Genomic DNA, 72,089 nt, shown 5'->3' on the forward strand with positions numbered 1-72,089 from the left:
GAAAGAAAAGGGTCTCATTGTAAGGTAGCCCAAGAGAAAACCTTGTGTGTGCAAAAGTGACCTATGTTAAACAAAGGATAACGGTCTTACAAACATACCCCTCTAAGGTGGTGCCATGATGCCATTCTTAAAACAAGTATGTAAGTACAGGTGAACCCCAAGTGATTAGAAAGTATCATAAATAATAAAGAGAAAAGCCTCCAAGCAAAGGTCCTAAATGGGATCCTCTAAGTCCAAGTTGGTTAAGGTGCGATGGATTGCTTTTGGTCTTACAATTTTATCATGTTTTTGTTGTTTTTTAGGTGTATGATAACAATAAAGTAAAGACAAAAAGATAAACATGCATGATGAAGTTTATACAATGACAATTATGATGATGAGTACTTAAATGTAAATGACATAAAGTAAATAACAATGAATAATAACAATGATAATGATAACCAAAGGTTAGTAATAGTCAAAGGTTAGTAAGGTTAGGTTAAGTTATATGGACAAGGCATAATCTTAACAAGGTAATGAGGGTTAGTATTTGGTATAAACAAATGAATATAAAGTGTTAGTGGGTTAGTATAAACCAAGTGAAACAACAATGTATCAGATGAATCCAAGTTAACAAGATACGACTTCATCCACAAGTCAAATGACCAAGTTATTTGAGTTAGGGGAAACCTATTTATGCTTCAAAGTACCATGGACGAACACTTGATCATCCAATTGTAGATTTGAAGTATGAAAGGTTTTAATCAACCCTAATCCAAACATGTCATAACTTAAATAGATTTCATTAGTCCATAAGTTTAAGACTTCTTAAGTCTACCAAAAATAATTCAAATGAATTGAAATAAAATAAACTCAAATACTAGGGTTTTGGGTTTGATTTTTGATCAATGAGAATAAGAGGGTAGTGGACTTGGTTGTTGTAGAGAAATGCTTGTCCAAATGTGTGTCTTTGGTTCTGAAAAGTCTTTATGCCATGTACCTTTGGTGTTTGGCTTGTTTGGCTCTTTTTGAACAGTTGTAAATTTTTACCACAATGAAAAATAAAATGAGTAAAATATGTTTTTTTGTGTTTTGTGAATTGGTGTGGAATGTTATTAGTGGCATGTTGTAGGTTGTGGATTAATAATGCTAAATTGTTGACTGATGTTTGTTGAATTGTGGACTATTTAAAGTGTGATGTTGTTGCAGGGTTAAATGCATTGATGAAGAGATTGAGGTGAAGAATTGTTGTTGATGTGTAGTGGTGAGGCCATGTGTAGGGCTTGGTGAATTGAATGGTAAGTTGCAATTGAAATGAAGGATATCTGCAGGTCATGGAATTGGGACTGATGCAGGGTTTGTTAAGGTATGATGTTGTAGGTTTTGGAATTGATTTGGTGATGGTAATAGACTGCTAATATTAAATTGATGCAGGGTTGAAGGTGTACTCATGTGATGCCATGGTTTGTTATTGATGCAGGATTGTAGATTGTTGTAATGTTGTGTGCATTGAGTGGGTTGCAGGTTGCTGCAGGTTCTGGAATGCATTGAAGGTGAGTTTGAAATGTAGTTACATGTTTGATGTTGTTTTGATGGGCTTGCTGCAGGGTTTTGATTTTTCGCTTCTACTATGAATTGATGGTTTAGGTTGGTGCATTGCAAGTTGCTCTTGTTGGTTATGGTTTGCGCAGGCAATGTACTGTAAGTTTGCTCATGTTTGTTGCAGGCTATTATTACAATGTTATTTGGTTGCCTTGCCTTTTTGAATCAAATGTTGCTGCTATTGGTGTGAGTTTGTTTTGCTTCAGGATGGTGGTTTGCTGCACTGATGTTTGAACATTGATGCAGGCTTGATGTTATGTGGATGAAGCTTGAAGCATGATGCAAAGGATTGATGTAAGTGGAAGCATGAAACATGGGAAGATGAAAGTGGATGGAGCATGGACATGACAAGGGCTGCCAAGACTTTTTCATCTTTGATTCATGCTAAAGTTGTAGCATTTAAACATGTAATGGTTAAATGGAGTAACATGATTTAATGTAATGAAAGTTCTCATGAAATGGTTATGGCTCGTGCTTGTAATGGAAAAACCTATTTATGATTTTAATTCAAAATGATTCAAAGTTCAAGTCAATCCTCACTTGTTTTGCCATATCCGAAATATGAAAGGCTTTTATGAATGTTATATGGAATGTATATCATGCTTAAGGTCTTGGAAAAGGGTGGGTTGACTTTGGTCAAAGTTGTCGAAAAAGTCAATTGCTGACCAAAGTCACCCTTTGGTCAAAGTTGTGATTTTTTTTTGTATTTTTCTTGTAAGAATGATATAACTATGAATGGAATAAAGTTAAATGGATGCAAATGAACCAATTAATTAATGCAATAATAATATGAATCAAAGAATTATTAATGGGCTAATGAAATGTATTTCAAGCTATAGATCAAGAACATACTTGCATATGCCAAAGTCAAACAAATCAAGTAGCTAAACCTAATCAAATGATTGATAGAAAATTCAAGATGAAATGACCAAATGCAACTTCTATGAAACAAGGCTTCAGTCATCAAGTCAAATCATGGAAAGGTATGGGCAGAACTAGGTCTTGGTGTACAAGCAACAAATAACAAGCAATCCACAGGGAAAGACCTCATAAGCTAGGGTTTCAAGCCTTAAACAAAGATCAGATGAACCACCCATGATGAGCACCTACAACTAGGGTTTCTTAGGTCAAAAGGGTCAATTAAGAACCAAGTCCAGACAAACTAGGGTTTAGGTGTGCATGAGGTATCATGATGTAGATCCATAAGATTAAAGCATACTCAGGGTTAGGGATTAGGTTTTCCTTCAAGGCCAAGGTCAAAGCACAAAGCAACAAAGTCAAATGATTACGTGGACAAGTCATAGAGAATCAAGGAATTAGGATTATGGCCCAATGGATGACCAGATGAACAAACAATGCTTCCAATCAAGATCTACCGTCCAATTGGGGTTTAGGGGTGAATGGGATAACTTGTACAATCTTACAAGATAAATGAGTGTTTGAAGTTGAGATTTAGTGTTTAGGATTGATTAAATAAATCCCAACATGATCAAGAAACCTTAGTGGTTCCCAGATATGAATATCATGTCTTGAGTCCGTGTAGCATGCCCTCTTGTTATGAATTCTAATGCACATGAGGTGATGAGGTGATGAATGTATGTCTATGCCTTAGGGCCATGGAAGTTGTATAGGAGGTAGGGTGAATTTGGGGTATGAAACAAGGTACGTAAACAAAGGAAAGGTCATTGGTTTAGAGGCAGGCATTGGTTATTGGCCCAAAAGTATGTATGTAGCTCAAATAAATAGTGTATTTGGCTCAAAGATTATGAATGTCAATGCAAATGAGGTGATGAGGTGATGAATGTATGCATATGCCTTAGGATCATGGAAGTTGTAAATGAGGTAGGGTGAATTTGGGGTATGACACAAGGTAAGTAAACAAAGGAAAGGTCCTTGGTTCAGAGGCAAGCATTGGTTATTATCCCAAAAGTATGTATGGAGCTCAAAGAAATAGTGTATTTGGCTCAAAGAGAAAGTATATCATTGGGATGAATGATTGGTAAAATATATTGAATGAAGGTATCGAAATATTGGATAATGGAATGTGAATGGAATGATAGAGAGAAATAATCAATGTGCTCGCCAAGGATTTGCACCCTCGTGCCTACGTATTCTCATTGTGCAATGAGAAATTCTATGATATTAAGACGTGAAATGAGGATTGATTCACACTAAGATATTCTCGAAGTAAGAAGACATGTAGAGCCTCATGTGCGAAGTTGCTGATGATATTTGCAGTCTCCGTCATTGGAGAAACACCTATGAGATACCTCATAGATGATGGATTTCTTGTAACTACTTCTGACCCGTTAGAGTCGAGCAACCAAATCTCTATCAGTCAAATCAGAGTACCTATGAGGATGGAAAAAGGTTTCTTTGAGTAATGTCCATCCTTGAACTTAGCTTCCTCTATATGTGTGCCAAAGTCCGTGTTGTTGACATCTAGCAGGTGTATTCTCCATATCATAGATGGTAGTCACATCTAGGTTTCTCTGCGGTGCCATATGGAAGCAACAAGATCTTGCCATTTCTACACACACAAAAATTCACCACCTAGATGTGGATTTTATGTTGGACTTGAGACTCCACACACAGGAGTGGGGGTGAGTTGTGGGTTTTAGAAAAACAATAGTTTGAAAGTATTTTGTTATCATTATTAGAGCTTAAAACCATTTTAAAAGATTGTATTAGAAATAGAAACGTAAAGTAAATATGTGGAAAATAAAGAGTTAATGGTAAGAAAAATAACATCATAGAATTATGTGAAGAAAATATACATCCTCTACCAAATTTAGTTTTGAAGAAGGCAAAGATTGATGAAGACTATCATAGAAAAAAAGCTTAAAAAGTCACATGATGAATGCTTACCAATTATGAAGTTTAAATCAATATGTTTGATCAAGATTAAGATTGATGGAGACAATGGTCATCAAAGATTAACATATTTATGGACAAGTGTTGACATATGATGAAGTTAATCAAAAGAAGAGTCAAGTTAATGGATCAAGTTTAAAGGTTCATTACAATTCATGTTATATAACTTTAGATACTTCAAATATCTCATGCATTTTCATCTGTATAGTTATTTTACCATCATGCATTCAAAACACTCAAGCATTTCCATTAAAAAGCTTATTTTTCCATTTTTCAGTTCATTCTGTTTTTGTAAATTATGGCATTTGGAACAATCGTAATAGCACTTTCATAACCGCCATAATTATCTTATTTTTTTGGTAACCTGTTTTATGAAATTTTTGGTTGAAATATGGAATAATGGTAACCGATTACACAAAATACGTGATTGGTTACATGTTCATTGTGTTTGAAAAATATGAATGTTGTCAAAGTGATAATCGGTTGTCGCTATCGGGGTTTCGATAACGAGTGAAGTGGGCGGACTGATTAAAAGAATTGCCTATGGAAGGCAAAATCAAAAGAGTCACCACCGAATTTTATTTGTGTACCTCTATTGGAGAGGCGAGGAGAAATAGTCGATAAAACCCTCAAAAGATAAGCGCACGGGAAGCGTTAGAAAAGGATAAGGAGTCGGTCTCGCAACCGAGATTAGGGTTCGGGAGTCGATTATGCAAGGGAAAGGTATTAGCACCCCTCACGTCCATGGTATTTCATGGGAACCATTTAGGTTGTTTACGTACATGGGGATTTATCTTATTATTATTTTATTTTCAAAAGAATGTGTGTGAAAGAGAGGAGTTTTGGTTTTTTTGTTGGTGCTCACCAAGGATTGTGGCCCTTGTGCCTATGTATCACTCATTGGGGATGAGGAATCAGAGATCCATAGTTTGGAGTAGAAAATGTTTGTGTGTTGGTTGATTTCACCTTTGAGAAAAGGGTTTTCCGAGTGGGTGCCCTAAGGCACAAAATTAAATTTGATGGGTTTTGTTGATTTTACCCTAAACAAGAGTTTGTGAAAAGAGTTTGTGATTAGATCGCACTAAAGTCTAGGGGTGAAGGTGAATATTATAGACAACAAGCCAAGCGTCTTGTGTCTAAAATAATCAGAGTGAGGGTCAGAATGCTCCATTCTCACTCATTCTCCACCACTTAAGGCTTGTGGCGCAATATACTTATCGTAGTTATTAAGTATTTTGAATTTGATTATGAAAAAGCCACTTGACGTTGAATCGAGGATTTTTTTATTTGATTAAGAAGTTTGTATTATGCAACATGAATTCAAGGTAACCAACAAGAAAGAAAAGGGTCTCATTGTAAGGTAGCCCAAGAGAAAACCTTGTGTGTGCAAAAGTGACCTATGTTAAACAAAGGATAACGGTCTTACAAACATGCCCCTCTAAGGTGGTGCCATGATGCCATTCTTAAAACAAGTATGTAAGTACAGGTGAACCCCAAGTGATTATAAAGTATCATAAATAATAAAGAGAAAAGCCTCCAAGCAAAGGTCCTAAATGGGATCCTCTAAGTCCAAGTTGGTTAAGGTGCGATGGATTGCTTTTGGTCTTACAATTTTATCATGTTTTTGTTGTTTTTTAGGTGTATGATAACAATAAAGTAAAGACAAAAAGATAAACATGCATGATGAAGTTTATACAATGACAATTATGATGATGAGTACTTAAATGTAAATGACATAAAGTAAATAACAATGAATAATAACAATGATAATGATAACCAAAGGTTAGTAATAGTCAAAGGTTAGTAAGGTTAGGTTAAGTTATATGGACAAGGCATAATCTTAACAAGGTAATGAGGGTTAGTATTTGGTATAAACAAATGAATATAAAGTGTTAGTGGGTTAGTATAAACCAAGTGAAACAACAATGTATCAGATGAATCCAAGTTAACAAGATACGACTTCATCCACAAGTCAAATGACCAAGTTATTTGAGTTAGGGGCAACCTATTTATGCTTCAAAGTACCATGGACGAACACTTGATCATCCAATTGTTGATTTGAAGTATGAAAGGTTTTAATCAACCCTAATCCAAACATGTCATAACTTAAATAGATTTCATTAGTCCATAAGTTTAAGACTTCTTAAGTCTACCAAAAATAATTCAAATGAATTGAAATAAAATAAACTCAAATACTAGGGTTTTGGGTTTGATTTTTGATCAATGAGAATAAGAGGGTAGTGGACTTGGTTGTTGTAGAGAAATGCTTGTCCAAATGTGTGTCTTTGGTTCTGAAAAGTCTTTATGCCATGTACCTTTGGTGTTTGGCTTGTTTGGCTCTTTTTGGACAGTTGTAAATTTTTACCACAATGAAAAATAAAATGAGTAAAATATGTTTTTTTGTGTTTTGTGAATTGGTGTGGAATGTTATTAGTGGCATGTTGTAGGTTGTGGATTAATAATTCTAAATTGTTGACTGATGTTTGTTGAATTGTGGACTATTTAAAGTGGGATGTTGTTGCAGGGTTAAATGCATTGATGAAGAGATTGAGGTGAAGAATTGTTGTTGATGTGTAGTGGTGAGGCCATGTGTAGGGCTTGGTGAATTGAATGGTAAGTTGCAATTGAAATGAAGGATATCTGCAGGTCATGGAATTGGGACTGATGCAGGGTTTGTTAAGGTATGATGTTGTAGGTTTTGGAATTGATTTGGTGATGGTAATAGACTGCTAATATTAAATTGATGCAGGGTTGAAGGTGTACTCATGTGATGCCATGGTTTGTTATTGATGCAGGATTGTAGATTGTTGTGATGTTGTGTGCATTGAGTGGCCTGCAGGTTGCTGCAGGTTCTGGAATGCATTGAAGGTGAGTTTGAAATGTAGTTACATGTTTGATATTATTTTGATGGGCTTGTGTCGCATTGCGCGAAAAACCGGCGGGAAACAAAAACAACAGAGCCGCCACCGTGCCTTGTTTATCCCAAAAAAGGGAAAGGAAACGCTCAAAGTAAACCTGGAAAAGACATGGTCTCGCGACCAAAGAGAATGGGATCGGGAGTCGGGTATGCGAAGGGAAGGTATTAGCACCCCTACGCATCCGTCGTACTCGACGGGATCCACGCACAAAAGGAAGGAATATGGTTGCTAAAACACTACTCAAAAACATCAAACACTGGCTGAAAGAGACACAAGAAAACAAAAGAAACTGACTCGGCAGGATATCGCATCCTGGGCCTACGTAGTCTATCAGGCATAGACATCAGAGTCGACGTAGTTCGGACAGGGGGAAACGTGCTCGCTAGGATGTCGCATCCTATGCATACGTATCTTCTCGGACTAAAGAAGAATCAGAGCACTCATAGCTCGGCTAACGCACGCCAAACAAAACAACACAGGAAATCGACTGCCAATCGCTGGACTTACGTCAAACTCCACACAAACAGGCAAACCTGGAAACCGAATGACAATCGCTGGACTTACATCAGACTCCGAACCAAACACACCCACACTAGAAACCAAATGCCAATTGTTGGACTTACATCGGACTCCAAGCACACAACAATAGGATACAGAATGCCAATCGCTGGTCTTACATCCATCTCCTAACACACGCAAGACAAAACAAAAAGGGCGCCCGAAGAGATCAGTTCATCTCCTGCCTACGTACCTCATCTGGTATGAGGATCAGGGCGACGTAGTTCCCCTACGCAGGGACAAAGGACTAGCCTAATCAGATAACAAAGGGAGACGCAACTAGGGAGACTATGACTCAAGCCTAGATGTTATCATGCAAATCATCCCTAAGTTAAGGTTGCTATCTAACTTGCATAGGGAGCAAGCTATCCTAAACAGCACAACAGTCATACAAAAGCACACAGCAAGCACACACACTATATACGAACAGAGGGAACCCTGGCCTGGGAGAGCTTCAGACAAATGAAGTGTGGGTTCAGAAAGTGGGAACCCTTCTACACTTATGACACTGACTCAACTGTACAACTGTACAAGGATCTTGGGTTACTATCCACAATGCATCAACACAGTTGTGTGAGCAAAGGGATGACTCAACTGAATAGCAGGAGATGGATTGCACATCTCTTGTATCTTCCAATTTCCTTATCAAAGGTCTTTTCCTGCTTGGGGACAAGGATAAACAAACACAAGCATTGCCTCTTAAGGAGGACTTCAGACAGGTGCCTGGCCAAGTAACAGGCCAGGTCTTCCAGACTACATGGAGTTAGAGTCATTATACCTCAATGCTCAAGCTATCAAGCAAAGCAAAAGCAAGTTCACAAAGGAACTATAGCAACTAAGGTACCTGAAAACAATCCAACATAATCAGTACTCAACTCAAACAAAAGTCAAACAGACAATGGTCAACAGTTAACTGTACACAGTCAAACAACAATCAAGCAAAGCAATGCACAAAGGTGCAAGCCACAAAGCCCAAGTACAAGTCTCAAAGCCTACAAAACAAACTCAAGGTTATCCATAAACAAGCAATGGACCAACTCCAATTGAGTGCACATCATCAAGTATAAGCAATTGTGCTCTTTGACCTGAAACAAAGCTCAAACATTAAGCACTAACCACTAGGACAAGGCCTAGGGTCAAAATGGGAGCAATAAACCAAAACAGAACATGAAAATTATCAAGAATCAAGTTCAATCAAATAAGAAACAAATCCAAGTGGTCTCACATTCATATCATCAACTAATTTCATTTCATAAAGCAAAGAAGGCAAAGCATGCAATTTGAAGCTCATAGAACCAAACAGAATGAATCAATCCACTTCAACTCAAAAACAATTCAATAAATTCCAAGAATACTCATGGCTTAACAGCATTCATCAATTGATCATCATACCAAAATTCAAGTCATTTGGATAAGTGGAAGCATGTCAAATAAATTCCCTAAGTCAAGGCAAGGCAAAACAAGCTCAAACAAGGCACAAAATCATACATCAACTTCAAGCAAGCATAAAACATAATCCAAACATGATATGGACATCAAACCAAAACCAAGACAAGCTTCAAAGTGTCTAGAATACATGTGCAAAATTTCAGGTCCATCCAATAAACATCAAGAATTTCACAAATCAAAGAAGTTCATGACTCCCAAAAAGTCCACAAATGGTCAAACAGAAGAGAAATTCTCAAACAAATTGGAAAAGCACTCAAAAATTCTACAAAAATTCACACTCAAGCTTAACATCCAGAACCGTCAACATGCAAAATTCATACCAATTGAAGTTCATATGGCATGGTAAATAAAATCAGCAAATCAAGCAAACAAAGGTGTGACATAAATTGTCACACCTACATTCATCATAGCATATCTCCACAACCAGAAATGATAAAATCACAAACTCTATACCAAAAAATCCCTAAAGGTGTCTAGTTTATGCATGTAAATTTTCAGCCTCATTGGATTAAGCATCATCATTTCACAACCAAAATAACAAGCATTGTGCAACAAAACACATGTAGGAACATTCACTAGCCAAAATAAAAATCCACACGTGCACAAATTCTGGAAAAATCACCATAAAATAGTAGACATGGCAAGAATCATGGCACAAAAAATCTCATGTGAATTGGACAAATATTTTTGGAGTTATGAATTTTTTAATGTGGAGAAAAAATAAAAAATGATGAATGAAGGCATGTGAACATGATAAGCATACAAGAGAAAAATGCAAAAGCCTAAAAATGCAAATGTTGGAGCGGAGGATCGAACTCCGCTTGAATTCAAACTAGCGCGTGCTACATGAAGCGCTGCGTTTCACTAATACAAATGGCACGGTATGGTTGGCTGCATGGCACACAAACAACAAAAACATGCAAAACATGAACTCAGCAAGATCTAACGCGTTTCTGGGAAAAGAAAGCTAGGGTTCTTCGCATTCATACGTGTTCATCATCATGATGATCCAACATGCACAGAAAATCACAAACAATACACCATTCGGTTCATCTCTTAACCTACATCATCAATCCAGCATCTATTTCCTCTAATTCTTACTAACATGGAAGGATCGATCAAAATAAGATTCACATGCCAAACTTCAAATCCACATATCTTTCTTAATTCTTGATGAAAATCAATTCCACAAAGCTCAGGCTACTCTATAATCAAAGATCTACAAGAAGCATATCCTAATTTCAATAATTGCAAGGATCAAATTCTAACCTTCAAAGGATTGCAGATCTGGATTCGAGGTTTTTGGGCCTTGTAATGGTGAAACAGAAACTCCTTAATGCTCAGGTAGATGAATGGAAGAAGGAATGTTGCTCAATTGCCTTGGATCTAGCTCAAATCCGCGTTTGCCATTGATGAAGCTTGATGCAACAGTTCTTGATTCAGCTCAACAGTGATGAATTTTGGCTTCAATTCAACTCCAAAGTGCTTGTGAATGATGGATCCTCGAAGAACAATGCAAGTTCTATGAAAAAATTCGCAGAAAAATGGAGAGAAAAAGTTTGTGCAATTTGAAATTTTCGATATAGATCTGGTTTGAATGAAGTGTTAATTGTGTTTTCTGTTATGATTAGCAATATATATGGTTTGCTAATGAGGTTTGTTAAGCATGATTAGCCAAAACCAAAGTGATTAATGAAATGCAAGTGTATGTGCAAATTGGGAATTCACCCTCATGTGCATGAAACCTGTTGCTACAATGCACGTTTTATGAACCAAACACACTCCAAATATCATGTAGTAGCCAAATGTGAAGCTTAGAAGTGTGAAAAATGCTTAATTCTCAAAATCAACTTTTCCCTCCAAAATTCAAATTCAATTCTCATGGAAAATGCAATATTTTTGTGATGATTTTTGATGAATGGTAATGCATGATTATGATAGAGCACATTAAAAGTGAAATGTTCCAAAAAGAACCACATGATTTGGCCATTTGGTGTGAAAGTTATCCAAGCTTGAAGTTCAAAATTTCTTGACAATGATTCATCCATAACTTCTCAACCATGCGTGAGAAATTCATGTCCTTGGACTTTTTGGAAAGGTGAGAGCAATACCTTCAACTTTCATGTTGGACAAACTTTCATTTGAAGCTTTCTTGATGATGTAAATTTAAGGAGAAGACCTTTCCATTTTTGGCAGTTTGAAATTACAGGTCACTTACTATTTTTGGAAACTTTTCATCTGACCTCAAATTCTTCAATGTTGAACTTTGTAATGTCAAATGAGACTTGTATGGACATGAATGAGGCCTCTCTAACCATCTCCCACCTTCAAATCCATGATTTCATGCACAGTTGACCACAGTTGACTTTCTAGGGTTTCAGATGAAATTCAGCTTGACTGTTGAGCTCTGATCATCCAACCTTTGGCCAAACCACTTCATTATGATCCCTAGGTCACATAAACCTGTTGAACCAACCCTAGGGCTTTGCTTCAATAGGAATTGCACTTACTTGCTTGCTTGACTGGATCTCCTGACCAGTCTTGACTGATGACTTGCACTAGGCAAAGGACAATGCAATGCTATGCAGTGGACAATGTAATGTTAATGACCTAACATGAAAATGTATATACAAAATGGGAGGTGCAAATTTGAGGTGCTACAGCTGCCCCTATTCAATCAACTGGGAACCTGAACGGATGAGAGCAACGGCTGTCAGACTTTCAGGGTAAACAGGGATTGAATACCAAAAGAACCGGAAAATTTGCACTCTGAGGGGATCCAAGAAAGGAAAATGCACCAACGGATGCTTCCAACGGGATCTGATGTTTATCACTAGGGATTTTGGTTTTCTTCAAAGGTACAGCCACATCCAGACGTCAACGGACGATGAATGGGAATAGAGAAATCACAACTAGACGCCAACGGACGACTAGGAAAAACTCGACGTTTATCGAAACCAACAGAGAGGTAACCAGGCATTAATGAATGACTGGGAAAGAAATACATCCATATGTCAACGGACGTAGTGGGAAAAACTCAACGTTTACCAAAACCAACGGAGAGGTAACTCTACTGGGGACGACCAGGAAAAACTCAACGTTTATCAAAACCAACGGAGAGGTGACCAGACACCAACGGACGACGGATGAACTGGGAAGACTCGACCAGACGTCAACGGACGAACGGGAGAAGCTCAACGTTTATCGACACCAACAGAGAAGGAGAAACTCGACCAGACGTCAACGGACGAACGGGAGAAGCTCGACGTTTATCGACACCAACGGAGAAGGAGAAGCTCAACGTTTATCGACACCAACGGAGAAGGAGAAGCTCAACGTTTATCGACACCAACAGAGAAGGAGAAGCTCAACGTTTATCGACACGAACGGAGAAGGAGAAGCTCGACCAGACGTCAACGGACGAACAGGAGAAGCTCGACGTTTATCGACACCAACGGAGAAGGAGAAAACTCGACCAGACGTCAACGGACGAACGGGAGAAGCTCGACGTTTATCGACACCAACGGAGAAGGAGAACAGACATCAACGGATGACCTGTGGGGAAAATACAACTAGATATCAACGGATAACTAGGAAAAACTCGACGTTTACCGAGACCAACGGAGAGGTGAATCTGAGGGGAAAGATATCATTATAAGTCGACGGACATTATAGGAAAAACTCGACGTTTATCAAAACCAACGGAGAGGTAAATCTTGTGGGGAAAAGTGAACACAACCAAACGTCAACGGACGATTGGGAAAAACTCAACGTTTACCGACACCAACGGAGAAGGTGACCCTGCGGGGAATCATCAGGCATTACCAAATGATCTGTGGGGAACAAGCAACTATACGTCAGCGGACGCATAGGAAAAACTCAACGTTTACCGAGACCAACGGAGAGGTGAATCTTCTGGGGAAGAACGACGATGTTACGAACATCAAAAGATGATGTTTACCGACATCAAAAGAAGACCAGACATCAACAAATGACCGGGAAAGACTCGATGCTTACACCGAAAGATGGTGTTGACCGACACCAAAGAAGGAACACACGCGGGTGCTGACATGACACTGACCAGTATCACAAGATGACATCTACATATGTCAGGGCAAGGCTAAACACTTGCAGGGGATCTCACTGGGGAGAAACAGGCTTTCCTTTCACCAACGGATGAGGAAATAAACCTCTCTGGGGTATCAATCTTGAATGCCGTCAGGCGCAACTGTAGCAACTGTGCCGTACAGATATTGAACAAAGATCCGCCTCTGCCGGGGATATGGGTTGATTGATTTCGGACACATGAATGCATATGTTTGAATTTTTCTATGGCGTAATGCTCCATATCAAATGGAAATGCTACGCATTTTAAGGATGCAATGATCACTATATGCCAGATGCAAAATGATGAAAAACTCCGGCTGGGGAGCCAACTGGTCATATACTCCGACTCTATGGGGAGACTCTGCTTAAAGAATACTCTGCGGGGAGAGCACCAACTTCTCACTCATGCTGGAGAGAGGCATCACTGCTGCTGGGGAAAGGATAGACTCCGCTGGGGGGACATCCTTCGTAGGACCCAATCCACTCGGGGACTCCGCTTGGGGAAAAACATCAACACACATCTCGCCAGGGGAACATCTTCACAACCCTGATGAGGACATGCACATACAACCCTACTGGGGAAAAGCCCACACCACTCTGTTGAGGAGAGCATAATTCTGGTGGGAAAAGTATAATTCAGTTGGGGAAAACATTCACGACCATGCTGGGGATAACAGTACTTCAGACCCGACTGCTGGGAAACAAAACCGCTCCACTGGGGAACCAGGCTTACTCCGCTGGGGATTCAACATCCTTCCAACTCGGTGGGGAACTCAACTTAGGAAACACCTGCTGGGCACTCAGCTAGGGATTCAGCCCACCTCTAAAGCTGCTAGGGAATAGAAGGTACTATCCATAGACACCTCTGCAGAGGAGCATAGCTCTTATAGCTTCCATACTTGCTTGGGGAAATATCTGCTGGGGAAACCGTCCTCAACCTTTAGAAACATTCTTCCCCCGACACTCCGACTAGGGACGTGGCAACCTTCAGGCTCACTGAGGAGACACCGATCTCGAATCGGCTAGGGAAATAATACTTTCAGACCCACTGGGGAAATACGGCTTCTTCGACACGGAACACCTGTCGACTCGTCGAACAGCAGTATTCATCCTCAAACCACAGTGTCGACTTTCCACTTTTGAGAACTCCCAGACTCGTCTGGACTTTTCTGATTCATCACCTTGTATTCCCAATTTCCCCATACTCCACGGAGATTGAACTCCTGGGATTCACACAAACTTTCCAGTCATCAGACTTTGAAGAATCCTCTTGATTAACTTTCCAGGATCGTCGTCGTAATCCTTCACCATCCTTTCACTATTCATCTATCCCTTGCCCCTGGTCGGGCTCCACGGGGATCTTTCTTTTCAAAAGGTTTCATACAAACTGCCAGTGAATGAAGATATCTAACAGTACCTGCACAAGAGATCGTTAGATAAAAACGTGCCCCAGGCGTGCCCCATATTTTAACACCTAGGTCACTCAAGCTTCCGAATAAGATTTCCAGATTTCAATCTTATATGCATGCATCGGAAGGGATATCCATGTTTCAAAATGCAAATATTCTTATCCAAATAAACGGATGTTTTCGCAATCAAAGTGGTAATGAAGACAAAAACAGAATTATTTGACTGAACACGCATTTATTGACTGAGAACACAAAAAGTGGCTCAGAACCGAGCAACACACATGAAGCAAACCCTGAAAAGAGGTGATTGCACATAAAAGGAGAAAAAAATCTATCCTAATGGAAACGTGAAACCGTGATCTCATCGGGTTCCAACCTGGTTACACCTCATATATCCTCAAGACTTTCCTAACTTTCTGTTTTCTGAACAAGACGCTTCCGATCAATCTCTGTCGAAGATTAGCCGAGTCATATCCAAAGCACAAACGATCATGCTAGACGCAGTTGTTCGTTTCAATCCCTCTTTTGCCTGGACCGCCCTTTCGGGTTTCAATCCACCGGGATACCCATTTTTTCCCAAGTCGCCCTTGTGGGGTTTTCGACTTGCCGGGTGTACAGTTTTTTCTCTTTTATTATCCCTAACTTTTGCCCGAACCTTTTCTTTCTGTTTTTTGGTTCGCCGGGATGCCCCTTTTTGCCTGGACTCTTTTATTCTTTTTGTCCAGCGGGTCTCTTTTTCACGAAGTATCTTTTAACTGCGTCCGCATTCCCAAGGGATGGAAAATCCTCATCATCCGTGGTCGTCAACAATGAGGCTCTGCCGGAGAAGACCTTTTTGACCACGAATGGACATTCATAACTGTTTATCCACTTGCCCCACGATCGTCTCGAGGAGGAAGGATCCTTTTCAACACCACATCTCCCACGTGGTACGCACGAGGTCGCACTTTTCGGTCAACGACACGCTTCGTTCACTAGGTACAACTGCCCCATAACAAGTAACCGCCAGCCTCTTTTTCCTCAATCAGGCTCAATGCGTCATACCGAGTCCTCATCTACTCAGCCTTCTCTAATTTCATCCATCAGGGCTCTTCACAATGGGACCTAGACTTCAGTAGATAATATCAGTAGGTAATATCACTTCCAGCCCATACTGAGTGAGAAAGGCGTTGCCCCAGTAGATGCACGCATCGCGGTTCGGTACCCGGGATACCAACTTTGCACTTAGTCACCATCGTTGGTGCATTCAACTGCTAACCGGGCAACGAATGGAATGTGGGATCCCTTTGGCGTGACCAAAGTAGCACTAACTCATCCATATTACTCTCCCCATCAGACATCAGAATCCGTTCAGATTCAGGGTCAGGCCCCTCCTCCGGGATCGGTTCCTCACAATCTTTCGATTTGAGCACCTCTAGATGTCCTCATCAGGGACCTCAAACTTCCTTGATTGATAATGCTCCATGGGTTGCTGGACGAGATAATCATACCGTACACTCCTCTTGATTGCTTTTTGGGAGGTATACTGAATATTGTATTCAGTCAATATCATTTGCCCTTTCGCAACCCGTCCGGTCAATGCTAGCTTTTCAAGCACATACTTAAACAGATCCATCTTGGACATCCACAAAGTGATATGAACCAGCATATACTGTCTCAGTCGGCGAGCAGCCTATGCCAAAGTACAGCAAGTTTTCTCGAGCAGTGAATGTATTGTCTCACAGTCGATAAACTTTTTGCTTAGGTGAATTGCATGCTCTTTACGACAAGACTCGTCATGCTGACCCAGAACACCTCAGGGACCCCTTGAGGACTGTCAAGTACCAGATTAACGACCGTCCCTTCACGGGAAGCATCAGAATCAGAGGTTCCTGCAACCTATCCTTTGGTCTTTCTATGCCCCTTGGCAGTCATTATCCCACCTGACCGTTTGATCTCTCTCTTTTGGTTCAGGCATTTCTTGCATTGCTTTTCTTTTTCTTTTTTTTCTTTTTTCTTTCTTCTTTTTTTTTTTGCATGATCAACCTTGATTCCTCTTATCTTCTCACAATAAGCCTTAGCAACTTACCGGACAGCACTCCACAAGTGCACTGATTCAGACCCAACAGTCTGAGTTGTCTCAACTGGTCAAACAGCTTGATCAAATCCACCGGATGCCCCTCTCCTGCTCGGGACTTTGTCATCATGTCCTCAACATGGAATTCGCTTTCACGATGAATCATATCATGAAACAAAGTTACCCTTGACCTCTGCTACGCGGCGCCGGCCTATTCGAGGCTGAATGGCAACATCTTATAACAAGAAATGTGCCCCTTGGTATGATGGACATTGTTTACTTCATATCATCTGGCAGTAGTTCAATTTGACCTTGGCCAAGAAAGCCATCCATGAAGGCAAACACTGAGAATTAAGCGTACCCATACATCAATGTGGTCATCTTTCAGACTGGCTCTATTCACGCCTCGGTAGTCCGCACACATTCTCATCTTATCATCCTTTTTCGGCACCATCTTCCATTTCTCTAGAGGACAGTCTTCTCTCAATGGTAGCTTGTGCCCTACGACATTGGCATTCCACCCTGGTGTATCTTGATGCAACCAGGCGGAGATATCACAACACTTTTCCAACAGGGCTACCATTCTGCTCTCGACTTGCCTCTGAAGCGACCCTAATTTTCACTTTCTGACCTCGGCGGTGTCTGGAGTATCAATCTTGAATCACTCCTCGTGCGGTTGAATCACCCTCTCCTCTTGTCTTAACAACTTGGCTAATTCCAGCAGATCACAATCTTCTTCGCCTTATTCTTCGGCATGATAGATCGGATTGTCGAAGTCATACAAAGGTGTAACCGAATTGTTATCAATGAGATCAGGAGGATAATCACTTTTGTGGTCGGAACCAAATAAATCAAAAGGAAAGAGAAAGAAAAACATTGCCATTTTTATTTCTTAAAACTGCGAAAATAAGTGAAAAACAGGGAACACCGCTTTTAATCACAAAAACATCCATTTATTACTGATGCAAAATGTTGCACAATGAAACACATGAGATGGCCCTTACAATGGACCATTACGTTTCGGGCAAAACGTATGGCTTTCATGCAAACAAAAATTTAAACAGAAATACTATTCTTCCGGATGAGCGACAGTGGTGATCTTTGAGGCCTTCCAATTCCCTGGCACGCACGATTTTATCCACAACTCAAGCTCGCGGTCAGTGTCGATCTCTTCACCCACTGAACAGGCGTGACTAGGATCCAGCATTCCTGCACTGACGAAGGTGTACGATGGATGACGTCCTCTGCTTGGTCTAGACGACTCTTGATCCGGCTGATACCCGACCCCAAACATGTTTGCCTTTACCACTATGTCAATGATCCTGCCCCAGCCTTGGGCCTCTTGGTTCTTCACCACCTCTAGGGCTTATTTATAAGAAGAAATGGACAGCTTCTTCTCTTTCTCAGCAACAAGGGCATTCTCCACCTTGACGGTTTCAACTGCCTGACTTGGTGTTTCAAATTTTTCACTGTCCGCTTCTACTTCCATCATCCTCTGGGTCGTATCCCCCTTGAATACACACCCCTCTGTGGTGACGGCCGCACAGCAATTATCAATACTAGGGAAAGCTCCCTCCTTCCTCAGAGGTTTTGGGACCACATACGTTGGAACTTCTAACTAATCCTCCTCAGTCACCTCCACTCCTCTCTTATCCTTTTTCACCATCTTTACCCTTATAGGTCCCTGCCTGGGCACGGGGTTGACCTCGCCCTTCATTATCTGTGTCAAGCTGATGGTCTTGGAGTCCACCATATCTTGGACGACATGCTTAAAAGCTCTACAACCCTCAATGTGGTGTCCGGGCGCCCCGGAATGGAAATCACACTTAGCATTCTCATCATAGTTTGGAGGCCTTCGCTGCCGTTCCACGGGAATCAATATCCTTGGCCGGACTAACCCCAGATCTCTCAACCTTTTGAATAGAAGGGTATAAGTCACAGGTGGCTCATCAAACTGACGATCAACCTTCCCCTTCTTCACTAGGCTCTTGGCTTTTAGTGCTCTCTGTTGAGGTGGTGGTTGTTGTTGTGGTACAGGTGGATTACCAACAGGAGTGGTTACAGCGGCAGCATAAGGGTGATGACGATCCTTACCGCGTTCTTTCTTTGTCTCCACACCTCCTGATTCAACCTCCTTTTTGAGTGGACCACTGCCGGAAGGTTTCTTTGCTACTGTGCCAGAGGGGTTGTTTGCTTCGGATGACGGAGCCTTTCCCTGAACTTTATCCACTATCAGCCATTTCTCAATCTTTTCCAATCTCTCAGCCATGGCTTTCTGCCCCAAGGCAAGCCCTTGCACCATACTGAACAACTCCCTCATCATCTCTTTCAGTTCAAGAAAGTCGACGCTGGGTGGATCCATCCTGAACAGAAGAGCTATGCGCACCGGTTGACACCTACAAAACAGCAAATGGGTTAGTATGACTCACGCATGCAATGTCTATCCGTATGAGGAATATCCTGTCCTTTGACTCTGGTTTCTTCAAGACGGGTAAAAAAAAAATTTGTATCCATAACATTTTGACATCTGATGTCTCTCAACCAGAATCTTAATCAAAAATGGACCCTGAGTACGGATAGACATGGGTTGAATGCAGATGAATGTGAAATGATAATGATGCAAATGCATGAATGCAGGTCACTGTGCCATCAAGTCAACTGAAGACCCATCAAGTCTCTGAACCAGTCAAAGTCATCTGAGGGACTAAGTCACTATAAATCCAACTTGGGGAGTTCCGAAATAAACGGAACCGGAGATTACATCACTATCATCACAAGAACATCCACTGAACGGACGACAACCAGATCCTCTGAACGAGTACTCTCAAATTCAACCCGGGGATCCGAAATAAACGGAACCCGCTGATAGATACCAAGGTCAAACCTCCGGCGTCTTGAAATAAAGATCCATAAATCCGACTTAAAGTCACCAACACAGCATCACTGGTAGAAATCTGTACTCGCAAGAATCAAACCCTTCCCTCACAGGTGAATTCTAACAAGGGCATCCTAAGGCGGACAATGGTCTCGACCATCGGGCAAAGATACTCAACGGGTTTTCCCTTTCGGGTGTGCCGTTGTAGCTCTCTTAAGATCATCTAAACCAAAGATCTGGGAAAGAACGGTCACCGAAGTCAACAGCTCAGATGAGATCATCCAACCTAAGTGGAATAACTCCAAACGGAAGGACTCTCTTAAATGAACCTCGTCCGGCTGTGGTGACACGTCGCAACAACATGCTGATACAGCAAGTGAGGAAACGCAAGACCACACTAATCCTAGGTGTATACTCGGGCCTGGGTTTTAGCCCCACTCAGAACACCCACCCAAAACAGAGGAACCACCTGTACAGAAGACAGCTCAATGACAGTATGATGCATGCAAACAGATATGCACTTATATACAACATAATAATCATAAATGCAATAAATAACAGCAAATAGCAACCAAAACCCTAACCTAGAGAGCGCTAGGAGAGACTCGCTTAGGGAAGATGGACCAGCAAAAGGTCAACTTCTCTTTGTCCCCAGCAGAGTCGCCACCGTGCGTTATTTATCCCAAAAGAGGGAAAGGAAACGCTCGAAGTAAACCTGGAAAAGACATGGTCTCGCGACCAAAGAGAATGGGATCGTGAGTCGGTTATGCGAAGGGAAGGTATTAGCACCCCTACGCATCCGTCGTACTCGACGGGATCCACGCACAAAAGGAAGGAATATGGTTGCTAAAACACTGCTCAAAAACATCAAACACTGGCTGAAAGAGACACAAGAAAACAAAAGAAACTGACTCGGCAGGATATCGCATCCTGGGCCTACGTAGTCTATCAGGCATAGACATCAGAGTCGACGTAGTTCGGACAGGGGGAAACGTGCTCGCTAGGATGTCGCATCCTATGCATACGTATCTTCTCGGACTAAAGAAGAATCAGAGCACTCGTAGCTCGGCTAACGCACGCCAAACAAAACAACACAGGAAATCGACTGACAATCGCTGGACTTACGTCAAACTCCACACAAACAGGCAAACCTGGAAACCGAATGCCAATCGCTGGACTTACATCAGACTCCAAACCAAAAACACCCACACTGGAAACCAAATGCCAATTGCTGGACTTACATCGGACTCCAAGCATACAACAATAGGATACAGAATGTCAATCGTTGGTCTTACATCCATCTCCTAACACACGCAAGACAAAACAAAAAGGGCGCCCGGAGAGATCAGCTCATCTCCTGCCTACGTACCTCATCTGGTATGAGGATCAGGGCGACGTAGTTCCCCTACGCAGGGACAAAGGACTAGCCTAACCAGATAACAAAGGGAGACGCAACTAGGGAGACTATGACTCAAGCCTAGATGTTATCATGCAAATCATCCCTAAGTTAAGGTTGCTATCTAACTTGCACAGGGAGCAAGCTATCCTAAACAGCACAACAGTCATACAAAAGCACACAGCAAGCACACACACTATATACGAACAAAGGGGATCAAACAAGGCTAGGCTTTAGTCAAGGGGTCATGTCAACCTCGACAAACAAGCCATTGTATCAGGGTGATGTTAGCTCTTAACCCTAACATTGAGAGTTAGGGTGAAGCAGATGAAATAGGAAGTGAGGGGTGTGCCTCACAGCTCTTATCCCTGGCCTGGGAGAGCTTCAAACAAATGAAGTGTGGGTTCAGAAAGTGGGAACCCTTCTACACTTATGACACTGACTCAACTGTACAACTGTACAAGGATCTTGGGTTACTATCCACAATGCATCAACACAGTTGTGTGAGCAAAGGGATGACTCAACTGAATAGCAGGAGATGGATTGCACATCTCTTGTATCTGCCAATTGCCTTATCAAAGGTCTTTTCCTGCTTGGGGACAAGGATAAACAAACACAAGCATTGCCTCTTAAGGAGGACTTCAGACAGGTGTCTGGCCAAGTAACAGGCCAGGTCTTCCAGACTACATGGAGTTAGAGTCATTATACCTCAATGCTCAAGCTATCAAGCAAAGCAAAAGCAAGTTCACAAAGGAACTATAGCAACTAAGGTACCTGAAAATAATCCAACATAATCAGTACTCAACTCAAACAAAAGTCAAACAGACAATGGTCAACAGTTAACTGTACACAGTCAAACAACAATCAAGCAAAGCAATGCACAAAGGTGCAAGCCACAAAGCCCAAGTACAAGTCTCAAAGCCTACAAAACAAACTCAAGGTTAGCCATAAACAAGCAATGGACCAACTCCAATTGAGTGCACATCATCAAGTATAAGCAATTGTGCTCTTTGACCTGAAACAAAGTTCAAACATTAAGCACTAACCACTAGGACAAGGCCTAGGGTCAAAATGGGAGCAATAAACCAAAACAGAACATGAAAGTTATCAAGAATCAAGTTCAATCAAATAAGAAAAAAATCCAAGTGGTCTCACATTCATATCATCAACCAATTTCATTTCATAAAGCAAAGAAGGCAAAGCATGCAATTTGAAGCTCATAGAACCAAACAGAATGAATCAATCCACTTCAACTCAAAAACAATTCAATAAATTCCAAGAAATATCATGGCTAAACAGCATTCATCAATTGATCGTCATACCAAAATTCAAGTCATTTGGATAAGTGGAAGCATGTCAAATAAATTCCCTAAGTCAAGGCAAGGCAAAACAAGCTCAAACAAGGCACAAAATCATACATCAACTTCAAGCAAGCATAAAACAGAATCCAAACATGATATGGACATCAAACCAACACCAAGACAGGCTTCAAAGTGTCTAGAATACATGTGCAAAATTTCAGGTCCATCCAATAAACATCAAGAATTTCACAAATCAAAGAAGTTCATGACTCCCAAAAAGTCCACAAATAGTCAAACAGAAGAGAAATTCTCAAACAAATTGGAAAAGCACTCAAACATTCTACAAAAATTCACACTCAAGCTTAACATCCAGAAGAGTCAACACGCAAAAATTCAGACCAATTGAAGTTCATATGGCATGGTAAATAAAATCAGCAAATCAAGCAAACAAAGGTGTGACATAAATTGTCACACCTACATTTATCATAGCATATCTCCACAACCAGAAATGATAAAATCACAAACTCTATACCAAAAAATCCCTAAAGGTGTCTAGTTTATTCATGTAAATTTTCAGCCTCATTGGATTAAGCATCATCATTTCACAACCAAAATAACAAGCATTGTGCAACAAAACACATGTAGGAACATTCACTAGCCAAAATAAAAATCCACACGTGCACAAATTTTGGAAAAATCACCATAAAATAGTAGACATGGCAAGGATCATGGCACAAAAAATCTCATGTGAATTGGACAAATATTTTTGGAGCGCGCGCTACATGAAGCGCTGCGTTTCACTAATACAGGTGGCACGGTATGGTTGGCTGCATGGCACACAAACAACAAAAACATGCAAAACATGAACTCAGCAAGATCTAACGCGTTTCTGGGAAAAGAAAGCTAGGGTTCTTCGCATTCATACGTGTTCATCATCATGATGATCCAACATGCACAGAAAATCACAAACAATACACCATTCGGTTCATCTCTTAACCTACATCATCAATCCAGCATCTATTTCCTCTAATTCTTACTAACATGGAAGGATCGATCAAAATAAGATTCACATGCCAAACTTCAAATCCACATATCTTTCTTAATTCTTGATGAAAATCAATTCCACAAAGCTCAGGCTACTCTATAATCAAAGATCCACAAGAAGCATATCCTAATTTCAACAATTGCAAGAATCGAATTCTAACCTTCAAAGGATTGCAGATCTGGATTCGAGGTTTTTTGGCCTTGTAATGGTGAAACAGAAACTCCTTAATGCTCAGGTAGATGAATGGAAGAAGGAATGTTGCTCAATTGCCTTGGATCTAGCTCAAATCCGCGTTTGCCATTGATGAAGCTTGATGCAACAGTTCTTGATTCAGCTCAACAGTGATGAATTCTGGCTTCAATTCAACTCCAAAATGCTTGTGAATGATGGATCCTCGAAGAACAATGCAAGTTCTATGAAAAAATTCGCAGAAAAATGGAGAGAAAAAGTTTGTGCAATTTGCAATTTTCTATCTAGATCTGGTTTGAATGAAGTGTTAATTGTGTTTTCTGTTATGATTAGCAATATATATGGTTTGCTAATGAGGTTTGTTAAGCATGATTAGCCAAAACCAAAGTGATTAATGAAATGCAAGTGTATGTGCAAATTGGGAATTCACCCTCATGTGCATGAAACCTGTTGCTACAATGCACATTTTATGAACCAAACACACTCCAAATATCATGTAGTAGCCAAATGTGAAGCTTAGAAGTGTGACAAATGCTTAATTCTCAAAATCAACTTTTCCCTCCAAAATTCAAATTCAATTCTCATGGAAAATGCAATATTTTTGTGATGATTTTTGATGAATCGTAATGCATGATTATGATAGAGCACATCAAAAGTGAAATGTTCCAAAAAGAACCACATGATTTGGCCATTTGGTGTGAAAGTTATCCAAGCTTGAAGTTCAAAATTTCTTGACAATGATTGATCCATAACTTCTCAACCATGCATGAGAAATTCATGTTCTTGGACTTTTTGGAAAGGTGAGAGCAAGATCTTCAACTTTCATGTTGGACAAAATTTCATTTGAAGCTTTCTTGATGATGTAAATTTAAGGAGAAGACCTTTCCATTTTTGGCAGTTTGAAATTACACGTCACTTACTATTTTGGGAAACTTTTCATTTGACCTCAAATTCTTCAATGTTGAACTTTGTAATGTCAAATGAGACTTGTATGGACATGAATGAGGCCTTTCTAACCATCTCCCACCTTCAAATCCATGATTTCATGCACAGTTGACCACAGTTGACTTTCTAGGGTTTCAGATGAAATTCAGCTTGACAGTTGAGCTCTGATCATCCAACCTTTGGCCAAACCACTTCATTATGATCCCTAGGTAACATAAACCTGTTGAACCAACCCTAGGGATTTGCTTCAATAGGAATTGCACTTACTTGCTTGCTTGACTGATGACTTGCACTAGGCAAAGGACAATGCAATGCTATGCAGTGGATAATGTAATGTTAATGACCTAACATGAAAATGTATGTACAAAATGGGAGGTGCAAGTTTGAGGTGCTACAGCTTGCTGCAGGGTTTTGATTTTTCGCTTCTACTATGAATTGATGGTTTGGGTTGGTGCATTGCAAGTTGCTCTTGTTGGTTATGGTTTGCGCAGGCAATGTACTGTAAGTTTGCTCATGTTTGTTGCAGGCTATTATTACAATGTTATTTGGTTGCCTTGCCTTTTTGAATCAAATGTTGCTGCTATTGGTGTGAGTTTGTTTTGCTTCAGGATGGTGGTTTGCTGCACTGATGTTTGAACATTGATGCAGGCTTGATGTTATGTGGATGAAGCTTGAAGCATGATGCAAAGGATTGATGTAAGTGGAAGCATGAAACATGGGAAGATGAAAGTGGATGGAGCATGGACATGACATGGGCTGCCAAGACTTTTTCATCTTTGATTCATGCTAAAGTTGTAGCATTTAAACATGTAATGGTTAAATGGAGTAACATGATTTAATGTAATGAAAGTTCTCATGAAATGGTTATGGCTCATGCTTGTAATGGAAAAACCTAGTTATGATTTTAATTCAAAATGATTCAAAGTTCAAGTCAATCCTCACTTGTTTTGCCATATCCGAAATATGAAAGGCTTTTATGAATGTTATATGGAATGTATATCATGCTTAAGGTCTTGGAAAAGGGTGGGTTGACTTTGGTCAAAGTTGTCCAAAAAGTCAATTGCTGACCAAAGTCAACCTTTGGTCAAAGTTGTGATTTTTTTTTTGTATTTTTCTTGTAAGAATGATGTAACTATGAATGGAATAAAGTTAAATGGATGCAAATGAACCAATTAATTAATGCAATAATAATATGAATCAAAGAATTATTAATGGGCTAATGAAATGTATTTCAAGCTATAGATCAAGAACATACTTGCATATGCCAAAGTCAAACAAATCAAGTAGCTAAACCTAATCAAATGATTGATAGAAAATTCAAGATGAAATGACCAAATGCAACTTCTATGAAACAAGGCTTCAGTCATCAAGTCAAATCATGGAAAGGTATGGGCAGAACTAGGTCTTGGTGTACAAGCAACAAATAACAAGCAATCCACAGGGAAAGACCTCATAAGCTAGGGTTTCAAGCCTTAAACAAAGATCAGATGAACTGCCCATGATGAGCACCTACAACTAGGGTTTCTTAGGTCAAAAGGGTCAATTAAGAACCAAGTCCAGACAAACTAGGGTTTAGGTGTGCATGAGGTATCATGATGTAGATCCATAAGATTAAAGCATACTCAGGGTTAGGGATTAGGTTTTCCTTCAAGGCCAAGGTCAAAGCACAAAGCAACAAAGTCAAATGATTACTTGGACAAGTCATAGAGAATCAAGGAATTAGGATTATGGCCCAATGGATGACCAGATGAACAAACAATGCTTCCAATCAAGATCTACCGTCCAATTGGGGTTTAGGGGTGAATGGGATGACTTGTACAATCTTACAAGATCAATGAGTGTTTGAAGTTGAGATTTAGTGTTTAGGATTGATTAAATAAATCCCAACATGATCAAGAAACCTTAGTGGTTCTCAGATATGAATATCATGTCTTGAGTCCGTGTAGCATGCCCTCTTGTTATGAATTCCAATGCACATGAGGTGATGAGGTGATGAATGTATGTCTATGCCTTAGGGCCATGGAAGTTGTATAGGAGGTAGGGTGAATTTGGGGTATGAAACAAGGTACGTAAACAAAGGAAAGGTCATTGGTTTAGAGGCAGGCATTGGTTATTGGCCCAAAAGTATGTATGTAGCTCAAATAAATAGTGTATTTGGCTCAAAGATTATGAATGCCAATGCAAATGAGGTGATGAGGTGATGAATGTATGCATATGCCTTAGGATCATGGAAGTTGTAAAGGAGGTAGGGTGAATTTGGGGTATGACACAAGGTAAGTAAACAAAGGAAAGGTCCTTGGTTCAGAGGCAAGCATTGGTTATTATCCCAAAAGTATGTATGGAGCTCAAAGAAATAGTGTATTTGGCTCAAAGAGAAAGTATATCATTGGGATGAATGATTGGTAAAATATATTAAATGAAGGTATCGAAATATTGGATAATGGAATGTGAATGGAATGATAGAGAGAAATAATTAATGTGCTCGCCAAGGATTTGCACCCTCGTGCCTACGTATTCTCATTGTGCAATGAGAAATTCAGAGCTCCGTAGTTCTTAGAACTAATGCAGAAAGAACTGAAAGATTTGGCAGAAGTGACGAAATGTATGATTTTGAATCAAAAGATAATGGTATTGTTTGAATCCATAAAGGAATGAAATTTGAACCAAAGAGAATAGCAGGCATATTGGCCAAAAATAAAAGGGAATGAAATGTCTGTCGACGAGATGAACATCTCTTATTTCAAAGATGGACACTGGTTATTTGCCCAAAAGGTATATATATATATATATATATATATAATATATATATATATATATATATATATATATATATATATATATATATATATATATATATATATATAATATATATATATATATATATATATATATATAATATATATATATATATATATATATATATATATATATATATATATATATATATATATATATATATATATATATATATATATATATATATATATATATATATATATATATATATATATATATATAATATATATATATATATATATATATATATATATATATATATATATATATATATATATATATATATATATAATCCAAAGGGAGTATGGTATTTGGTTTCAAGAAAGACAGTATAACGCTGAGATGAATGGTTATGATTGAAGATATTGGGTAATGGATCATGAAAGATATGAATTGTGCCCTAAGGAAGAAGAAGGCATAATAATAAATATGTTGAAAGGAGAATCAATAATTAGTATGCTCACCAAGGGTTCAAACCCTTCTGCCTATGCATTTTCATACTGCAATGAGAAAGTCAGAGCTAGGTAGTTCGGGGAACTATGGCAGAAAGAACTGAAAAATAAAGAGTTGTTTTCCTAAGAAACATGGATTAGCAAGACAAACAAGAAGAGTGAGAAAGTATGACTGAAGTGATGAGAAGTATAACTTGGTACCAAAAGACAATGGTATTTCCGGAATCCATAAAGGAAAATAACTCTAAACCAAAGAGTAAAGCATGCATCAAGCCAAAAAACAAAAGGAATGAAATGTTTGCCTATCAAGGCAAACAACTCTTGGTTCAAATGTGGACACTAGTTATTTGCTCAAAAGGTATATATGGGACCCAAAGGAATATGATATTTGGTCCAAGGAAATAGTATATCACTGTTGGGGAACAGGTAATCTGAAACCAAAAGATAATGGTATTATTGAATCCATGAAGGAATAAACTTTGAACAAAAGAGTAAAACATGCATCAATCCAAAAACAAAGGAATGAAATGTTTGTCTATCGAAACAAACAACTCTTGGTTTAAAGGTGGGCATTGGTTATTGGCCCAAAAAGTATACATGGAATTCAAAGGAAAAGGTATTTGGTTCCAAAGAGTAGACAATATATTATTGCTGGGGAATATGAATGATAGATGCACAATACTCGACATTCATTTTATTTGAACCACATTAAAGTCTATGAGTAAAGGGGAATACTCTGAGCAACTGGTTCATTCGTCTTGTACCCCAAAGATATTCAGATTGAGGATATAAGTGCCCTTTCTCACCCTTTCTTTACTACTTAAGGCCCATGGCATGTGATACTCATCATAACTGGAAAGTTGTTGAAGAAGACTTTCTTTGCTGCTCCTTATGATAAAGTGTTGCTTTGAAGAAGAAGACTTGACAATCATTTGACTTGAATTATGCTAAAGTCTATGAATAGAGGTGAATACTCTGAGCAATTGGTTCATTCGTCCCGTACCCAAAGATAAGAATGAGGATAGGAATGATCTCTCTCACCCCTTCTCTATTGCTTAAGGCTCGTGGCACACAATTTGAATCGTGATTGACTGTGTTGATACACCTTTGTTGTGCTTGCACAGTAGTTCACTTTGTCTGCAATGTGAATTCCTTGTACTGACTTGAAGTCTTGAACTTGAACTTGAGTTTGAGGTCTTGAGCTCCTGGGATCCAATACAGTTTGAACACAAGGGACTTTCCCTATCAAGTGATCAAGGGTCATTTGATCACTTGAACAGGCTTGTGGAATTGAGCATAAATCAAAGGATTTGGTTTATTAAAGTAAACTTTGATCAACACAATTAGTGGGCATGGAAAAGATCAGTTGAATTACATACACAACCTAATGAATTAATTAGTCAAACTATACCAATTGATTATATACAAGCCCTGAACTAAGGGAGCATGCATATTAAGAGTTTTCTAAACCCTAGGGGCAACAATGTCAACAATGTCAACAGTTGACCAAAAGTTAACTTTTTTAAAAAAATGTAATTTTTTCTTTTTGTAATGAACATTTTTTATGCTAATTTGTGAATGCAACTCCTTTTATTTGAATGAAATGACTCTTGATTGAATGTTAAATAAAATTTGACTTTTGAATGAATTTTACATAGAAACCAAATTGGATCCATGACTTCTAAAACCTTTAAATCACCAAGATCATGAATGTATGATAATCACATGAGTTAAATGGACTAAAGTACATGGATAAATCAATAATTAATGGACCAAAATGCACCATGAACCACAGTGAATCAATGGGAAATAGTGGACCATAAGATCAAAGACCTATGCAATCATGAATCATACACCAAAGACCATGGACCTATGGATCTTGAAAGCATCATAGGCTTAGAATCAATGGATTAGGAATGTCCAAGTAGAATGCATATGTATGGATGCTTGAACAAAGCCTTGAATTAGATGAAATCCCAAGCATATAGACATGTAGCTCAAATGAATGATTCTCATGCACAAAGCAAGTTTGATGATGCATGACATGATGGTCAAGAACCTCCTCCCCATGAACTATGGTTTCAGTCAATCCCATGGTCAAAAGTCAAGTCAAAATGGCACACAAGTACCAGGCACCCCTAGTATCAAAGTCCAGAATTGGGGTTTTGATACACAGATGAATTCCAAGTTATGATCTCCATAAACTCATGTCCCAAAGATCAAGAAATTAAGGTTTCACCCCATTGATCCCAAATGATGAGCAGTACCACAAATCTAGGGCTTGATCCACAAGCAAACCCTAGCTCTTGTTAACCAAAAAATTTGAATATATGTTGATTATTAGAAAGTGTTAATATGAATGAATGATGTACATGAATGAGGCATGAATGATCACAGATGAATCTCAAGCCAAATGTTAGATAAAAAGTGAAAAAGGGAGGGAAAATTTTGGATTATGACACTTAGAAAACTTGGATATTGATGCAGAATTATCATTTTGAGTATAAGCATATGAGAAGTGGGAGTTCAGATATTTTGGTTTTACCTTAGGTTTGAAATATGTTTTTCTTTAGACACATAACCAATTCCTCTTCTTCCATTTCTGCTAACTCCATAAATCATTGATCGTCTTGCTTCTATTTATGTTTCTAGTAAGAAATTTCTGAAAAGATTTGTCATATTTCTTTATGACAGTTTCAGAATCCACAGAAGCTTCTGAAAGAATTTCTTCCTCAAGTTTGGAACTTTTACTTTGAAGAGCATAGTTTTTATTTTTTTAAATGAATTTCTCTTCATTCAAAGTGGAAAAAGATTTCTTAAGCGTACTATGTGATTCATATTCAAATACATGGACTTGTTTCAAATCATTGTATCTTTTATGAAGCTTTTGTTACTTTTCCAGAATTTCAGAAAGACAAGATTCTAATTCTGGGCGAGATAAGTCAGGGAATACCTCTTCAGAGTCTGACTCAGATTATGATTCTGATTGAATTTTCTTATCAGGTGATTTTGTGCTTGTCATCAACGCCATGTTAGCTTGCTCTTCCTCAGAGTCATCTTCTGAGGATTCAGAGTCCTCCTAGGTTCCCATCAGACCTTTCTTCTTTCCTCTGAAGTCTTTCTTCTTTGGTTTGTCTTTCTTCAGCTTAGGACACTCATTCTTATAGTGATTTGACTCCTTGCACTCAAAGCAGACAACTTCCTTGCCAACATCTGACTTCTTTTGTCCAAATGTAGACTTAGAGCGTCCACCTGTCCTTCTGGAGCCTCTGAAATTGCCTTGTCTTTTCTTCTAGAGTTGATTGACACGTCTAGAAAGAAGAGACAATTCATCTTATTCTTCAGAGTTTTCTTTAGAGTCCTTTTCTTCTTCAACTTGAAAGGCTTTACTCTTTTCAGAATTTCCCATGGATTTCAGAGCCACAGATTTAACTTTTCTTTGAGGCTCATCATCTTCAAGCTCTGTCTCATGACTTCTCAAAGAATTAACAAGTTCTTCCTGAGTTGTGTTGTTTAGATTCTTAGAAAGCTTCAGTGCAATTACCATAAGCCTTCATGTCTTGGGTAAGCTTCTGATCATTTTCTTTAGATGATCTGCAGTTGTGTAACCTTTGTCCAGAACCTTCAGTCCTACAACAAGTGTCTGAAACCTTGAGAACATGTTCTCAACAGTTTCATTCTCTTCCATCTTGAAGGCTTCATACTTTTGTATTAAGGTAAGTGCCTTAGTTTCTTTAACTTTAGTATTTCTTTCATGAGTCATTCTTAGAGAATCAAATATAGACTTTATTGTGTCTCTGTTAGTGATCTTTTCATACCCAGGGTATGAAATAGTATTCAACAAGATGGTTCTTACTTCATGATGATTCTTGTAATCTTTCTTTTGCTGATATGTCATCATTCTTCATTCCACCTTGCTACCACTTCCATCTACAGGATGTGTGTAGTCACCAACTACCATATCCCATAGATCTACGTCATGACCAAGAAAAAAAATTATATTCTATCTTTCTAGTAATAAAATTTATCTCCATCAAAAACTGGAGGTTTTGCACTATAATGATCTCTATCAGCAGCAGGAGCAGCTGAAGGTGAAATAGCAACCATTGTGTTTCACAAACTGGATCTTTATCTAACACGGTAAAGTGTTTGATACGCAATCAATACCGCAACCGGAGCTCTGATGTCAATTGAAGGTGACGAGAAACACAAGAAATGGAGGTTTGAATTAGGTTTCTAAAAATGAAAAAAAAAATCAATCCAACATAACAAGCAAAAAACAAAGAACAAAAATAAGAAACAATTATTTTTATCCTGATTCGTTGTTAACTAAGCTACCTCTAGTCCACCCGCCAAGGTGATTTCGTCTTATAAACAAGGACTTAATCCACTATAACCAAACCGATTACAACACAAAGACCTATTGTCAATATCTTCTTGAGTATTCTGACTAAATCCTAGTCTTCTCAAGGAAAATACAATCAAATAGATTGAGATACAAAGTGCTTATTAATAAAGTTGAATACACAAATGAATTACAAGATTTTCACACAAAATATATTCTATGAAAAATGTGAACAAAAGTTCTAGTGTGTGTTCTTTTCTCTCAAAATATTTCACAAAATGCATTGTTCACGCTATAATAATTTCTCAGAATGTGTAGCACTATTTCATTCTTCCAAGTCTCTTTTATATAGGCAGTGAAAAGATACGTTGGAGGATAGAGTTAGAATACTAAAATGCAATTGTATCCTTGCATAATGACTTGTGAAAATGGGAGGCAAAATGGTACAATAGTACAGTCCTTAGCCCACAAAATCAGTATAGTGGAAGGAATATTTGATCTTGTATTGTGTATTATTTCCTTACGTAAAACCTTTTGATCTTTTCTTCAATACTCATAGGCTTCTGATAGATAGGTGGTGAAGCATGCATAAGAGAAGAGTAAGATTGTATTTCATCCTTCGATTAGTATCAATCCAATCTTCATGAAACTCAATATTTCTCACGTTTATGTTATCGATATCAGGCAACACTTCATTCAACTTGGATGTCAAGGCGGCGAGTAGGCATAGCAACGGGGCGGATCGGGAATGGTTTTTACCTCCCCCAAACCCAAACCCGAATCCTTAACACAATCCTCGTTCCCCGCCCCAAATCCAAACAGGGATGGAGAATTAAAACTCAAATTCATCCCAAACGGGTTCGGATATCTCCGTCCCACCACCATTCGTTTAGTGAAATCAATTTTTTTAATAGAAGTATTTACTTTTTCCAAAATAAAACTACATTACAAATAATAAAATAAAACAATCTAAAAAAATTCCATACATACATTTCAAATATTTTAAATAATAAATTAAAATTAAAATATCAAATATTGATCACATATTTAATATTCTAAATTATTAAAAATAAATAATAACATACATAATAAGATAAACTGGACGTGTTTGAAAACGGGTTGGGGGTGGGTACCTGTGTCTCCGTTACCCGACTCGTCCCCATATTTTATAATCGGAGAAAACCCAAACCCGAACCCAAACCCAGTCAAAGCGGATTTTCCGTCAACTTCGGGACGGGTTCTAATGGGTATCCACGGATACGGATTATATTGTCATGCTTAGCGACGAGAGATGTGTGTCATCCGGAAGTCGGAACTCTGACATATTTTTCTCAACAACATGTGATCCCTATTTATACAACTTTGAATTCATTATGGATCATACTAAACGGTATGTGCAATCATAGTCGTCCAAAACTGTCGGCAAAATCGTAACCATTTGAAATCTTATAAAACTGAATTACCGAAAAATTCATTTTGGTTGAAGTTTCCATTTAAAAATACAGATAAAATTTTAAACTCACAATTTTTAAAATTCTAGTATACTAAAATATCTTAATACACTACCAAAAATTATGATTAATTTTGATTATACCGGAATTTGAGTTGTCTATCGAAAATTTTGTAAGTAAATTTGATTCAATTTTTTAACAAAGACGCTATTGGAATTATTATATTATATGGGGGTGTCATGTAAAAAAGAAGAGGTGGCAAGTTAAATGATTGTGATTTAGCCGATGCAACTATACAAAATGAATTGTTTAGGAATTTACTTCAAGAATTGAAGTTGTGATCAGAACCTATAAAACTTGCTTGGAGGAACCGATTAGCTTAATTTTCACAAATGATCTTAAATATCTAGAAGTTGATTGTTATCATTTCATTAGAAGAAACATAAATATGTAGCAAACAAATTGCTTGAGATATGCTTCTACTTAGAATTTCGATCGTAAATATAAGGTTTGCATTATTAATTATACTTATCAAAGGTTTTAGTTATCAAGGGTAATGTTCAAGAAAAGAAATCAATATTATATTGTAAACAAAAACTTTACTGTAGATAGACAATAAAAAATATTATTATATATCCTAGCTGCGGTGATAGTCTATATTTTAGTATACCTCTAATAATCTAAATTTTTCCTTTACCACAGAAACAGGAACTTCATTGATCATTCAAAAGATCTTCCCGTATAAACAACAAGCAAACATACCACGAGAAAATGAATAGGTGGCCACCACATGAATATAGCTTCAACAATTTCCAACCAAGAGCAATTTCCTTTAACTTATGAAGTTATTTGAGGTGCATCAATAATCAAACCATAATATAGCATAAGTGATATTTATAATAGTGACCAAAATCTAAACTAAAAACACACTCCCAGCGTCAACAAGTAGATGCATTGGACGTGAGCGCGTCAGCGGCAAAAATAGACCATAATTATTTTAAAAAATCAATCAACACTGTTTTGAGTTTGAGTTTCTGCGACATAGCATCATAACAGCAATAACCAGCTTAAGCTTTTCATCACAACAAACTTTGAATTAATAGAATATCAGTAATGCAAACATAATGGACAAACACATAGGGGCGTATACAATCATAATTGTGTTGAGTTCAAAAAGAACAATGAACCTTTTATCACTGTATCTGTTGCTAGACTTTTACTATTCTTTGATAAACCAATAAGGCGTCTATTTAAGTCTGTATAGTTGGTTTTTATAATTATTTCTTACTTAGTGGTACATCAACCAAAAAAAATAGGGTCCTCAAACAACCTAGAACACATTATTAGAGCTTAATTCAGCCTGACCTTCTGTAAAGTTTGTAAACCACAGCAACAGCCGCCACAGCTCCAAGCACACCAACTGCTGTGAGAACATCACTCTCCTTCAATGTAGGCCAATTCTTACAGATTTTACTCCCTTTAGTCTTGTTGTTTTGTGCAGGACTTGGAAAGCTGCAACAAGAAACCCCATTAACACCCTGGCAACATCCGGTCACATTTTCTTCCCTGTTCACACTGGCACTTTCAATACTCTTCTCAATCTTGTTGGCATGTTCTCCATTAGTAAGTTCTCCATTGGAAAGTTTCTGCTCAGTTGCTCCCTTCCCTTCTGGAACAGACGGCCCCATTTGGCCTCTACAAAAAAATAAAGAAGTTTTACTAATACACCTCCATAGATGACACACTACTAAATAAAAGTGTTCAATAGTTTTTTCCTTTGGTTATAAATGGTAAGACCATGGTGGATTATAAAGGAAATAAACGAATTCAATCAGACACAATCATAACAAAGGAGACAACAAAAATGAGTTGAAATAATAAGAATAACAATAATAATAAAGCTTCAAAATACTTCATGCATAATTGTAGATCATTATTCAAAGATTGTGCGTAACTTTTTTTAAGAGAGTAATAAGATGGTGATCTTATTTGCAGTTCAAAATAAGAGACATATTCCCAATTGGCTACATCAGCACAACTTAAAATAACACGGCTAAAAAATATTTAAACTCAATTCAATATCAAATCAGAATGCAGGGACAGAAGAGGAGAAAAAGAGGGGGGGAAAAGACAACAACCCAAAAGCTTGAAAATCATCCAGAGTAAATACTAAAACGGTAAATAAGGATGGGGCAGTCTTCGATGATCTAAACACTCAAAAGTATCTCAAACCATGATCATTTTTATAAGTCTACACCATAGTTCAGTAACAAACCAGTGAATACTTTGTTTAGAATCTAAAAGATCACACTGCATATGTTACTTTTGTCTTTACAAACAATGTGCCCCTCAAAGTTTCATTTCATATAAAGATATAAAATGCATAATCACAAAAATACCAACCTCCAAAGTCGGTGTATGACCTCTCCTTTAGCAATGTGTTGGTCCAACAAATCCGGAACATCATTAGGAGTAACATAACCATACCTATGAACAGTTGTTATGTGATACAATTAAACTTGCAGCAATGAAATGTTTCAAAATTTTGAGGATGCAACTATGCAAGTTTATGAGCTTACCAGTGACCGGTAGTTTTCCGGTCAGGTCCTGGACTGTATATGATTACATTCCCAGCATATTTGTGCCCCCCAATGTGAGAACAAGCCGTAACAGATATCTGATCCTTCAGACCTCGAAGCTCAATTTCGTCATTAAAATTCTTGATGAGAACTGGCCCACAAGTACCACATCTAACATCACGACTTCCATGAGCACATACATAAACATGTGAACCGGTTAAAATCTCCGGCACTCCAATAGCCCATGGTTTACCATTCACCAAAACATCTTCAAAAAAGCTCTCAACATTTGACTCCACCAAACCCCTTTCAATTAAAGAAAAGAAAAGAAAATTGGCCTCAGAAACAACAGAAAATTCTCAACATAAAAAACCCTCATTCATCAATGAAGACCAAGTTTAACAGAAATATCATCATTTAAAGAAAGAAAAGCATGAGAAAACTATACAGAAGGGGAAAGAAAACCTTGCAACTCAATAAAATCTCAAAAGTATAAAAGATTCAATCTCAAAAATAATTGAATAAACGGAACCCTAGTAGTAATCAATGGCAACATTTCTCGTTTACCTATACTTAATCATTTCAGGGAAAATCAAAACGTCGCCGTCGGAGAAGCCAGCTTCCTCGCGCGCTTCGCACACAGTGATTTTGGTCTGCAAAGAATGAAACCAAACGAAATTAGAACGGAATAAACAAAGAGAAAACCGAATCACTTCAATTTCAAGTAAACCGAACCTTAAAAGTGAAGTCGTTTTTACGAGCTTTCATCGAGGCGGCGACGAGTTTAGGGAGGGGGTCGTCGTCGGAAGCCTCGACACGTGGAGGCCAGGAAAGGTGGTTTTTGTAGTAGAGGAATACGTGGCGGTCGTAGGCGTCGACGGTTCCGGCGAGATTCTCGGTGTACATCTCAGGGCGAGTGAAACCATTGTCGGTGGAAGGGTTATCGGAGGCCATTGAAATGAAGAACGAGAGAGCGTTGAAAGTTTAAAGGGAAACAGAAAGGAGATTTTTATTTATGGAGAAGGTGATATATTATATTTTATTTTATTTTTAGTTTTTTATATATATATTTTAATACCATTGACTTCACCAATGGGCATAACATGGTTTAATTAATTAATTCACGCACTCCTCGTGGCCTACTAGCCTTTTCAAAGTATATTAACTACTTCAACATAAGTTTATTTTTGAATTAGTATAAGATTAGATCATCTCCCATTGGAAGTTGTTTAGAAGTTCATTAATTGAATATAAAAATAATCGTAACGTTCATGACTTTACATTTATTGATTAGAACATGGTCAATGGCGTGTTGGTCGTCAGATTTTTGTGTGGATTAATCATACAAATACGAGATGAATATATTCTTCGTAACAATATGCCATCTAAAGATACTTGAAAAATTGTTGGAGGATTTATACTTAAAAATGAGGGTTTTTTATAAAAATAATCCACTTTTTTTAAGGAAATTCTCAAAATACCTCCGATTTCAAAAAAATTCTCAAACTATTCCATTTTTAGGAGGAGTCGTCAATTGAATTGGAGACTCCTCTTAAAACTTGAATGGAGGCGCCAATTGGATTGGCTAGGGCTAGGGCACCTGCCCTAGCCAATCCAATTGGCGCCCCTGTATAGGTTTTAAGAGGAGTTGTTAATTCAATTGGAGACTCCTTCTAAAATGCAATTTTTGTGTTATATGGTATACGTGATAGATAAATTTGATATAAGACCACTTGATATTAATAAAATTTGGCGTTTACACAAAGAAATCTAATGGTGATGACCGGGATCACCTAACCGACCTCCGGTCCCACATCCTCTAGCTACCCTAACCCTTGGCCCTAACCCACGTTGACGATTCTGCACCGGTGTTTGATCATCTGAGGGGCCAGGAGCGTCACTACCAACTACAGGAGAAGGTCCGTTGAGGTATTCAGACAAGTCGGCATAGTCTTCAGTATGCATCGATGGTGTACCGCCGTAGCTGAGCTCATGATCCATGCCAGAGAAGTTGGAATGTGGTTGACTCATTGGTGGGCGACCGGGACGGTTGAAGGGAGACATGGGTGTGAACGATGCATCGAGGAAAGGTTGGAAAGGTTGTTGGGGTGTTTAGTAGAGATAGGGTTGTTTGATGTTTTGGTTTTGTGAAGTTTGGCCTTCTTGGCTACGGTAGGAGGAGGGGCGGTTGGTGTTGAATGATCGTTGGGTGTTCTAGCTAAGGCGACTTTGGTAGGGTGATGGGGTGGGTGCGAAGCGATGTTGGGTCTCAGGTTGATGGTCAATTTGTTGGTGGTGGTATGGGGTATGCTCTTGGTATTGGGGTTGGGTGAATGGCATGTTTTGGTTGTATGTTTGTGTGTTGGTTGAACGGAACGGTTGACGGACAAGGGGTTGTGTGTATCCGGTCTGACATTGTTGTTGGGGGTTTGATGTTGAGGTGTCAGGTGTGTAAGTCATCTGGCGTGGGTCGTACAAGTACATATCCTCGGCGATGAACTGAAAACCAACCGATATGTACCAAGCCATATAAGTATGACTTAGTTTTTCTTCAGTTGGCATGACTGCGTCAGTTAACACATGGTCACAACGGTGCTTCCATTTGCGACACTCCGATCTTGTGAAGCTTTGCCATGGATTGAAGTTCCATTGGTTGTTAACTTTACGCAGATGCCATTCTCCTAAGCTAGCTGGGGGATCTGGGATATTCTGGAGCATACCGAACTGCAGCTTCACACGATCACTGTTGTGTATCTCCACAGTTGTGAACCGTATTATCGGTGTGCATGCAGTCCATACGGCTGCGTCTTCAGCGTTGACCTCATGGTCACAATCCAAATTAAGGTATGGACGCCAAATGAACTGAAATGTGAAAGAAGATAGGATTATAATCAATGTAGAAAAAGTTAACAAAATATAACGAAATAATTAAGTTATTTTGCTTATGTTTGTCTGTCGAAGGTGATCCAACAGGTTGCGATACTGAATAATACAGTGTCTTGGACATCTGTTGTAACTCATACCACGTGCAGACCATCTACACCAAAAAGTCAAAAAATATTAGTTAGAGGTAATAAACTTTAAAGAAGTAAGTAAAGATATAGCAATTTAAACAACTTACTTTTGTGCATACGGAAATGTGAAAGGGTTGTTATTGACGGGTGCTAGAGACGGTAGTCTTGACCAACCTCATGCTTGTAGAAAAACAACACATCCAAAAAATGTAGATGTGTCTTTGTGTGAGTTTTTGCACAAGGAGCTATAGAGATAGGCTAGACAAGCAGATTCCCAACTGTAACTTCCTATTCTATCTACATGTCTAAGTAGAGGTAAGTACATAATATGCATGCTAGAACCACTACCTTCAGGAAATAAAAACGATCCAATTAACAGCATAATGTAACACCTAGTTTTTATTATTCGAGCATCTTCGGTAGAATGCTCATCTAAGTATAAACTATTATAGTACGACTTAAGGCGTGAGAGTAGTATACCTTGACCTCTTGCATTATCATCTAACAAATCAGTCTCTAAGAGCTCCATGCAAATTGAATTTGCATAGTTAGTTTTACCATTAATAGCCTTACCTTCAATGGGTAGTCCCAAAAGCATGTAGACGTCTTCTAACGTCACGGTACACTCACCGGTTGGGAACCAAAATGTGTGTGTCTCTGGTCTTTATCTTTCGCATAAAGCTAGAATGAATTTGTTATCTATGGACCAAGACAAAATCTTGCTTATATGACCAAAACCGACAAGTTCAACATAAGGTTGAATCATCGGGTCCATATGGACATATTCGTGGACCCGAGTTCGGAACCTTGATACATCCTATAAAAGAAAGAATAAAAAACTTGACTAAGTTGGTATGTTAAAATAAAAGGGGGTTGGTGAAGATGAAAGATAAAAAGTTAACAAAAGAAAAAACTTACATATGTTGCAATCTTTGCAACCGTTCCTCTATGTGCTTCGCCCATTGTGAGGATAGACATTTTGTCGGGGGGTTGGTGTAGATGAAACTACAAGAAGTTGTTGAAAATGAAATTGTAGAAGAAGTATTGTAGAGGAAGTAGTGAGAATGATGGTGTGGACGAAGTGTTGATGGAGTGGATGTATTTATAGGCAAATGGATGGGAGCATGAAAAGTTGTGCTTGTATGGTGTCTCCACTTGAATTGGCGACCACGTACAACCTTTAAGAGGGGTCGCCATTCAAATTGGCGCCTCCATAGAGACATGCATGCAAGACCTAGGTCTGATTGCTTGGTTTCGAAGTCTGAATGCATGGTGTCTCCACTTGAATTGGCGCCCATGTGCAAGGAATGAGTGGGGGCGCCAATTCATTTGGAGTGTGTGTCTGCATGTCTGACACATGGATGTCTTGTCTCTTGCATGCTGAACATGTCACTTCTTAGTAGCTTGCATGGTTGACACATCATTTCGGAGTATCTTGCATGTGTGACACATCATTTCGGAGTAGCTTGCATGTGCGACACGTCACTTCGAACTAGCTAGCATGTGAGACACTTCACTCCTCTATTTAAGTGTCTTACTATCAACATCCAAGACACTTCACTCACATTCATCTGCAGTAAGAAAATAGTTTTCATCTGCACAATGTCATCTTCATCATTATACATTGTCAAAGTTCACTACAACGGTGAAACATACGAGTCTGAGCTATATGGTTTTTGTTTTCGAAATACCGATACCATTAGACTCACGATCAAGAGAAACGCAACCTTCTTGCATTTGAAAAAAAGAATACAATCTTGTATAGGATCGGGCATTGTGTCAAAGATCACATATCAAAATCCAATATTTTTTTAGAATAGCCAATGCAAGTATTTCCCCCTTAAGGTACGAGACGATGAAGATGTTGAATACATGTTTGTTAGTCATGAACATTCAGGCTGCAATTGTATTGAGTTATACATTACTCTTGAACCATGTATACCATCTCAACAGTCTCAACTAACCGGTCAGGATGAATCCGGTGAAGATGATCCACAATGGTCAGATGACGTCAACCCAGAAGCAGAAGCAGAAGTGGACGTCGTTGAACAACGACGACGAAGATGATGATCAACCACCACCAATACCTCCTACTCATGTCTACAATCCGCCTCAACATATGAAAAATATGGATCTTCACGATGATGAAACATCCAACAGTGTTTTCTATAATCTGTATCTGAGATCAGAAGGAGAATTAAAGGTGGGAGACATGTTTCGTACCAAAGAAAAATGTGTTCTGGCTATCAAAAAATTCCACATGAACAACTCTGCTGACTTTATAGTGAAACACACTGATTCTAGAAGGTATGTTATCGAATGTCATAACATGCTTTGTAAGTTTCGTTTGGCTGCGTCTTACAAGAAGAAAAGCGACTCTTGGGAGATCGGTTTAATAGACCCACCTCACAGTTGCATTACAACTAACGTTGAACAAGATCACCGTAAACTAAGCGCAACGTTGATATGTCAAGACATTCTGTCATTGGTTAATAAAGACTCATCAGTGAAGGTGAGTATAATTATATCTCATATCAGATCAACATATAATTATACTCCATCTTACAAGAAAGCATGGATTGCGAGGACAAAGGCTTTTGAACAAGTTTTCGGCAACTGGGAGGATTCATACAAGGAATCGCCACGGTTTTTATGGGCACTAAAAACATATGTCCCAAGAATTGTGGCAATTATGGAGACATTGCCAGCGATGATGCCAGACGGAACCTGTGCTACAGGTAATAGAATCTTTCACCGTCTCTTTTGGGCATTTGACCCGTACATCAAAGGTTTCGCATTCTGCAAACCTATTATTCAAATTGATGGCACTTGGTTATACGGAAAATACAAGGGTACTTTGCTCATGGCGGTTGCACAAGACGGAAACAACAATGTCTTTCCCATTGCCTTTGCTCTTATTGAAGGTGAAACGACTGGTGGATGGGGTTTCTTCCTTCGACATCTCAGAACGCATGTAGCTCCACAAGCCAATCTCTGTTTGATTTCTGATAGACATGCTGCCATTGAGAGTGCCTACAACAACCATGACAACGGATGGCATGATCCTCCTTCTACCCATGTCTACTATATCAGACACATTGCACAAAACTTCATGCGTGCTATAAAAGATAAGAATCTTCGCAAGAAGGTGGTGAATGCTGGGTATGCTCTAACTCAGCCGTCATTTCAATATTATCGTGATGAAATTAGACTATCTAATGAAGACGCAGGGAGATGGCTAAATAACATACCAGTAGAGCAGTGGACAAGGGCATTTGACAGAGGTTGTTGATGGGGCCACATGACAACAAACATTATGGAATGCATGAACGGGGTATTCAAAGGAATTCGAAATCTGCCGATAACCGCCTTGGTAAGATCAACCTATTATAGGTTGGCTTCTATGTTCGCAACCAGAGGTGAAAAATGGAGTGCAGAGTTAATGTCCGGGCAAGTATTCAGTGAGTGTTGCATGAAGGTCATGAAAGAGAAGAGCATCAAAGCTAGCACACACACTGTAACAGTCTTTGACCATCATAGGCAAAATTTCAGCATCAAGGAAACAATGGACCACAACGAGGGGAGACCAAATTTAGCCTACGCTGTTAGACTAAACAAAAGTTGGTGCGATTGTGGAAAATTCCAGGCCTTCCGCATACCTTGCTCCCATGTCATTGCAGCATGCGCTTATACTCGTCAAGATGCTTACAGCCATTTATCTGATGTGTACAAGGCCAACACCATCATGAATGTATATAATCAAAGCTTCTCAGTACTACCAATGGAGGATTACTGGCCTCCATATGAAGGTGATATTGTTTGTCACAATGACGAGATGCGTAGAAAGAATAAAGGAAGTCCAAACAGCACATGTATCAGAACAGAGATGGATTCCATAGATAAAATGATAAGATTATGTAGTATCTGTCGTCAACCATGACACAACAAGAACAAATGTCCCAATCGAGGAGCATCATCTAGGTCTTAAGATTTTTGTAACATTGTATTTCTGTAACCTTCAATCATTATATATCATTAAGTTTTTGTTACAACGAAGTTCACAACAAACATCAGTACAAAATAAGCTATCTGAAAACATAAATATTTCTAACTGATTACAACAATCAAATTGATGTCGTCTCGACCGAACATCATTTCCCTAACATCCTTATCAGTCTTCATTCGCACCAAACCAAAGATACTGTCAAGTCTCTCAATACTTCTAATTTTTCCCCTTCTGGTATTTTCCCATCTAACCAATGAACCAGCTCCCGCTTCAGTTGATCGAACGTAGTGATGTTCCAGAACAACATCAGCATCTGAGGTTCGTCTCTCGCATAAATTACCTTACCGTATCGGTGACGAACACCAAACATGATTTCCAAATGATTGTGTGAGATGTGGAACATTTACTCACATAACGCATCTATTTATAACACAAAAATTGCATTTTAGGAGGAGTCTCCAATTGAATTGGCGACTCCTCTTAAAACCTACACAGGGGCGCCAATTGGATTGGCTAGGGCACCTGCCCTAGCCAATCCAATTGGCGCCTCCATTCAAGTTTTAAGAGGAGTCGCCAATTCAATTGGAGACTCCTCCTAAAAATGGGGTAGTTTGGGAATTTTTTTGAAACTAGGGGTATTTTGGGAATTTCCTTGAAAAAGTGGGTTATTTTTGTAAAAAAAAACCTAAAAATGATTTATATAAATCATTAATATTTATGTACTGGTACTATAAAATTAGTGATTTACATGTATGTATATATCTATAAGAGACAATTGTTTCTTGTCCCATTATTTTGTTCTCCATTGACTTACTTCATTTGGTTTTGAGTACAAGTGACTCAAACAAGACACCCTTAATTATATTTGTGAATTTTCTCAAAGCTTAACAATTAATTAATGCTGAGAACATCAATTTTAATATAATTATCATAAATTTAATGTTTAAAAGCATAAGTAAATATTTGTTTCTCCTATTTGTCACATATGTGAGCATCGACATGACATGCATATAATAGAAGCAGTGTCATGTCCTTTAGGCCTCGAAGAAATTCCTCAAGTGGGGAAGGAGCGGGTCCAACAAAAACATGTGCGAAAGGATATGTGAAACAATAGTATATGTGGCAGTAGTAGTTGCATCGACATAAAATCTGAGATCCGTGACAATGGGACGAAGAATTCCCTGTAGTATAATATGATTGTCTAACTTCATGGAAAGATTTAGCTTTCTCTTTGTACTAAAGCATGTTGAGATAATTATACATGTATTTCGGTCATTCGTCAATCGTTTTTCTATAATCACTAGTAGACAATATCAATAAAACCCAACACAACATAGATAATTTATAATCTCAAGATATGTTATATAATGGGCATATGTGGTGCTCAGATAACATTATTCAGACGGGGGCTCTGAATAGCACTATCTAGACAATTTCACACCAGTGGCAGAAGAACAGAACCTAAAACCATAAATCAATTAAAATCATAAATCAAACAAATAAGCAATATATGAGATATCAAACAAACAATAAATGAGATATCAAGTGATACATATATGGGATATAAAAAATAAAATAAAAATGAATTTATCATATTCACTGATATGAAGATGTCAAGCGGTTAATATTACCAAATATCCTTCAAATGTTGCAACCTCGATCGCATGAATCTCGGGAGTTGATTAATGAAGTTAATTTGAATGAATAAGAGCATGAATTGAGAGATTTTGAAAGATGTGTGTTTCACCAACCCCACTTGAGAAAGAGTCTATTTTTTTTAATTACTAAATGAGTGGAAAAGCGGGGCATTATTTATATTTAGGGTGTATTTGGATAACATTATTTAGTATTCTCTGAATAAATAATATTTTTCCTCAAATTGATCATTCCGAATAAAAGATGACGTGTTAAGTGAATTGGGGGTGTCCAGATTGTATTATTCAGACAAGGCGAAAGGAGAAATTTTAAAAATTCATTGGGTTTGGGAGAACCAATAAATATGCAATGAGCATACCTTTTTTATGAATATGTAAATAGATCAATCACTATATTATGCATTTATGTGTTTATTTATTAATTATATTTAGTTCAATCATATTTTAACTTTGTACATAAATGTTAAAATAGCCTAAAAGTTCATTATGGCCCCTGATAGATGTCGGATGGTCAGGTTAATAGCCCACCATAAAGGTCAAGAGGTAGACTAAAGGTTGTTTGGAGGTTACGAAATTGATGTTTGAACTGTTACAACTCATGATTAGTAGTTATTAGTGAGACGACAGATGTTACCTTAAACATTCAAGCACGGGACACGTAGGGGAAGCTCATTATGGCCCATTATGGAAGAAGTCATAGAATTGAAGAGAAAGTTATATAAGAGGGTTCAAAGAGAATAACAAAGGGGGAAAGACGGAGACAAAGAAGAATTTGGAAGACCACAAAAATGGTGGTTATTCCTCTCTTCTAAAAGAACCTCTAAACACTTGATTCTCATTGCGTTTGTGGTCTCGCCTGACTCACTTCAGAGAGATTATTCAAAAATATTTATCAGAAACATTAGGCGCCCACGGTGGGCCCCGATAAAACCCTCTTGGGTCATACAATTAAACCTAAAACAATCACTTTTTCATAGCAGCTTAATTTCCAATTTCACATATCGGCAGCTTGAACATACCACTACACTGGGCATATTGAACCCTTAAACACTTTCTCTCTTTGTTGAGTTCATCCATCAAACATCATAGTAATGAAGTTCGTCTACTTTCTAATGACTCCATAATGCAGAGAAACCTCGCCGAAAAACTCGCAACTCTTTATAATCTCTTCAAAATTTGGAACTATTCTTCAATCGAATCCTTCTCCAAAACACACACTGATTCAGTTTGTGCATTTGTTTGCAACGTCGAAGCCGGAATCGACGCTAAATATATCAACTTTATTCTGAATCTAGAGATTATTTCCACTAACAATGTTGGACTTGATGAAATCAATCTCAGAAAATACAGAGATATCAGAGATTGATACAAGAATCTGGCATTCACGCATCGAAGATCATGTTTGACTCAATGGGCCGATTTGCCGCGAGTTAGATCAAGATTTAGATTGGAGCTTGGCAGCCCGAATTTTGGTGTGTCGATCCATATTTGCTATCACTCTCTGTTGTGTGGTACAACATCACCTATTCGTTGAAGAAAATCATAACATAGTTTCATCGGATGTCTGAACTTGATCGCAACGCCATTATCACTACATGGTGATTTTCCAAGGCAAGTGTTTCTCTTGTCACAATTGTATCCTCGAATGGTTGAGCAATAACATAGGAAAACTATTTCTCATATTTATCATTTTCTCTGTCAAACACCCTCATTAATATGAGTTTCTATATTACTTATAAAAATCATTAATTGATATCTCGTTAATGTTGTTGTCGGTAATTCTGTTGTGACCCGACGAAAGATGTCTCTTCAAATGGAGTTTAATTCCAAAATGTTGTGATAGTTGTACCGGGTGCTGCAGGGTCTGAACCGAATCATTCAATAAATATTCTGAGTGCAACATATACCGAATTTAGTCGCATAAAACGAAACAATTAAGAAAATTCGCAGAAATAAAGTTTAGACGAAGCACAATATAATGGTGGGAATGCCATACATACATTAATGATGTCTATGTTAAGAGAAAAAGTTTCAAAGGAGCACATAAATATTATGAAATGCGTCATAAAGATGACAGACAAAACTTATCCCTGACACTAGCGCATAACTCGGATAAAGAATCACTGAACATCCCAAGCATGCCGGATGGCGAGTTCTGTGCACATCACGGATATAATTTGTCAGGCTCTTGAAGGATACGTTATGATATTCCAAAATCTGTTTGTCCATTACAACATTCCTCCATAAATCAAGGAATATTATGACTCATGAACTACGTGAACCTTCTTCTTAACAAACGCAGACGAGGAACAACGTACCGGAAGAATTCAGGATACGGGGCGAATTCTTTGCTCAGTTGGATAAGGAATGGCGGTTACCACAATTACCTTATTTTGACAATTCAGATCCTAGAACATCATACCCTTACTCAAAATAGTACAAGGGGAAAATGAGTTGTTTAATGATCAATGACATTCCTGTTGGCCTTGGTAGATTCGGGAATACTGATTGTCAACAACCAAATTGTTGTTGGGACTCTTATGAGTCTATGTGACAATCCTAAAAGAATTAGTGTTGGTTAAGATTGGCGAGAATCATATGTCACAAACATAATTCCAATTATTGTAACAGAGAATGCTCTTTCAACTAATTATGCTCCACTGATACAGGATGGAAGGATGGATAAATTTTACTGCCAGCCTAACCGTGAAGATATATTGAATATTGTTCAAAGAATGTATGAGAAAGATGGCATATCTAGGGATGAAGTTGAAAAAATTGTGGACATTTTTCCTAATAAGCATTAGACTTTTATGGAGCTCTAAGATCGCTCACATATAACAAATCTATTTTAAAGGTATGTAGATACTTGAGATTATATTAATATCTTATCGATCTATTTGACTTTTCATTTCATATGTAAAAAATCTAATTTTCGATTATTGTGGACCATCGGCTATAATTCTGAAAGATACGTTACTATTTTAGAAATGGCTATTATTTTTCATATTTTGTTGTTGAGAATGTATCAAGTGTGAGTAGTGTAGGTAATAATTTCACATTGGTTAGAAATATGGAGACTTGAGCCCACATATCACCTTAAGGTTTTGGGAATATGTGGTGTGTCTCTCACAAAGGTGTTGCTCCAAAAGAAGAAGTCTCACAATGTTCAATGCTCCCTAGTAAAAAACTTCTCCAACAAAAGATGGTGAATAAGAAAAGTTTTGTGCGGTGTCACAATATCAGAGCCTTTGGTTCGAGAAAGGGATTGACTTACTTGTATCGAAAGTCAACGGTGTCACAAGGGTGGTGAGTAAGAAACGTTTCGTTGAAGAGTGTATACAACGTCAAGATGGTGAATAAGAAAAGTTTTGTGCGGTACAACAGTTTGTGGAAGTAAGAAGAATTTTCACTTGAGGGGGAGCATTGTGGACTCGCACTTGAGGGGGGAGTGTTGAGAATGTATCAAGTGTGAGTAGTGTGTGTAATAGTCTCACATTGATTGGAAATGTGGAGACTTGACCATTTATAAGTGAGAGAACTCATTCACCTATCACGTTAAGGTTTTGAGTGAATATGTGATGTGTCTCTCACAAAGGTGTTGCTTCAAAAAAAGAAGTCTCACAATGTTCAATGCTCCTCAGTGAAAAACTCCCCCAACATTTGCCAACCGATTGCATCAATTATTATGTAAGTGAAATTAAGGATAAATATAAGGTGAGTATTTAAGCATTTCTGGCTGGTGCAAATTTATCAGAGTTGTGATGATAAATATGATAATGTTAGGTAACATTACCTCTCCTGAAATGGTGGAACAATTAGTTATATGAATCTTGGTGTATCCTTTATTTTTTGCTACTTAAAGAGCAAGTGATGCTTAATACTTGATAAAATCTATTCCTTGCCGACAAAATATGGGTCCGTTCGTTTTGGCTTTTTTTTAAAATGATTTTTATAGTGTTATATATTTTAGTGTAAAAAAAATTTGTAAAGAAACTTTTCATAAAAGTTTCAAATGAAAATTTTGTTTGAATAGTTATTCTTAAAATGTTAATTTAGGTATTTTATCAAAACTTTTTTTGGATATCAAAATTTCAAAAAAAAATCACTTAATTTTGAATCTATTTCAAATAGCTTTTTCTAAAAATCATTTTTGAGATATAATGTTTTTTTAAAATTATGATTTTGACTATGTTTTGATCTTCAATAATATATATTTATATTATACAATGAACAATTCAATCTATTAATTTATAAAAAATAAATTTAGAAAAACTTATAATATTTTAAAAAACATTTTTGTAAAATCTATTTTCAAAAATACACAAAAAAAAAATTTATTTTTTAAAGCTAAAACTGGCCATATATATCACTATAATGAATTTCTGGTCATAGTTTCATATACTAGGATTTATAGTTTTTAGAATGATACAAATTCTAAAAAGGTATATACTAGTATAATAAAGGTGTGCTAATAAGGTATATACTGGACACACATATTATGCTCATACAAAGACACTCAATGGTATAGTCCCATAAATATGATATGAAGCTAAAATCTCTTTTTCTTGCGGTGGTTGTATATGGAAGAGTTATGGAACTACATATTTGTAATATTCATGTCAATGAAGTAATACTTGCTACATATATTGGTAGCAGAGTACTTGGACTACAGATTTGTACTAACCCGGTTTCAATCCTAGCTAAAAGCAATGCCGAAGCTGAATCGATAACCATACAAAATCATGAAGGTTTTCAATCCTACATTCAGGCTTCCTCGTTCAGAACCATTCTCGCCATCACCAGTGTGAATGATATGTCATTATAAATTAAATTACATGCTACCATTGATAAGATTAATTAAAACTTTATTGTTTGCCAAAGAGAAACAGCTTTGCAGATGCTTTTGTGAGGATATAGTATAACCATATTTTAGCAAGGATGCGTACTACACCCTATCATGCTTTCGGCAAGCAGCACAAATTGAAAATAGAAGAATAGCACTTTGCTCGAGTATTGCTTATCGATATAAAAACTCGTACATAGACTTAAGCAGCCATGTTGTAAAAGTCACTTGTCGTCCAAAGGTGTGGTAGTGAAAATCTCGCCATCAGCCACTCACCTAGAAAATTGTGCATAGGGAACCAAGCCCGACAACAATGTCTTCATTGTTAAAAGCCGACTTATGTTTTAATCCTTATGCCTATTGTTGGATAAGGCAAACTAATGTCTCGGTCTTTTGGAACTCAATTAAAAACTCTTTGAAATTTATTGTGAATAATGGACGTCGCTCATTTCCCCTACGCGGACAAAAGTGGAAGTGGCAAAAAAACACAAGAAAGCATATTAACACAAGTTAATACGATGAATATTTCTCACACGGTAACAAGCAAAAACCCTTGTGTGTTTACAAAACTATACACATAAATAATATGTTTTCAGCAAGAGCGTTTGAAGTAGTGTTATTAAAACATTAACAACTTCTTCCAATCTTCAAGTCTCCTTTATATAGATATATAAAAGAACGGTAGGAGGGTAGAATTGGAATAGTGAATTGCAACTGTCTCTTTTATAATAATTTGTGCATGAGAGGCAAAATGCTACAATAGTATTGTCCTTAGCCCACAAAATCAGGGTAGTGGAGGAAAGGGTAATCTTGTACTGTGTACTATTTTCCTGACGCAAAACCTTTTGATCTTATCTTCTAATCTTTAGAGGCTTCTGATGAAATAATGTTGAAGCATGCTTAGAAGGATCAAGAGACAAGTTATCAGAATCTTCAGAACTTTGGTCTTCAGAATCTTGACACGGTTCCTCAGAACCTGATCTTCAGAGTCTTCAGATCTTATTTTTCAGAATCTTCAAAACTTGAGCGAGGAATCTTGAAGGTATACAAACCTTCAGAGGCTTTTCAATCAGAATCACAGTCAGAACCTTTAACACGAACGTTCTTCAAAACTGTTGTTTAAGAAGAGCTTTCTAGAACTTGACAGCATCTTGTAAAGCACTTATATATCCTTAGAGTCAGAGTGTGTTGATTCCCGAATCTGATGACATCACACGTCATTGCTTCAGAGTCAGAACATGTTAACAAAAGCTATACACTAGACAAAAACCATTAGTATATAAAATCGTACCCTAACAAATAATGCATTGTTATCATCAAAACTAAAGGCCAGATGCATAACCAAATTTTGTTCTAACAATCTCTCCCTCTTTGATGATGATAAAACCACGTATTTTTATGAATAATTTTTACTTGGTTTAATCACATAAAAATATTAGAGCGAGGTTTGTAAGCTCCCCTTGAATTTTATATTGTTAAAAATTATTTTTCAACTTAGAATGTTAGAGTTAGGTTTGCAAGCCCCCTCTGAATTCAAGACTTAAAATAATCTTAACACATATAAAAAAATTTAATCAACATGAAAGAAATAACTTCCCATAAGGCAAAAACCTGGTTGTTACTCTCTTTGAGAAAGGCAGACGTCTGGTTATTATATGATTATTATTTTCCCATAAGGTAGAAGCCTGGTTGTAATGGATGAAGTAGCTTCCCATAAAACATCAGCTTGGGTTCAGAAGTATCTCATTCAGAGTCCTGCTTGAGTGTCAGAAAGTCTGGTTATCAGCATCATCAATGAGTATGATTTGTCAGAACTTTCATAGCCTAGTCATATCAGAATTTTCATAGCCTTGTTGAATTGTCCATGACAACTGATGCCAGGATCCGAAAATATATACATCTGGTTCAGAGCTTGTATACGCCTGGTTCGACTTAAGCACTTGGCTCAATAAGCACCTGAAAGACTTGGTTAACATGATGAACTTATTCAAAGTTCTCATAAGGGTTACCAAAGTCAGAAACATTTAAAACATGTTTGGATTTCAAAATTGGAAATTAATATATCAAAATCAATAATTATTTGTCCCCCTTTGTCATAATTCAAAAAGAAATTAAAGAGAAAGTAAACACTATTATTCCAACAAAAAATATTCATTTCAGTCTAAGAGAATTCAGAATACACAAGTAAAAAGAAAACAAATACAATCAACAAAGTTTTTTTTAAAACTAAGGTTTATGAGGGGGGACAGTTTTTATAAGATCTATCCAAAAATCTCTTCTAGCTTTGATGTCCTTTCCTTCACTTCAGAATTCTCAGCAGAAAGACGCTCTAGAGCCTTCAAAATGAATTCCTTAAAATTTGAAGTCTTCTTCTCACTAGAGACACTTCCAACTTCTAGAGTAGGCTCAGAAATGAGCAGAGGAGCCTGAACTAGAGAAGGAGGTGGCATCACAACATGAGCAGGAAGCATAAGAATTTAAGGAACCTTCTAAAGTAAGGGTTTAACAATACCAGAGAGTCTGGTATAGAAGTTTCATATTTGCTTCCTTTAGTAAAGCAATCTCCATCAATTCAGAATTGCCTTTAATCTAGCTTCTGAAGTCGTTGGTCAGAGCACACACCTCAGAAAGGTTTGTGTTGGAAGCACAAGCCTTAGAAAAGGAGTGGAGTATGCTAGTAGCTTCGTCTTCAAACTGAGTTAATAATTCATCCAAGGGTGTAGGATGAATGTTGGTTTGAGAAGGTGTTTGGTTAGAATATGGTTGAGGAGTTCTATCAGGAAGAGCTATGTGGTCAACATCAAAATCAGTGTCAGAATCAAAGTTTGATTTGATAATGGGAGCATCTGAGTGAGTGGGAGAGATGGTTCAAGATCTAATGGATGGTTACTTGGATTGATGAGTTGTGATAAGAGAGAAGAAGGTATTATAGTGGAGGTTAGAATTTCATGAAGGTGTGAAAAACACAAGAAATCGGGGGTTTGAATTCGGTTTTACAAGCAAAATCTTTTTCCAAAATAAAAACACCACTAACAAGTTTAATAATAAAGAGATAAAAACTCTTCGCTTGAAACTCAAAGCTAATCCATTCCACCCGCCAAGGTGATTTTCCTTATACACAGGGACTTAATCCACTATAATCAACAGATTACAATAAACATAAAGAATAACCTTTTTTGTCTTCTCAAGGATCCAACTAAACCTTAGTCTCCTCAAGGACTCACAAAGAATAACTTTCTTTATCTTCTCAAGGACCTTAAGGAATCAAACAAATGGTTTAAATAATAGTTTGTGTGTTATAAGATGCTTCTACACAAGCTGATTTTTACACAAATAAATAACAAACACTTAAAGAAAATTGTATACAAAGAATGATAGCTTTTCACAAAGAAAAATAGTTTGTCAAAATACTTGTGCAAAATCAGCGTTTTCTTCAAGTCTCCAATGCATGCTTATATAGAGAAGCAAGTGACTGTTGGAGGGAAAAATGGGGAAATCTCCTTGAGCGACTGTCCACTATTGGATGAGAAAGTAATGATACCATGTACTGCCCTTTCGCCCAGAAATTCAGTGACAGGTGTGATATATAATATTGTCATTGCCTACGAAATCAGGTAGTGGAAAGGTTGTTCGGTTTGTACTATCTACTATTTGATCATGTTCCCATTTGATCTGATCTTCAGATTCATTGGCTTCTGATAAAAGATGATTGAAGCATGAAGTGAAGAAGGAGAGCGCTAGATTCAGAAACTTCACAACCTTGGGTCAGAACCTTGACAGCGTCAGTAGCCTGGCTTGAGTTCTTCAGAATCCTCAGTCAGAACCTTGATAACTTCAATTGTCTGCCTTGAGATCTTCAGAATCTTAAGCTACATAATACAACTTCAAAAGCTTGCCATTCTTCAGAAGTTTGGTGATCAGAGTCACATCCATAAGCAAGAACTGAGAGAACATTGCAGCAGCAACATAGAGTCTCCTCAGAAGCTTTTGATGGGTGAAATAACACAGAAGCATAAAGAACATTTCAGCAGCAATATTGACGTCTTTCAGAACTTCTAATTATGGCACAGAAGCGGATTTGGAATGCAAAGTTCAAAAACTGAGGATGTTGCACATCATATGATCAGAATCATATCTGGTTGTTAAAGCTACACAATAACAAACCATTACGGTACCAAAATTGTTCTTACATAAATACAATATTGTTATCATCAAAACTCAAGGTATAGATGCAGAAATAAATCTTGTTCTAACATTTCATATATGGATGGTGAGGGTGGTGGATTTGTGATATTTGGATTATTGGTTTGGGGAACAGAAGTAGCCATGGGTTCTATAACAAATGGAATAGAGTATGGAAATGTGGTTGGGATGGATGAAGTGATAGTAGGGGTGGAATGGATGAACTGTTAATAGAAGTAATCAGAAGATTATCAGAAGGAACATAAATTCCAGTAGAAGTAGCTTTAGAAGCTCTGGGTGCTTCAGCAGAAGTCTCTATATGCTCTCTAGAAGCTTTAAACTTCTTATCCATCCTTTCAGAGTGATTCTTAGCAATCTTCCTCTTCTTCTTCTAAGAAATAGCATTAGAAGTTGCCAGAGGAACATCTGCATGACACTTCTCGAAAAACTTAACCACATCTTCCAGAGAATATGGCTTAGAGAAGATAGGAAAATCATTCAAAAGTATCCTTATGTTGCATATCTTTTCTTTGGACACTTCAGCAGGAAGACTTATTACCTCAATAATGATATTCATATTCTTCAGACCATTGTCGTTGAGCCATTTTCCAGAAGTGGGTTTCATGACTTCTGTAAATGGATCATCTGTTAGAAAGTCAATCAACTTGCTTTCCATCAGAATATCTAAGATCAACCTATCTAGAAGAATGTAGCTCTTGGTCCCTTTGCTACCATTTCTGGTGTCTCTCACAGTATCCCTTAGATTTTGAAACAGAAGTGCATGAAGGTTCACCTTATTTCCAGACTCAATTTCGTAAAGGATATAATGTTGATCACCATTGATGTAGTCATATGTGTTGGTTGCTAGACTAGGATTAACGCATCCAAGAAGAATCCTAGCCCAAAACCCTTTAGATGAGGAAGAAAATCCTTGATTTTGCTAGAGTGTTTTCCAGAAGATAAAATCACTTTAGACATTTCAGTAATATTTGAATCCTTTTCCACCATTTGTTCACATATTATTTTAGACCTATCATGCTCTATGAGTTTGGCAATAAGTTTCTCATATATCACAATCTTCTTCCCAAACACGAAAGATATGACTTGGAACGGATAAGATTTAGCATGAATCCAGAAATATTTTACCATATTGAAGTAAACTGGACCTTGAAAACGATTGAAGAAATTTTCCCAACCTTGAAATCTGATAGCAGGAAGAACATCAATCCCATTGTCCTTCAAATTGTTGAAATCAACAAGAAGTTCTCCCAAAACTTTTAGTCTCTCTGAAGAGATGTTCAAGTTAATCTTAGGAACATCGTATGCGTATTCAGTATGAACAAGATCACCTGAAGAAGATCTTGTAGAAACAACTTGAAGCAGATGAGGAAGTTGTTATGGTGGTTGGGATGATGAAGAACCACGTCCAGTTCCTTGAGGACTAGCAACCCCTTGTTGTTGAGCTTCTTGATGTTCTTGAGTTTGTTGATCAGATTGTTGAGTAGAAACCATTGTTGAAGAAAAGGGATTTTAGGGTTTGTAGAGAAATTGGCTCAACGAGTGAAAGTGTAGGAAGTGAGAGTAGCGAAAGTGGGTGGAGTGAGTTTAAATAGAAATTTTTGCAATCATGACAAAAAAAAAGTGAACGGAAAAAATTATGACAAGGGGGTAGAGCGTGAGAGATTTTACCTAATCCCAAGGTTTATTCACCCAACGTGTCACATCATCTATTCAGAAACAATCCAGTTTTATAAATAGTTCTCTTAAAATTGTTCCATTTATTGAGATTGATTGACAACTATTAATGAAATAAATCGTTAAGTATCCTTAAAGAAAATTTGTGTAACCAAACAAAATCTGACAAGATACATCTGAACTTATGAATTCTTCTCACTTCAGATGTCTCACACGTTCAGAACTACCAACAAATCTTAGAGTCTCATTTTATCATTCTGAGAGGTAAACCTTATGAGAAAAACATCTCTGTCATTTTGGACATAAGTTCATTTTTAAAATTTTCAGAATGAAAACAAACATATCTTCAGCAAGGGGTTTTGTAAAGATATCAACCTATTGATGGTCTGTATCAATAAATTTTAGATTTAAAATACTCTTCTGAACATAGTCACGAATAAAGTGATGTTTTATCTCTATATGTTTTGCTCTAGAATGCAGAATGGGATTCTCAGATAAAAAATAACACAAGTATTATCACAAAGTATCCGAATGTTACTCTCATATATCTGGAAATCTTCTAGTTGACTTTTCATCTAGAGCATCTGAGTGATGCATCCAGAGGCTTTTATGTATTCAACTTCAGCAGTTGAAAGTGTTATTGTTGATTTCCTTTTACTGAACCGTGAGATCAAATTATCTCCTAAAAACTGACACCTTCCAAAAGTGTTTTTCCTCTCAAGTCTGTCTCCAGCATAATTAGCATCACAATAACCCACTAGCCTGTAATCTTTGGATTTTCTATAGCACAAGCCAAGATTAATAATAGCTTTCAAATATCTTAAGATCCTTTTAACAACTGTTAAGTGGGACTCTTTAGAATCAGATTGGAAACGAGCACACAAACAGACACTAAACAAAATGTCAGGCCTAAAAGAAGTCAAGTATAAGATAGGACCAATCATACCTTTGTATACTTTATGTTCTACCTTAGCACTTACATCATCCTTCTCAAGGATGCATGTAGGATGCATATGACCCATTGACATCTTGCATTCAGACATGTCAAACTTCTTTAGAAGTTCCTTGGTGTATTTGCTCTGATGGATCTAAGTTCCTTCTGAAATTTGATTGATCTGAATCCCCACAAAGAACTTGAGTTCTCCCATCAGACTTGTCTCAAACTCTGCCTACATATACTTAGCAAATTCTTTGCACAAAGCAGTGTTGAAAGTGTTTTTTGATTAGTATTTGTTTTATCGTCTCCACAGGCATTGGTGCGATATTGCCGTTGTTATGTAGTTTAATATATGTTTTAAGCAAGGGTTTTAGATGGTTTTTTATTGGTAAAAGTATTGTTCGCATGAAAATAAGTTACAACGGTAAAATATTTGGAAAGTTTTACGTTTAAAAAGCATATCAAGACTAGATTTCATCAACCTATTTTGTATGTATTCGATTAATCAAGCATGCGAACTTCATTTATAACCAACATAACCACATATTGCTCATTTATACCGCTCATGTCTAAGACGATATTGCAATTTTTACGGTATTGTTTAATCGACGATGTCTCAACCTATTAAACAATACAAATAACATTAATGATCCGATACAAAGTGAATACCAAATTCCATTTCCATGTCTAGACTTGGTCTTTCATAGATGATAAACTTAGGTCATGACTTAAAAGATATTTCTCAACAATGATTTAAGTCACACATATAAAATAGAAATAAAGCTTATCATCTATATTGATCATAAAGTTGTTCACATACAAAAGATCAAAATAAATACGTACTAGTTAGGTTAACTACCTCTAATCTTGATACAAAGTGTTTAGGTACACATCATTTTAGCTTGCTTTACAAGAAATAAAGAGATATGAATGAGCGTCCAACTTGAATAATAAAAAAAGGATGTGAATCCAGCTCCGATTGAATAATCAACGATCATCAAGGTCAACAAAATGACGTCGTTGTCGGGGATTATTGTTATGATATTACAAGCATTGCAATAGTTTATCCTGTTTTAAGTTTTTTTAATTATTATCTCTTATCTCATCTCTTATCCCTTGTGTTTTTTAATTTGCTTCGTTAGCTTATCAGAACTCTGTTTATGCGAGGAAGTGTACATGCAGATCAACGTTTTTTTATCCTGAGATTGAAAGAACTGCTCGTAGACTTAATAGCAGAACAAAAAGGAGAAGACAACTAGCTAAGTAAATAAGAGAACGTGAAGGAAATTGAGTTGGTACTTCGTCAACAACTCCTACTTTTACACCAGCCATGGAACACCCACATGAACCTCCTAGAGGTCGTTGTACAAATAGTTCGAGGAGAAATGATCAGTTTGCTAGAATTGAAAACAATGGAAAACACTCTGAGATGAAAACCCGGATACTTCAACTTTTGTATCCAAATACTTTCACAGGGCTTGATCATGAAGATCCTTACACTCACCTTACCAAATTCTATGAGATTACCGGTGCACTCGGAGCTTCAGAAGTGGAAGAAGAACTAGTGTTCAAGAGATTATTCCCATATTCTTTGATTTGAAAAGCAAAAGAATGGTATCTTGATCAACCTAATCAAACAATGACCGATTGGAATGTGTTAGAAGAACATTTTCTTGAGAGATTCTTCCCATATAATAGGTTCATGGAAGCAAAGACTTCAATTGCGGTTTTCTCTCAAGGTACAAGTGAATCCCTTAATGAAGCTTGGAAGCGGTTCAAGCTAATGTTAAGGAAATGTCAAGGTCATGGCTTTGGTGAACTTACTCAAATCCATATATTTCGCCATGGACTCCAACCATAACCCAAAACTCTATTGGATGCTACCGCGGGTGGTTCTTTGATGTCGAAGAGTGCAGAAGAAGCAATAAACATTATTGATAGAATGACACTCATCAATTATCAAGGTCAACATAACCAAGGTACGACACAAAGGAAAGCAGGAATGATTGAATTTGGCAGAAAGGATAGAACTCTATACTAAAACAAATTGTTATCTCAACAGGTGGAGTTACTCACACAACAAATGTCGAGGCTTCTACAACAAATCAAAGAGATGCAAGAGATTCCTAACAAGCATCAATAAGTTACTTCTTATGAATTGTGTAAAGGAGATCATCCTACCGATTATTTTCCTCTGGTTGGAGAGGAAGTGAATTATACGGGAATTCAAAATAGAAATCAAGGTTACCAACCAAGGCAAGTGTAACACCCCGATAAAATATGATAATTATTTAATTTAAGTTTAATAGTATATTATGATGATAATATGAATGAGAGGGTATTATTTTTTAAAATAAAAGATAAACCCTTCATATATATTATTATTAGTATATTTATTAATTTAATTAAATAATTGGAATATTATTGGATTATTATTATTGGAATAAAAAGTTGGAATCAGTAAAGAGTCCCATTTGGTAAAAAGGTTTTACACGTGAAAACAGAGAAGAAACTGAGAAAGGGAGAAGAAGAGGCTAGGGCTAAAGAGGAGAATTCACGATTGTTGAAGGTCAAAGAAGGATTTGCCGGATTAACTCAGGTAAGGGGGGTTTATCGTCGTTTAATGGGTATTATGGGTTAACATGTAATGGATAGTAATAAGTCATTGAATCGACTCTAATTAGGATGATGAATGTTGCAAATTGTGAACTTATGGATGGATGAGATATGGGTTTATAATTGAAGAAAATTCGTAGGAATTAGATGTAATAAGGTTAGAAATTATGAAATTGAATGGGTATGATCTGTGTTAGATAATATGAACGAATGCTGTGTAAAAATTGGACTGTGGGAGGTTGGATCTGAGAAATCTCGTAGCAGAGAAAATCCATAGCAGATCTGGAATTTGGTTTCTGGTCATACGCGTATGACACTAGGCCATACGCGTATGAGATGGCCTGGTACGCGTATGGGGTGAGGCCATACACGTATGAATGAGGAAGATGATGTTCTAACGTAGTTTTGTCTCTGTTGGTACGCGTATGGGAGAAGTGGTACGCGTAGCATACGCGTATGAGACAGGCCATACGCGTATGGGCTTGGCTAGGAAATGTGCCATACGCGTATGGGCATGAGGCATACGTGTATGGGCAGAAGTTTGATTTTTCTGAGCTGTTGTTGTGCAGTTTTGGTCGTTTCAGTTGAGTGATGTAATTTAGCTGATGTATGATATACTAGGGATCATTTCCCGTTGTTTTGAGCAGTATAAGTATTAGTAGAGTGTGCTAATACTGTGATTTATTATTTGGCATGACATGATATGATTATGTGATAAATATGCTGATGATGTATGATGGTATGCATAATGCTGTGAATATATCTATTATGTATGCAATTGTGGATGGACTGTTTATGGCTTAGAGTGTGAGCATATGTCCATTGTGGATTGTTATTGATGTTTGCATGCTAGGTGATTTAGCGTGCATAGCATGACCTTTATGGTGGTAGCTAATTCCCATGGTGAGGAATTAGTGAGTGAGTCACTAGGTCTCAAATGAGTGGGACTAGTGAGCTTGGTAGCCGTATCTGGGTTTGATCGATGAGGTTGAACTATGTGTTCACGAATAGTCGGTACCGCATGCATGGAGTCTCATTTCATAATGTATGTATGGCGTATAATATGAATGGATGTATTCCAATATTATACGTGTGTTTGGTGTTTGTGTTGAGTATGATTATGAGTTGATGTTGCCGTTGCTGAATGTGTGATATGATTAGGGTGATGAACGTGTTAATTTACTTAACATTACATGATATTTCATAATGCTTATTATATCGATCGAGGAACTCACCCTTACAACTATGTTTCAGGTAACGAGCAGTGATTGAGTAGAAGCTAGTGCTTGGAGTCTAGTGTAGTTCCTTAGTGGATCATGCTCTGGTATATGTAACATCGGGACGGGATGTTTTACTTTGTTTTCATTTTGGTTGATTGAACAACTTTACATGTAATGTGTTACATGGCTTGCATGTTGTTAGATTTCTATCCGCTGCGAATTGTGCAATGTTTTATTTTGATTTAATAAATGAGCATGACAAGTTATTTTGGTGAATGGTGTGAAGTGTCAAGTGTGACACCCTGATATTGCATATCTACTCTGATTCATATTTGTTGTTTTAATTAATTATTGGGGTATTTTAGCAGGGTGTTACATTAGTGGTATCAGAGCATAGTCGGTCGAGTCGAGTCGTAATTATTCTGTTTCTCTGTATGTGATAGGTGTTGTGTAACCCTATCAGTACTTATTGTTTTAGCTTGTTGGATTAACTTAGAATAGAGATGGCTGGAAGAGGTAGAGACGATGCTGCGATTGCTGAGGCTCTGGGTATGCTAGCTGGAGTACTTGGAGGGAATCCGAATGTTGTGGGACTGGGAGCTGCTCGTCAACTGAGTGAGTTCCAGAGGAACAATCCTCCAATGTTCAAGGGAGCATACGATCCAGATGGTGCTCAGAAGTGGTTGAAGGAGATCGAGAGGATCTTTTGAGAGACTGAGTGTGCCGATAACCAGAAGGTCAGGTTCGGTACGCATATGCTGTCAGAGGAAGCAGATGATTGGTGGGTTGCTGCCCGCACTGAGTTGGAAGCTGCTGGGAGTGCTGAGATCACTTGGGCGGTGTTCAGAGAGAGATTCCTGAGGAAGTACTTTCCAGAGGATGTCAGAGGAAAGAAAGAGATAGAGTTCTTAGAATTGAAGCAGGGCAACCGGTCTGTTACTGAGTATGCTGCTAAGTTCACAGAGCTGTCAAAGTATTACACTCCCTATGATGAGGCTACTGGGGAATTTTCAAAATGTGTGAAGTTTGAGAACGGGTTACGTCCCGAGATCAAGCAGGCTATTGGGTATCAGCGGATTAGAGTGTTTTCTGACTTGGTTGACTGTTGCAGGATTTTTGAACAGGATACTAAGGCCAGAGCGGAGAGCTATCAGCAGAGGGTTAATGGGAAAGGCAAGAGTCAGAATGATTGTGGGAAACCGTATGCAGCTGGCAAAGGTTTCCAGAGACAGAGTGGGATGAAGAGACCTAGTGAGGGAGACTCCAGTGCCCCTGCTAAGTGTTACAGATGTGGTCAGGCTGGACATCGTATCCATGAGTGTACCAATACTGAGAAGAAGTGTTTCAAGTGTGGAAAAGGTGGTCACTTGGCTGCAGAGTGCCGGTTGAAGACTATGACTTGTTTCAACTGTGGAGAGGTGGGTCATATCAGTCCACAGTGTCCTAAGCCTAAGAAAGAGAACCAGTCGGGAGGCAAGGTCTTTGCTTTATCGGGTTCTGAGACTTCTGCAGATGATCGTTTGATCCGAGGTATGTGTTATATTAATGGCTTTCCTCTTGTAGCTATTATTGACACAGGTGCGACTCATTCCTTTATATCTTTGGATTGTGCGGTGAAACTTAAATTAGAGATATCTGAGATGCATGGGAGTATGGTGATTGATACTCCTGCGAAGGGTTCAGTGACTACTACTTCAGTTTGTTTAAATTGCCCTTTGAGTATTTTTGGTAGAGACTTTGGGATGGACCTCGTGTGTCTTCCACTAGTGCAGATTGATGTTATCCTGGGTATGAACTGGTTGGTGTTTAACCGAGTTTATATCAACTGTTTTGATAAGACTGTGATCTTTCCTGAGATTGAGGAAGGAAAGAGTTTGTTTCTATCAGCAAGGCAGGTGAATGAGGCAGTAGCAGATGGGGCAGAGTTGTTTATGCTGTTAGCGACTTTGGAGGCTAAAGATAAACTGGTGATTTGCGATCTAGCCGTGGTGTGTGATTTTCCTGATGTGTTTCCTGAAGAAGTGAATGATTTACCGCCAGAGCATGAAGTTGAGTTCTCGATTGATTTGGTACCTGGTACTAGGCCGATATCGATGGCTCCGTACCGTATGTCTGCTGTTGAGTTAACTGAATTGAAGAGTCAGCTGGAAGATCTGTTGGATAAGAAATTTATTCGTCCAAGTGTGTCACCGTGGGGCGCACCAGTGTTATTGGTTATGAAGAAAGAAGGTACTATGAGGTTGTGTGTGGACTACAGGCAACTGAATAAAGTGACGATCAAGAATCGATATCCTTTGCCGAGGATTGATGATTTGATGGATCAGTTGGTTGGTGCGAGTGTGTTCAGCAAAATAGATTTGAGATCGGGGTATCATCAGATACGCGTGAAAACTGAGGATATTCAGAAGACTGCTTTCAGAACAAGGTATGGACATTATGAGTATTCTGTAATGCCTTTTGGTGTGACTAATGCGCCTGGGGTATTTATGGAGTATATGAATAGGATTTTCCATCCGTACCTAGACAAGTTTGTTGTGGTGTTTATTGACGATATTTTGGTGTATTCGAAATCTGAAGAAGAGCATGCTGAACATTTGAGAGTGGTTTTAGGAGTTCTACGAGAAAAGAAGTTATTTGCTAAACTGTCCAAGTGTGAATTTTGGTTAGAAGAGGTTAGTTTTCTTGGTCATGTGGTTTCAAGAGGTGGTATTGCTGTTGATCCTTCTAAGATAGAAGCGGTATCTAAGTGGGAAGCTCCGAAGTCAGTTTCTGAGATAAGGAGTTTTCTTGGACTTGCAGGTTATTATAGGAAATTCATTGAGGGATTTTCTAAGTTGGCGTTACCGTTGACGATGTTGACTAGAAAGGGGCAAGCGTTTGTTTGGGACTCAACATGTGAAGAAGGTTTCCAAGAGTTAAAGAGAAGGTTAACTACTGCTCCTATTCTGATATTACCAAGTCCGTCGGAACCATTTGAGGTTTACTGTGATGCTTCATTGTTGGGTTTGGGTGGTGTTTTGATGCAGAATAAGCAGGTTGTAGCTTATGCTTCGAGACAACTGAAGGTTCATGAGAGGAACTATCCAACACACGATTTAGAGTTGGCAGCTGTGGTATTTGTTCTGAAGTTATGGAGGCATTACTTGTACGGGTCAAGATTTGAGGTTTTCAGTGACCATAAAAGTTTAAAGTATTTGTTTGATCAGAAAGAGCTGAATATGAGACAGAGGAGATGGTTAGAGTTTCTGAAGGATTATGACTTTGGTTTGAATTACCATCCGGGTAAAGCAAACGTAGTGGCTGATGCATTGAGTCGGAAATCATTGCATATGTCTATGTTAATGGTTAAGGAATTGGATTTAATTGAGCAGTTTAGAGACTTGAGTTTGGTGTGTGAGAGTACTCACAATAGTGTTAAATTGGGAATGTTGAAGTTAACGAGTGGTATTCTGGATGAGATTAGAGAGGGTCAGAAATCCGATGTGCTTTTGGTTGATAAGTTGACTCTAGTGAATCAAGGTCAAGGTGGTGAATTCAGAGTTGATGAGAATGGTGTTTTGAAATTTGGTAATCGGGTGTGTATTCCGAATGTTACCGAACTTAAGAAGAGTATTCTTGAGGAAGGACATCGTAGTGGCCTGAGTATTCATCCCGGGGCTACGAAGATGTATCATGATTTGAAAAAGTTATTTTGGTGGCCGGGAATGAAAAGGGAAATTGCGAGTTTTGTTTATTCTTGTTTGACTTGTCAGAAGTCAAAGATTGAGCATCAGAAGCCGTCTGGGCTAATGCAACCGTTGGCTATTCCAGAGTGGAAGTGGGATAGTATCAGTATGGATTTTGTTTCTGGTTTACCGAGAACAATTAAGAATTTTGAAGCTATTTGGGTGATTGTTGACAGATTGACAAAATCGGCTCATTTCATTCCGATCAGAATAGAGTATCCGTTAGAGAGATTAGCTGAGTTGTATATTGAGAAAATTGTAAGTTTGCATGGTATTCCGTCGAGTATTGTTTCAGATAGAGATCCTAGATTTACATCGAAGTTCTGGGAAGGTTTGCAGAGGGCTTTGGGAACTAAGCTGAGATTGAGTTCTGCATATCATCCGCAGACTGATGGTCAGACTGAGAGGACGATTCAGTCACTGGAGGATCTTTTGAGGGCTTGTGTTTTGGAAAAGGGAGGTGCTTGGGATTGTTATTTACCTTTGATTGAGTTTACCTACAACAATAGTTTTCATTCGAGCATTGGTATGGCACCGTTTGAAGCTTTGTATGGTAGGAGATGTCGGACACCTTTATGTTGGTATGAGTCCGGTGAGAGTGTTGTGGTTGGACCGAAGATTGTTCAACAAACTACGGAAAAGATTAAGATGATTCAGGAGAAGATGAGGATTGCTCAGAGTCATCAGAAGAGTTATCACGACAAGAGGAGGAAGTCACTTGAGTTTCAAGAGGGAGATCATGTGTTTCTTCGTGTTACTCCGATAACTGGGGTTGGTCGAGCTTTGAAGTCGAAGAAGTTGACACCTCGATTTATTGGTCCTTATCAGATTTTGGAGAGGATAGGGGAGGTAGCCTATCGTATCGCTTTACCGCCGTCACTTGCGAATTTGCATGAGGTTTTTCATGTGTCTCAGTTGAGGAGGTACATTCCTAATCCGTCGCATGTGGTCCAAGTAGATGATGTACAGGTGAGAGATAACCTGACTGTTGAGACATCACCTGTGAGGATCGAGGATCGAGAGTTGAAGCAGTTGCGGGGTAAAGAGATTGCTTTGGTAAAGGTAGCTTGGGGAGGACCAGCGGGTGGCAATGTAACTTGGGAACTTGAGAGTCAGATGAAGGAGTCTTATCCGGAGTTATTCGCTTGAGGTATGTTTTCGAGGACGAAAACTCTTTTAGTGGGGGAGAGTTGTAACACCCCGATAAAATATGATAATTATTTAATTTAAGTTTAATAGTATATTATGATGATAATATGAATGAGAGGGTATTATTTTTTAAAATAAAAGATAAACCCTTCATATATATTATTATTAGTATATTTATTAATTTAATTAAATAATTGGAATATTATTGGATTATTGTTATTGGAATAAAAAGTTGGAATCAGTAAAGAGTCCCATTTGGTAAAAAGGTTTTACACGTGAAAACAGAGAAGAAACTGAGAAAGGGAGAAGAAGAGGCTAGGGCTAAAGAGGAGAATTCACGATTGTTGAAGGTCAAAGAAGGATTTGCCGGCTTAACTCAGGTAAGGGGGTTTATCGTCGTTTAATGGGTATTATGGGTTAACATGTAATGGGTAGTAATAAGCCATTGAATCGACTCTAATTAGGATGATGAATGTTGCAAATTGTGAACTTATGGATGGATGAGATATGGGTTTATAATTGAAGAAAATTCGTAGGAATTAGATGTAATAAGGTTAGAAATTGTGAAATTGAATGGGTATGATCTGTGTTAGATAATATGAACGAATGCTGTGTAAAAATTGGACTGTGGGAGGTTGGATCTGAGAAATATCGTAGCAGAGAAAACCCATAGCAGATCTGGAATTTGGTTTCTGGTCATACGCGTATGACACTAGGCCATACGCGTATGAGATGGCCTGGTACGCGTATGGGGTGAGGCCATACACATATGAATGAGGAAGATGATGTTCTAACGTAGTTTTGTCTCTGTTGGTACGCGTATGGGAGAAGTGGTACGCGTAGCATACGCGTATGAGACAGGCCATACGCGTATGGGCTTGGCTAGGAAATGTGCCATACGCGTATGGGCATGAGGCATACGTGTATGGGCAGAAGTTTGATTTTTCTGAGTTGTTGTTGTGCAGTTTTGGTCGTTTCAGTTGAGTGATGTAATTTAGCTGATGTATGATATAGTAGGGATCATTTCCCGTTGTTTTGAGCAGTATAAGTATTAGTAGAGTGTGCTAATACTGTGATTTATTATTTGGCATGACATGATATGATTATGTGATAAATATGCTGATGATGTATGATGGTATGCATAATGCTGTGAATATATCTATTATGTATACAATTGTGGATGGACTGTTTATGGCTTAGAGTGTGAGCATATGTCCATTGTGGATTGTTGTTGATGTTTGCATGCTAGGTGATTTAGCGTGCATAGCATGGCCTTTATGGTGGTAGCTAATTCCCATGGTGAGGAATTAGTGAGTGAGTCACTAGGTCTCAAATGAGTGGGACTAGTGAGCTTGGTAGCCGTATCTGGGTTTGATCGGTGAGGTTGAACTATGTGTTCACGAATAGTCGGTACCGCATGCACGGAGTCTCATTTCATAATGTATGTATGGCGTATAATATGAATGGATGTATTCCAATATTATACGTGTGTTTGGTGTTTGTGTTGAGTATGATTATGAGTTGATGTTGTCGTTGCTGAATGTGTGATATGATTAGGGTGATGAATGTGTTAATTTACTTAACATTACATGATATTTCATAATGCTTATTATATCGATCGAGGAACTCACCCTTACAACTATGTTTCAGGTAACGAGCAGTGATTGAGTAGAAGCTAGTGCTTGGAGTCTAGTGTAGTTCCTTAGTGGGTCATGCTCTGGTATATGTAACATCGGGACGGGATGTTTTACTTTGTTTTCATTTTGGTTGATTGAACAACTTTACATGTAATGTGTTACATGGCTTGCATGTTGTTAGATTTCTATCCGCTGCGAATTGTGCAATGTTTTATTTTGATTTAATAAATGAGCATGACAAGTTATTTTGGTGAATGGTGTCAAGTGTCAAGTGTGACACCCTGATATTGCATATCTACTCTGATTCATATTTGTTGTTTTAATTAATTATTGGGGTATTTTAGCAGGGTGTTACATTAGTGGTATTAGAGCATAGTCGGTCGAGTCGAGTCGTAATTATTCTGTTTCCCTGTATGTGATAGGTGTTGTGTAACCCTATCAGTACTTATTATTTTAGCTTGTTGGATTAACTCAGAATAGAGATGGCTGGAAGAGGTAGAGACGATGCTGCGATTGCTGAGGCTCTGGGTATGCTAGCTGGAGTACTTGGAGGGAATCCGAATGTTATGGGACTGGGAGCTGCTCGTCAACTGAGTGAGTTCCAGAGGAACAATCCTCCAATGTTCGAGGGAGCATACGATCCAGATGGTTCTCAGAAGTGGTTGAAGGAGATCGAGAGGATCTTCCGAGTGACTGAGTGTGCCGATAACCAGAAGGTCAGGTTCGGTACGCATATGCTGTCAGAGGAAGCAGATGATTGGTGGGTTGCTGCCCGCACTGAGTTGGAAGCTGCTGGGAATGCTGAGATCACTTGGGCGGTGTTCAGAGAGAGATTCCTGAGGAAGTACTTTCCAGAGGATGTCAGAGGAAAGAAAGAGATAGAGTTCTTAGAATTGAAGCAGGGCAACCGGTCTGTTACTGAGTATGCTGCTAAGTTCACAGAGCTGTCAAAGTATTACACTCCCTATGATGAGGCTACTGGGGAATTTTCAAAATGTGTGAAGTTTGAGAACGGATTACGTCCCGAGATCAAGCAGGCTATTGGGTATCAGCGGATTAGAGTGTTTTCTGACTTGGTTGACTGTTGCAGGATTTTTGAACAGGATACTAAGGCCAGAGCGGAGAGCTATCAGCAGAGGGTTGATGGGAAAGGCAAGAGTCAGAATGATTGTGGGAAACCGTATGCAGCTGGCAAAGGTTTCCAGAGACAGAGTGGGATGAAGAGACCTAGTGGGGGAGACTCCAGTGCCCCTGCTAAGTGTTACAGATGTGGTCAGGCTGGACATCGTATCCATGAGTGTACCAGTACTGAGAAGAAGTGTTTCAAGTGTGGAAAAGGTGGTCACTTGGCTGCAGAGTGCCGGTTGAAGACTATGACTTGTTTCAACTGTGGAGAGGTGGGTCATATCAGTCCACAGTGTCCTAAGCCTAAGAAAGAGAACCAGTCGGGAGGCAAGGTCTTTGCTTTATCGGGTTCTGAGACTTCTGCAGATGATCGTTTGATCCGAGGTATGTGTTATATTAATGGCTTTCCTCTTGTAGCTATTATTGACACAGGTGCGACTCATTCCTTTATATCTTTGGATTGTGCGGTGAAACTTAAATTAGAGATATCTGAGATGCATGGGAGTATGGTGATTGATACTCCTGCGAAGGGTTCAGTGACTACTACTTCAGTTTGTTTAAATTGCCCTTTGAGTATTTTTGGTAGAGACTTTGGGATGGACCTCGTGTGTCTTCCACTAGTGCAGATTGATGTTATCCTGGGTATGAACTGGTTGGTGTTTAACCGAGTTTATATCAACTGTTTTGATAAGACTGTGATCTTTCCTGAGATTGAGGAAGGAAAGAGTTTGTTTCTATTAGCAAGGCAGGTGAATGAGGCAGTAGCAGATGGGGCAGAGTTGTTTATGCTGTTAGCGACTTTGGAGGCTAAAGATAAACTGGTGATTTGCGATCTAGCCGTGGTGTGTGATTTTCCTGATGTGTTTCCTGAAGAAGTGAATGATTTACCGCCAGAGCATGAAGTTGAGTTCTCGATTGATTTGGTACCTGGTACTAGGCCGATATCGATGGCTCCGTACCGTATGTCTGCTGTTGAGTTAACTGAATTGAAGAGTCAGCTGGAAGATCTGTTGGATAAGAAATTTATTCGTCCAAGTGTGTCACCGTGGGGCGCACCAGTGTTATTGGTTAAGAAGAAAGAAGGTACTATGAGGTTGTGTGTGGACTACAGGCAACTGAATAAAGTGACGATCAAGAATCGATATCCTTTGCCGAGGATTGATGATTTGATGGATCAGTTGGTTGGTGCGAGTGTGTTCAGCAAAATAGATTTGAGATCGGGGTATCATCAGATACGCGTGAAAACTGAGGATATTCAGAAGACTGCTTTCAGAACAAGGTATGGACATTATGAGTATTCTGTAATGCCTTTTGGTGTGACTAATGCGCCTGGGGTATTTATGGAGTATATGAATAGGATTTTCCATCCGTACCTAGACAAGTTTGTTGTGGTGTTTATTGACGATATTTTGGTGTATTCGAAATCTGAAGAAGAGCATGCTGAACATTTGAGAGTGGTTTTAGGAGTTCTACGAGAAAAGAAGTTATTTGCTAAACTGTCCAAGTGTGAATTTTGGTTAGAAGAGGTTAGTTTTCTTGGTCATGTGGTTTCAAGAGGTGGTATTGCTGTTGATCCTTCTAAGATAGAAGCGGTATCTAAGTGGGAAGCTCCGAAGTCAGTTTCTGAGATAAGGAGTTTTCTTGGACTTGCAGGTTATTATAGGAAATTCATTGAGGGATTTTCTAAGTTGGCGTTACCGTTGACGATGTTGACTAGAAAGGGGCAAGCGTTTGTTTGGGACTCAACATGTGAAGAAGGTTTCCAAGAGTTAAAGAGAAGGTTAACTACTGCTCCTATTCTGATATTACCAAGTCCGTCGGAACCATTTGAGGTTTACTGTGATGCTTCATTGTTGGGTTTGGGTGGTGTTTTGATGCAGAATAAGCAGGTTGTAGCTTATGCTTCGAGACAACTGAAGGTTCATGAGAGGAACTATCCAACACACGATTTAGAGTTGGCAGCTGTGGTATTTGTTCTGAATTTATGGAGGCATTACTTGTACGGGTCAAGATTTGAGGTTTTCAGTGACCATAAAAGTTTAAAGTATTTGTTTGATCAGAAAGAGCTGAATATGAGACAGAGGAGATGGTTAGAGTTTCTGAAGGATTATGACTTTGGTTTGAATTACCATCCGGGTAAAGCAAACGTAGTGGCTGATGCATTAAGTCGGAAATCATTGCATATGTCTATGTTAATGGTTAAGGAATTGGATTTAATTGAGCAGTTTAGAGACTTGAGTTTGGTGTGTGAGAGTACTCACAATAGTGTTAAATTGGGAATGTTGAAGTTAACGAGTGGTATTCTGGATGAGATTAGAGAGGGTCAGAAATCCGATGTGCTTTTGGTTGATAAGTTGACTCTAGTGAATCAAGGTCAAGGTGGTGAATTCAGAGTTGATGAGAATGGTGTTTTGAAATTTGGTAATCGGGTGTGTATTCCGAATGTTACCGAACTTAAGAAGAGTATTCTTGAGGAAGGACATCGTAGTGGCCTGAGTATTCATCCTGGGGCTACGAAGATGTATCATGATTTGAAAAAGTTATTTTGGTGGCCGGGAATGAAAAGGGAAATTGCGAGTTTTGTTTATTCTTGTTTGACTTGTCAGAAGTCAAAGATTGAGCATCAGAAGCCGTCTGGGCTAATGCAACCGTTGGCTATTCCAGAGTGGAAGTGGGATAGTATCAGTATGGATTTTGTTTCTGGTTTACCGAGAACAATTAAGAATTTTGAAGCTATTTGGGTGATTGTTGACAGATTGACAAAATCGGCTCATTTCATTCCGATCAGAATGGAGTATCCGTTAGAGAGATTAGCTGAGTTGTATATTGAGAAAATTGTAAGTTTGCATGGTATTCCGTCGAGTATTGTTTCAGATAGAGATCCTAGATTTACATCGAAGTTCTGGGAAGGTTTGCAGAGGGCTTTGGGAACTAAGCTGAGATTGAGTTCTGCATATCATCCGCAGACTGATGGTCAGACTGAGAGGACGATTCAGTCACTGGAGGATCTTTTGAGGGCTTGTGTTTTGGAAAAGGGAGGTGCTTGGGATTGTTATTTACCTTTGATTGAGTTTACCTACAACAATAGTTTTCATTCGAGCATTGGTATGGCACCGTTTGAAGCTTTGTATGGTAGGAGATGTCGGACACCTTTATGTTGGTATGAGTCCGGTGAGAGTGTTGTGGTTGGACCGAAGATTGTTCAACAAACTACGGAAAAGATTAAGATGATTCAGGAGAAGATGAGGATTGCTCAGAGTCATCAGAAGAGTTATCACGACAAGAGGAGGAAGTCACTTGAGTTTCAAGAGGGAGATCATGTGTTTCTTCGTGTTACTCCGATAACTGGGGTTGGTCGAGCTTTGAAGTCGAAGAAGTTGACACCTCGATTTATTGGTCCTTATCAGATTTTGGAGAGGATAGGGGAGGTAGCCTATCGTATCGCTTTACCGCCGTCACTTGCGAATTTGCATGAGGTTTTTCATGTGTCTCAGTTGAGGAGGTACATTCCTAATCCGTCGCATGTGGTCCAAGTAGATGATGTACAGGTGAGAGATAACCTGACTGTTGAGACATCACCTGTGAGGATCGAGGATCGAGAGTTGAAGCAGTTGCGGGGTAAAGAGATTGCTTTGGTAAAGGTAGCTTGGGGAGGACCAGCGGGTGGCAATGTAACTTGGGAACTTGAGAGTCAGATGAAGGAGTCTTATCCGGAGTTATTCGCTTGAGGTATGTTTTCGAGGACGAAAACTCTTTTAGTGGGGGAGAGTTGTAACACCCCGATAAAATATGATAATTATTTAATTTAAGTTTAATAGTATATTATGATGATAATATGAATGAGAGGGTATTATTTTTTAAAATAAAAGATAAACCCTTCATATATATTATTATTATTAGTATATTTATTAATTTAATTAAATAATTGGAATATTATTGGATTATTATTATTGGAA

The 72,089-nt window shown here is 38.3% G+C and overlaps 1 protein-coding gene across 1 annotated transcript; it reads right to left on the reverse strand.

The window, feature by feature from the left end:
- Nucleotides 1–34,820: 34,820 nt before the first annotated feature.
- LOC127128099 (uncharacterized) lies at nucleotides 34,821–37,355 on the reverse strand. Its single transcript, XM_051057350.1, has 5 exons — nucleotides 37,062–37,355; nucleotides 36,894–36,979; nucleotides 36,327–36,632; nucleotides 36,151–36,234; nucleotides 34,821–35,442 (listed from the first exon to the last, which is right to left on the reverse strand). Exons 1-5 carry the CDS (start codon nucleotides 37,278–37,280, stop codon nucleotides 35,103–35,105), a joined length of 1,035 nt encoding a protein of 344 aa, XP_050913307.1. The 5' UTR covers nucleotides 37,281–37,355; the 3' UTR covers nucleotides 34,821–35,102.
- Between the last annotated feature and the right edge of the window lie 34,734 nt (nucleotides 37,356–72,089).

Source organism: Lathyrus oleraceus, chromosome 3 (genome assembly GCF_024323335.1).
Source record: "Lathyrus oleraceus cultivar Zhongwan6 chromosome 3, CAAS_Psat_ZW6_1.0, whole genome shotgun sequence".
NCBI classification, from domain to species: Eukaryota; Viridiplantae; Streptophyta; class Magnoliopsida; order Fabales; family Fabaceae; genus Lathyrus; species Lathyrus oleraceus.

Coding starts and splice junctions, on each gene's coding strand:
- LOC127128099 (XM_051057350.1), bottom strand. CDS start 37,280: ATGGCCTCCGATAACCCTTCCACCGACAATGGTTTCACTCGCCCTGAG. Junction 36,980..37,061: donor AAAACGACTTCACTTTTAAG/GTTCGGTTTACT, acceptor CATTCTTTGCAG/ACCAAAATCACTGTGTGCGA. Junction 35,443..36,150: donor GTCATACACCGACTTTGGAG/GTTGGTATTTTT, acceptor ATTTTTTTGTAG/AGGCCAAATGGGGCCGTCTG.